The sequence below is a fragment of the Microtus oregoni genome, unplaced genomic scaffold (assembly GCF_018167655.1).
Source record: "Microtus oregoni isolate MIOR12 unplaced genomic scaffold, Mior012 000062F_ref0000492, whole genome shotgun sequence".
Taxonomy (NCBI): domain Eukaryota; kingdom Metazoa; phylum Chordata; class Mammalia; order Rodentia; family Cricetidae; genus Microtus; species Microtus oregoni.
Window position 1 is genome coordinate 9,489,651 of NW_024543872.1, and position 55,056 is coordinate 9,544,706.

Here is a 55,056-nt window from a genome sequence, read left to right on the forward strand (position 1 = left end):
AGGCGCATATAAAGCCTAGCAGGGAGTGCAGAGTGCAGGCCTGTAATCACAACACTCAGATAATAGAGAACCTGTCTCAAAGAACACACACACACACACACACACACACACACACACTAAGCAAGGATACTGAAAAGCAGCAGTTCATAGAAGCTGCCCTGAGCATCTATAGAGGAGTCACTGATGCCTTAATCCATCTTCCCATCAGCTGGACTGGCAAGGGCAGCACTAGCACTTTTGCCTAATTTCTCCCACTCTAAAGCCAGAGTGTCCCCTGCCCCCCCCCCCGGCCCAGCACCGAGCCCTGTGGATCACACACTATCTGAACTCTTTTGTGTCCCTTCAACATCCATTCCAGGTCCATCCTCGGTAGAAGTAGAAGCAGAAGGATTATTCTTGGCTACGTTGTAAATTCAAGGTCAGCCTGAGATACGTGAAAAACAGCCGGAAATGGGGGCGGGGGGGGGGGGAGCGCATAGAGGAGGTGGTGGGAGGGAATGGGAGGAAAGGAGGGAGAAGAAACTGCAGTCAGGATGTAAAATAAATTAATGAATTAAATTTTTTTCAACTTTATTTTATGTGCATTGGTGTGAAGGTGTGAGATTCCCTGGAACTGGAATTACAGACAGGTGTGAGCTGCCATGTGGGTGCTGGGAATTGAACCCAGGTCCTCTGGAAGTCAGTGCTCTTAACCACTGAGCCATCTCTCCAGCCCCTGAATTAATTTTTTTAAAAAAGAAAAAAGATAATTAAAATAAAATTTGTAATCGACAAATCCCAGTCTCCAGAAATTACCGAAGAGACCGTAGAGACAAAGCCGTAGGGGAAAGAGAAGCACGTAGAAACCCAGGCTTGAGTAGCTAGGTTTGATGGGAAATGGTTGTAATCCCAGTACACTTGACCTCCTCAAGATTCAGGAGTTCAAGGCTATCCTCAGCAATATAAGTTGAAGGCCAGCCTGGGCTACTCATATTCTAGCTCAAAATAAAACAACATCAAATGAAAAAAAAAACAAACAAAAAAAATGTTAATGTAGGCTTAAACCCAAGAATGGTAATACACATTTACAATCCCAGAACTCAAGAGGCTAAGGCAAGAGGACAATGTGTTTGATACGATCCTGAATTATACAGTGAGTTCCAGGACATTCTGGACTGCAACTAAGAGATCCTGGCTCAAACAAGCAGACAAACAAAACAACAACAAGAATAAACTGGGACTGGAAAGATGTCTCGATCTGCAGTTAAGAGCACTGGCTACGCTTCCAGACGATCTAGGTTCAGTTCTGGCACTGACATGGCAGCTCATAACCATCTACAACTCCAGTTCCAGAGAATCTGACACCCTCTTCTGGTGTCCGTGGGAACTGTACACACGTGGTGCCCAAACACCCACACACATAAAATAATCATAATCATCATAAAGCTTAGAAAAAGAAATCTAGACTTAAGGGTTGAGGATTCAGCTCCATGGTGGAGTATTTGTCTATTATGTGTGAGGGATTGATCTAAAGAACCTGAAAAAAATTAAGAATTTAAATCTAAGCTCGATTACATTGAAGGACTAAAATTAGATAACCCTGGAGTGATTGACTGCCAACACCCTTCAGGCCGACACAGTAATTTTGTCACGTAGCCATGTCTCCCTCTGCTGGTCAAACCTGATTTTGCACAGTAAATCCAAGTCCTGAGTGAGTCAGTTTGAATGTTCCTAAGGTACCTGCTGAATGATGAGTGTATTCTTCTTGTATAGTTTTATAGCGTAACCCGATTGTCACTGGGTCTTCACTGTAAGAAGCAGCTGACGTGGAAATCCCCTGTGTAAAAAGAACTTTCGGTATTGAGCTGAGTGTGGTGGTTCACACTCGTCATCTCAGCACTCCGGAAGCTAAAAGAGGAAGATCAAGACTTTGTGGCTAGCTTGGACTACATAATGAGCAAGCAATTTCATTCCCGAGGATGGCTCCACGAGCAGCTGACGTACCCCCTACCTTTATGGTAACTCAACCCACTGCAGAAGGGAAACACCATGGGGCTTCACAGTTGTGGTCTCAGTGGCCTTATTTTTATTTGATTTTATTATTTTAATATATTTTCTATTATTTTGCTTTCTTCCCCCTAGACATCTGTTGAGTCTGAAGCTTCTAGGCTGGCCCCTCTTTACAAGACAAGGATATTGCTGGACATAGTAGCCCACGCCTCCACTCAGGAGGCAGAGGTATCTCTGTAACTTCCAGGCTAGCCTGGTCTACATAGAGAGTTCCAGAACAGTCTAGGCTACATAGAGAATCCCTGTCTCAAAATTAATTAATTTGTTAATTAATTAAAACAAATTAAATCAGAAACCTTCTCTGACTGGTAGGAGATATTTTGTAATAGGAGCAGCAGGCTGCTTCCCGCCACCCAGCTAGCTTTATACCCGAAATAATTACACGGAAATGGTATTCTTTTAAACACTGCCTGGCCCATTATATCTAGCCTCTTCTAGGCATATTCTCACATATTAATTTAGCCCATTTCTAATTATCTGTGTAGCACCACTAGATGCACTTACCGGGAAAGATTCAGCATGTCTGACCTGGCGGCTTGCCTCATTGCATCTGCCCGGGAGAGGGGAGCATGGCCTCTGAGCTCACTTCCTCTTCCTCCCAGCATTCTGTTCTGTTTACTCCTCCCACCTATGTTCTAACCAATAAAATGGGCCAAGGCAGTTTCTTTATTTTTTTAACCAATGACCTTCTTCCATCAGAGACAGAAGGACGAAATTTACATAAAATAAAGCATGGGACTAGTGTTCCAGTTTCTGTGTGGGGATGTGAGTTTGAAGTCAAGCTTGGTGGCACATGTATAGAATCCTAGCCCTTCAGGGGGCCAAGGCAAAAGGATCACAAACTCAACACCTGCCTGAGCAACTTAGAAAAATTGTGTCTCAAAATAGAACAAGGGCACTGGCTAGATGGGAAGCCCGTGGGTAAGAGTGCTTGCCACACAAATGTGATGGCCTGAGTTACCTGTGCATGTTCCCCTCTCTCTCTCTCTCTCTCTCTCTCTGTAAGTAAGTAATTTAGAGGGACTTGCATCTCGGAAGCAATGTTTTTTTTTTCACCCTCTGCTCCCATACAGAAGGACCTGGGCCAGTGGTGACAACATGGAGGGAGCAGAGTACACTTGTATTTTACCCAGCACTGTAGTGGCAGATGAGTTAGCCAAAACAGAGATGGATGTGCAAAAGCCAAGCCAAGCACAAGGAAATAGTTCAAGAATCAAACAGTAGCTGGGCGGTGGTGGTGCACACCTTTAATCCCAGCACTCGGGAGGCAGAGGTAGGTGGATCTCTGTGAATTTGAGGCCAGCCTGGTCTACAAGAGCTAGTTCCAGGATAGGCTCAAAGCTACAGAGAAACCCTGTCTCAAAAAAAAAAAAAAAAAAGAATCAAACAGTATCCAGAAGCCAGGTTGTCGGAGCCAAGGAAAGTAAAGTTTGCACAGCCAAAGCTTCACCAGCAATTGGCCCAAAGGCCAGTTCATCAAGGGAGCTGGACAAGCAGAGTGAGGAGCAAGGCCAGAGAACTCCAGAAGCAGGCAAGCTACCAGCTGCTGGCCTGGCTGACAACCAAATTCTAGGAATTTGGGAATAGCAATGACACAAGGAGCCAGGTTCTGCTGTTTGTTTTGGGATGGGGGAGTCTCTTGATGCCCTGGTTGACCTTGAACTCGCTGTGTCTCTGAAGACAACTTTAAACTCTTGATCTTCTCCCTTCCATTTTCTGAGTGTAGATGACACTATGCCTAGCTTTATCTCCATTTTCATAAACTTTATTTTAAAAGCTTGTGAATAATATCAACATCACATGTCAAATCCATTTTCTAAATAATTATTCTTTTTTATTTATTTATATATATTTATTATGTATACAATATTCTGTCTGTGTGTATGTCTGCAGGCCAGAAGAGGGCACCAGACCTCATTACAGATGGTTGTGAGCCACCATGTGGTTGCTGGGAATTGAACTCAGAACCTTTGGAAGAGCAGGCAATGCTCTTAACCACTGAGCCATCTCTCCAGCCCTAAATAATTATTCTTATTTTATGTACTTGAGCGCTCACCTGCACTATTTCGTGGGGGGGGGGAGGTGTTAGCCTGCACACATACATGTGCACCACATGCATTCCTGGCACCGGTGGAAGTGAGGAGAGGACACCAGAGTCAGGCATGGTTGTGAGCCAAAATGCAGAACCGTCTGGAAACCAAACCCAGGCCTTCTGCAAGAGCAGCCGGTACCCTTGACTGCCAAGCCATCTCTCTAGGCCCTGAGTCCCCTTTTAAGCACACGGGGAAGCTCAAGCTGAAGCAGGGTGACTGTTGAGTGGAGGTCAGAACTGGGACTGTGTGGTCTAGGAAGATAACTAGTAGCGTGTGTTGTGCAGGCACGAGGTACGGAATTATGATCTCTGATAATCCCTGCCCTGAGGAAGTAAAGACAGGCCGGTCCTCAGTGCCCACTGACCGGACAGTCTACCCAGTTACCCTTCCACATGAGTGGAGGAACATTGCCCTCCCCATCTCCCACCCCAAATAATGAAGTTCAGGGACTTCCAAAGAGATGGCTCAGTGGCCAAGAACATTTGTTGCTTTTACAGAGGATACTGGTTCCGTTCCCAGGACACACACATCAGCTCACAACTACAACTCTAGTTCCAGGGGATCCAGCATCCATTTCTGACCTTTGTGGGCACCAGGAATACACAGGAGATGCAAACATACATATATATACAGGCAAAACACATAGAATAACATTTAAAAAAACAAATGAACAACAGGACTTCTCTGTGGACCAGGCTGGCCTTGAACTCAGACATCTACTTATTTCTGCCTCCTGAATGCTGGGATTAAAGGCATACGTCACCACAACTAGCTAATTTTTTTTAATGATGTCAATCCCTGGCCTGAAGAGGCACCCACATGGACATGTACCTGTATGTACATGTTCACACACCCACACAAACACACATACACATATACCCCACACAGGAACTGGAATGCTAGGCCCAAGCTTTTTTATTTTTTCTAAGTTTCATCTTTCTTTCTGCTGTGGAAACAGACCACAATAGGACCTCAAGGCAGGAGCTTGAAGGAGTCAACACGGCGGAACACTCTTTACTGGCTGGCTTCTAGGCTCACATTCAGCTGTCTTTCTCACACACACACCCCTGGACTACCTGCCCAGGGGTGAACCTCCCACGGTGGGGCTGGGCTCTCCTCCATCAGTTAGCAATTAAGAATATGCTCCCACAGGCCAACCTGAGGCAGTTCCTCATCTGAGCCTCCCTCTTCCCTGGTTTCTCTAGTTTGGATTGACAAAAATTAACCAGCACACAATATGGTGGCGTCAGTTCTGTTACAGGCTATGGCTCCCTTTAGGAAAGTGGTCCAAGCCGGGCGGTGGTGGTGCACACCTTTAATCCCAGCACTCGGGAGGCAGAGGCAGGCGGATCTCTGTGAGTTCGAGACCAGCCTGGTCTACAAGAGCTAGTTCCAGGACAGGCTCCAAAACCACAGAGAAACCCTGTCTCGAAAAACAAACAAAAAAAAAAAAAAAGGAAAGTGGTCCAGATTCTAGAATAGGGCTGGGGCTCGGAGGGAGCTAGGAAAGTGTGATGGCACTGCTATCAGAAGTACAGACTGGATCCGAGTGGTGGAGGACAGACTGGGAGGTCAGAAGACGGACAGGCCTTCATGGGATACGGAAGGTCATGGAGAAGAGGTTGGAGTCCGAGCCCAGTGCAGGCACGATGGGTGGCATCAGTTAACTGCTTCCGGTGCAATGTTAAAAAGAAGGCCAGGCAGGAGTAAACCAGGCTAGGGAGTAAGCTCCAGGAGGCCTGGTGACACCCTGAGGAGTGGGACACGGTGACAGGTCCCCATCTGCAAGCAAAATGGCAGGAGCAGTGAGAAACTAAGAAGGCGGTAGCAGAGAGAACACGCGTGGGTGGGTTGTACAGCCTCAGCAGACTCTCTCGGGGGAGGGGGTTGCATGAGGGAGGAGGGGCTCCCAGACCTGAGGACTGGAGAAAGCATTAGCAACCTGACAGAACCCTGTTAACAAAGGAAGGACTACATCTCCCAGCATGCTCGGGTTCGGTGGGGTGACGGCGGGCGGTGGCTGCTCCGCATCCGACTGGTGGGCGCGGGACCTGGGTGGGCACCCGAGCCTGTCATCCCTGCGGGGTCGGCGGGGTGCGGGCGGCGATGCACCGCTGTCCCTCTCTCAAGGGCCGCGCCGGGCTCTTGTTCCCCGCCCCGAGGCCCCTCCCCTTGCCCCACCCCAGCCGGGAGACCTAACCCGGGCCGCAGCGCAGCGGCCGCAGCAACATCACTCTCGCCGCCGCTGCTCCGCCCCATCCCCTTCTGTTTTTCTCTCATTCTCCGGTGGCGGCGGCGGGGAAGGTGGAGGAGAGGCAGAAGGAGCCAGCTGTGTCTGCAATGAATGATCCCCCAGCTGAAGGGGAGGACTCCAGGTGAGCCTCTGCCCTCGGGAGGACCGGGATTGCCCGGCCGCCCAAGCCCCGCATCCCCCGCCATGGATCCCTAGGGGAACGGAAAAAGGAGGAAAAGATAGCTCTGCCGCCCACCCCCATCTCATTTTCCTCTTCCTTTATCTCATTGTTGCCGAAGCTGTTTACCGTAGCGCTCCCTCTTGTCCCAGCATGGGGCGGGTTCCAGGCACTGCCCTTAGGCAGGAGCTGCTTGCGCGGTTGCCTGGGGATTCTGCCTAATTCTACCTCTCCAGTCTGTGCACAGAAAACCGTGGAGAGCTGTGGAGGCCTGAACTGCAGCAGCCTCGGGGCCAACTCCCTGCATCCCCACCCTGGGAGGCTGCATGCGGATTGAAGAGCGGTGTCTGGGGGCTGGGCCAGCCCGGCTGATCCCGACCTAGGAATAGGACAGGAGGACCTCCCAGGCTGCCGAGTGGCCTATCTGGAAGGACAGAGTCACAAGATGGCCAGTAAGACCAAGGCCAGCGAGGCCCTGAAGGTGGTGGCCCGGTGCCGCCCCCTCAGTAGAAAGGAGGAGGCTGCTGGTCATGAGCAGATTCTGACCATGGACGTGAAATTGGGCCAGGTGACTCTGCGAAACCCCCGCGCGGCACCCGGGGAACTGCCCAAGACCTTCACTTTTGATGCCGTGTATGATGCTAGCTCCAAGCAGGCGGATCTGTATGATGAAACGGTGAGGCCCCTGATAGACTCAGTGCTTCAGGGTTTCAATGGCACCGTGTTTGCCTATGGCCAGACCGGCACTGGCAAGACCTACACTATGCAGGGGACCTGGGTGGAGCCAGAGCTTCGCGGGGTTATCCCCAACGCCTTTGAGCACATCTTCACCCACATCTCCCGCTCCCAGAACCAGCAGTACCTGGTTCGTGCCTCCTACTTGGAGATCTACCAAGAGGAGATTCGAGACCTGCTATCCAAGGAGCCAGGCAAGAGGCTAGAGTTGAAGGAGAATCCTGAAACAGGGGTCTATATCAAGGATCTCTCCTCATTTGTCACCAAGAATGTCAAGGAGATTGAGCATGTGATGAACCTGGGGAACCAGACCCGGGCAGTGGGCAGCACCCACATGAATGAGGTCAGCTCCCGGTCCCATGCCATCTTTGTCATCACAGTGGAGTGCAGTGAGCGTGGCTCGGATGGCCAGGACCATATCCGAGTAGGCAAGCTCAACCTGGTAGACCTGGCTGGTAGTGAGAGGCAGAACAAGGCAGGTCCCAACACAACTGGAGGACCAGCCGCACAACCCACATCTGGTGGTGGCAGCGGAGGTGGCAGTGGTGGCAGCAGTGGGGAGAGGCCTAAGGAAGCCTCTAAAATCAATCTCTCCCTGTCTGCACTGGGCAATGTGATTGCTGCTCTAGCCGGCAACAAGAGCACCCACATCCCCTACCGGGACTCCAAACTGACCCGGCTGCTCCAGGACTCACTGGGGGGCAATGCCAAGACCATCATGGTGGCCACACTGGGTCCAGCTTCTCACAGCTACGACGAGAGCCTCTCCACCCTACGCTTTGCCAACCGAGCCAAGAACATCAAGAACAAACCCCGGGTGAATGAGGACCCCAAGGACACACTGCTGAGGGAATTCCAGGAAGAGATCGCCCGCTTGAAAGCCCAGCTGGAGAAGAAGGGCATGCTGGGCAAGCGGCCTCGGAGAAAGAGCAGCCGCAGAAAGAAGGCTGTCTCGGCCCCGGCTGGTTTCCCAGAGGGGCAGGTGATCGAGGCCTGGGTGGCCGAAGAAGAAGATGACAACAATAACAATCACTGCCCACCCCAGCCCCTTCTGGAGTCAGCTTTGGAAAAAAACATGGAGAATTACCTGCAGGAACAGAAGGAGCGGCTGGAGGAGGAGAAGGCCGCCATCCAGGATGACCGCAGCCTAGTGAGCGAGGAGAAACAGAAGCTTCTAGAAGAGAAGGAGAAGATGCTGGAGGATCTGCGGAAGGAGCAGCAGGCCACAGAGCTGCTCGCGGCTAAGTACAAGGTAAGGGCCCCAGAGGATGAGAGAGGTCCTCAACAGGGGATCAGTAGATTTCCCTTTGAGGGTCTGTGAGTTGGCCTGCGGCGGAGTATGCCACCTTAGGACTACATACTGACCACTGTCCAAGAATGGCTAAGCAGAGTACTGTGATACCAGGTAACCAGGTACGCTTACATGCATGTACACACACAAAGCAGAATGGTCAGGTTCTTGAACTGGTGAACTTGAGATGGGCTGACTTGCTGCTGTCCATGTCTGCAGTGACCCCAGGATTGGTCAGGTCTATAAGAAACCCATGTGGGATTCTCCTCTTGTGAGTGTGGCTTCTCATTCCTACATGGCCTCCTCTCCCAATACCTTTTCCCCCTCTGAGGTGTCTTCAGATCTCATATTATGTTAATAGTATCTGATGTTTGGACAGCACTTCAGGGTTTACAAAATACCCCACATTTGTCTCACCTTGTCTTATCCTCACAGGAGCCATTCAGCACAGTGGCTTTTAAATCCCTACCTTACTGATGAGGGATTAAGGCTCAGAAAGTGGCAGGACCAAGGTTCCAGAGCTGAGCTGGTACTTGTAAACACTAGGCCTTTAGTCTTCAGTAGCAAGGTCAGACCATGAGACAGAGAATTCTGATTCCTATGGAAATGACCCACTGGATGACACAGTGCCAGGCCTGCTCCTTGGTGTCCCTAAGAAGGAGATTCAGAGTGTCATGTAGGAAGGAGGATGGAGAGAGAACTGGGCTCTATCCCAGAGACCTAGAGTTCAATGAGTAACTGGCTGTTTTTTCCTTTTTCCCTTTGCCTCCATTTCCGTTTTTATAAAGTAGGATGTTAGCTTGGGGGATCACTGAGCCTCTACCAATCTGATAACTCTATGGCCCGCATTAATCTGAGAAAAAAGAACAAAACAATTGACCTACACAATGAGGCCTTATGTCAGTTATGCCCAGTTTCCCATTGTCCTGAGAGATGTCAGGACTTCAGCATCCTTCCTGAGTTGTCCACATCCCTGACAACCTCGGACCCTACACGGAGCTAAGTTACTGAGGCAATCATAGACGTGTTAAATTTCTTCCTGCTCTTTTTTCTTTCTTCTTTGTAAATAGAATGTCGTGTAGTCTAGTTTGGCCTAGAACTCTGTATGTAGCTGAGGATGACCTTGGACTAATTATCTTCCTGCCTCCATCTCCTGATTGCTAGAATTACAAGCAAGAACCGTCACCATGCCTGGCTTTATGCACAGCTGGCGATCAACCCCAGAGTTTTGTGCATGCTAGATAAATACCACCAACTAAGCTACATCCCCAGCTGCCTGTTAAATCTCAGTGCTGCGGATGTCACAACCCAGTGTTCCAGGCATTTCCGGATCCCTGGAGCCTTCGACACTGGGGTTGAAGGAAAAATATGGAGAGTCATGAGTTTGCTTAGAAGATCAAACACTGCCATTTCTTATTTCTTCTTAGGAATGTGGGCTAGGAATGGGGAGGCCCAGCCCACAGCCACTGGAAGTGTGACAACTGAGCCGTGTGTATTGTCTCTGTACTGGGATATGCTGCTGCAGCCGGGGCTGTGGCCTGGCATGTTTAATATTTAATTCCCTCATGGAGAAGCACAACCAGGGTTACTGAGATGTTTCCTCAAGGGAAGGATCAGGGTCTGGTACCTGGAAGATGCAGGATGTTAAAGGCAAAGCTGCCAGTCCAGTCCTATGTAGCAGCAGAGGCAGGGTGGTGTTATTGACTGGGAAATCCTATCTGACTCATCAGTCACTGATTTCTCTTCCAAGATATCACTTACGCTGTTAAGCCGGGAGGCAGTGTAGGTAACAGAGGCTAATAAAGGAATAAAGTGCAGATGGGTATTTCAAACGTTCTTGTTGGGAACTGGCTGGTATCTTTCCGTAAGATTTTTTACCCCTAAGGCAATGTAAGAACACAGGTAATAGGACAGTCAGGAAATCAGGGTGGAGTTGTGCATACATGCATCTGGAGTCCCAGTGGCTTGGAAGACAGAGGCAGAATAGTTCAAGCTCAGGAGTCGAGGCTTGGTAGTAATGCATAGCCCGTTTTCCAACCTGGGCAACATGTGGAGACCCCGTTTCAAAATAAGTAATCACACAAGCAGATCTGTCAATCGATTGGTCAATAAAAAGACTGAGGTCAGTGGTGGTGTCTGTCTTTAATCTCAGTCTTTAATCCCAGCATTCAGGAGGCGGTGACAGGTGGATCTCTGTGAGTTCAAGGACAGCCTGGTATATACGAGCTAGTTCCAGGACAGGCTGCAAAACTATAGAGAAATCCTGTCTCAAAAGACCAAAAAGAAAGAAAGAAAGAAAGAAAGAAAGAAAGAAAGAAAGAAAGACTGGGGTGACCAGAACTGGAATTCCTACACTAGGTGTATAGCCCATGCAACATTATAATCTTACTGTTGGCAGGGGCCCTGGAGTACTGGTATAGGATTGGTTCAGGGTCACACAGTGGCCTGAGCAGAGCCCAGCCTGTTCATGGGCATCCTAGCTTCTTCCCGTTGTTGTGTGCATTCCTGGCAAAGTAGTTTGGTTTTTCTCTTTCTTTTTTTTTTTTTTTTTTTTTTTTTTTTGAGACAGGGTTTCTCTGTGTAGCTTTGGAGCCTGTCCTGGAACTAGCTCTTGTAGACCAGGTTGGCCTCGAACTCACAGAGATCCACCTGCCTCTGCCTCCTGAATGCTGGGATTAAAGGCATGCGCCACCACCGCTCAGCTCTTTTATTTTCTTATTAGTATATGTTCATCATTATATACAATTTTTCATTATGACAGTTTTATACATGTATATAATGTATTTTGATTATATATACCCTCTCTTGTCCCCCTCCTACTTCCACTGGTCCCCTTACTCTTTCCTACCAACACCTCTTTCCCTGTGTGTGTGTGTCTGTCTGCACGTGTCTGTCCCAGTGAGCTTCATTTAAGTTGCTTATAAGAGCATGGGCACCTTACTGGTATCCTGTGTGTGTGTGGGTGGGGGGAGTGTCTTCCTCCTCCAGCAACCATTAACTACATGAAAGTAATTCTTCTTCTTCTTCTTCTTCTTCTTCTTCTTCTTCTTCTTCTTCTTCTTCTTCTTCTTTTTTGAGATAGGGTTTCTCTGTGCAGCTTTGGAGCCTGTCCTGGAACTAGACCAGGCTGGCCTTGAACTCAGAGATCCACCTGCCTCTACCTCCCAAGTGCTGGGATTAAAGGCATGTGCCACCACGGCCCGGCCAAAACTAATTTCTTTAAAGGTGTATTTATTTTACGGGTACATGTATGCCTGGGTGACTTGCCCCGTGTGTTCAGGAACCTGCAGAGATCAGTCTAAAGGGGGCATTGGATGACCTTGAACTTGTGTTCTAGGAAGTCGTGAGGCAGCAGGTGGTTACTGAGAATGAATGGTGAGCACTTTTTTTTTTTTTTTTTTTTTTTTTGGTTTTTCGAGACAGGGTTTCTCTGTGGTTTTCGAACTCACAGAGATCCGCCTGCCTCTGCCTCCCGAGTGCTGGGATTAAAGGCGTGCGCCACCACCGCCCGGCTAATGGTGAGCACTTTTAACTGCTAAACCATCACTCCCAGCTCAAGCCATTTGTTTTTATGTAACACTGTAACGTCTTAATCTTACTCCTTCAAAACTCCCTTGTCGGGGACACTGTTCCATTCGGCGGCTGTGAAAACCGAGGCTGGTCTATGGATCTGGTTAAATGGCAGAGCCAGTGCCAGACTTCAGGTCTTCTGATATCTCCCCTGCCCTGTGTTCTTTTCATGCCACTCAGGGCAAAGGCTTTTGCCTCTCTGAACTTTGGGTCCCAGTCAGCTAAAGAGAAACAGAAGCTTGACATAGATAGATCCCAGGAGAGTGGGTGAGGTGGCTGTTGGGTACTGGTTATCAGATATAAACTGAGCAGCCTGGGGAATTCTAGGAGAGGAATGACTCCTTATCCTGCGATTTCTGAAATTCCTAGCCCAGGTTGATCATCGGGACCAAGGCCAGGGTGGAACCCAGGCAGAGGGCCCAGCCCTCCTATCCTGCCTGTCCTCAGGGTACAGCAGGGTTGGGTTCTGAGGTGGCGGAAACATTTTGACAGCTCCTCAGGGAGCCACAGGGTGGCTGTAAGATCCTGTCCCACCTCTTTCCCAGGGTTGCGGCTGGAGATGAAATGAGATCATTATTAGGGGATTTGAAATAGGTTGAAAACATTGAAATGAATGGAGGGCATTAGCGACCACCGGGTGCCTTGTGTCTGCCAAGCAGGGGTCCAAGACTGACATCTTTGTTGTTAGTTTAACTCTTTCCTTACCCGGCTTTTCTCGGCTTTTCTCAGTGCGTTATCACAGCTCTGCGGAGCCAGGCAGGAAAGGTCGTGGAGACCTCAGGAGCCTGGGAGCGTTCCCTTCTCCATTTGCAGTGAACTCTTACCCACTTTCTGGTTAGCCATCAACTGCACTTCTCTCTCTGCCCCCTGCCATTCCTTCCTCCAGTTCCTACCACCACCACCACCACCCCAGGCTGGCTGAGTGCAGCTGAGTCGACCCAGTGCCCTCATTCAGGGTCTGACTCATCTTCCAGTCTGTCTTGCCTGCTTTCCCTGCCTGCCACCCTCAAGGCTCCTGATTCTCTTTGTTCTCTGGATGTGCACCAAGTGCCATGCCTGTCTCCTCTAAATCTCTCTCTTTAAAAAAAAAAAATTTCTCCTTTGACTCTTACCATATTTGCTTTGAGTCTCAGAACGTGAAGGGTTCAGATGTGTGAGTTTGTGATTGTGACTGGTGCTCTGTGTACATTAATCATTAGCAAGCCACACACTTAGGTCATATCTCCCAGGGTCTGAGGGACTTGATAGCAGTCTCAAGTAGGAGGAAGAAGGTAACATTAACATTGCAGACTCACAGTGCTCTCGGAAACTGCCCACACGCGCTGGTGACCGGGTGTAGAGGAGACCATCTCTAGTCAAATTTAACTGTGCAAGAAAAATTGCAAGTGATTGTTTTATTTTAAAGCTAATTTCTCCTGAGAGACTGATATCGATTTCACAAACTTTGAAAGGAAGCTGTTCTAGGTAAGTGGGACACAAACCCCAGGCTGGACCATTCCAGAGAAGCATCTGTAACATTGCGGTGATTCTGCAAGAAGCAAGCAGATCAACAGAGTGAGGGGCAGGGACTCTGGCTGGAGCCCAATTCCCTCTCTCCCTCTCTCTCTGCGGTGGTGGGTTTAGAAAAGAAACCCTCAGAAACAGCCACCCAAGCCAGAGGGATGAGATCACCGCAGGGAGGACAAATCGAACTGAATATTCATTGTCCCCTTTGTGGGTTCCTCTTCTGCCTCCTATGTTGGAGAATAAGCGTTATCCTCAGATCCGGTTAGCGGATAGGAAGCTTCAACCCAAGCATTAACAATCTCAGCCATAATAATGAGGTTTATTAAGAACTGCTTTATGCTAACTATATGCAAATATGCAAATTAGGTCATTTGTTCTACCCAAGCACCTTCCAGGAAATGTATTTGTTATTGCTCCCATTTTATTTTACTTCTTTATGGATGGAGTCCAGGGCTTTGTCCATACTAAATAAGCGTTAAACTGTTGAGCTACATCCTAACCCTATCTTATTTTTAGTTAGATTTTTTTTCCTGTGCTGTAAATTAAACACCTTCCTCATTTATGTAAGGCAAGTAATCTGCCACTGAGCAATATCCCCCACATAATACAAATAACTTTTTAAAATGATTCATATTATCTTGTTTGTTTTTGAGAGGTTTTGCTAAGTGTTGATGGCTGATCTGGAACTTGATAAGTAGAGCAGGTTGGCCTTGACCTCAAAGAGATCAACCTGCCTCTGCCTCTCAAGTACTGTGCACCTCCACACCCAACAAAACCATTATTTTTTTTTAATTTAATTTTATTATCTTGTGTGTATATGGCTGTTCACCACATGCCTTCAGTGCCCTGGAGGCCAGGAGAAGGTGTTGAATCCTTCAGAACTGGAGCTGTGGATGGTTGTGAGTCACCATATGGGTTCTGGGACTCAAATCTGGGTCCTCTGCAAGAACAAGTGCTTTTCACGGCTAAACCATCTCTCCAGCCCCCCAAACCATTATTATTAATGCAAGGTCTCATTATGTCGCTCAGGCTAGCCTCCAACTCCCAAATGTCTTGTTTCAATATCCTGAATTCTGGAACTGTAAGCATCAATCACACTATGACTGGTTTCAAGAACTGCTTGACAGAATCTACTTGATTCTACTTTAGTGTGTGGTCAGGTGACAGTGGCGCACACCTCTAGTCCTAGCACTTGGGAGGCAGAGGCCAAAAAAAACTCTGTGAGTTCAAGGCCAGCCTGGTCTACAGATTGAGTTCTAGGACAGCCAAGGCTACACAGAGGAACCCTGTCTCAAACAAAACAAAAGAATGCGTGTGGGTTTTAAATATAGCTTAATTGATAGAGTAGTTACTTAGCATGTCTGAAACCGTGAATTCAGCCCACTGGACTTACCAGGCTTGTTGGCACAAGCCTGTAATCCGAGCACTCAACGCACGGAAACAGGGGGATCAAGAGTTCAAGGTCACCCTTGGCTGCACAGCAAATAGGAAGCCTGTCTGTGCTATGTGAGCCCACCTTATTGGGTGGCCTTAGTGGTGGTGGTTTTGTGGGTACTTATCCCCAGAGGAAGAGACCTGCTCAGTCATCCTCATCAACTTAGATCATGAAACCCAGTATGGACAAGTTCAACAGAGCCACCATATACGGGCTGCCCATGCGTGTTTCAGCATTGCCAGGGCATAAGTCTCATTTTCAATTTATCCCCAGACTCATTGATTTGAATGTATTATTATGTGTTAATAGGCTCTATCTGGAAATGGAGCTCAATAGTAGAATACTTACTGAATTTATCAGCAACCAAATAGGGCTGGACACCACCCCAGAAACTTCTATAATAGCCTAGAGAGTGTCTTCTTTCCCAAAGCTGATCTGATTTCAAACACGTGTTCTCAAGGACATCGGGCCCGTGCAGCCACTAGGGAATGTACAGGCTTAGTCATCAGAGCCCTGCGTGCACCCTGACCCCATCCCGATTGAGCCTTCCACTCTCGACCTTGGGAAAAGCTTGACGGTAACACACGGACCATTTTCCAGGCTGGAGCTAACATGTAGGTTGATGTCTATGGCCTCTCCTTGTTGGTAGGAGGGTACCAGTATTCCTGGGTTTCTTCTGATCACTGGTGAGTGTGGTCAGTTCACAGAAGTGTTCTGTGCCCAGAGGAGTTTTGTTGTTGTTGTTTGAGACAGGTTGTCTCTGTAGACCAGACTGTCCTTGAACTCACAGAAATCCACCTGCCTCTGCCTCCCAGTGCTGAGGTTAAAGGTGTGTGCCACCACCCCCCGGCTTGCCCAGAATGTTTTGTAATGTAAAAGTCTGACCAGTGTAGAGCCAGTGAGAAGGTGTGGTGGCACCAGCACTTGGGAGGTAGAGGCAGGATACTGATCATGACCCTTTCTCAGAATCCGAGGCGTGTGGTTCAGTGGCAGAGCTTTGTCTGGCTAATCCGAGGCCCTGAGTCTGATCTAAAGATCTGGAAAAGAGAATTCTTTGGTTTTTTTTTGTTTGTTTGTTTGTTTGTTTTGGTTTTTCGAGACAGGGTTTCTCTGTAGCTTTGGTGCCTGTCCAGGAACTAGCTCTTGTAGACCAGGCTGGCCTCGAACTCACAGAGATCTGCCTGCCTCTGCCTCCCGAGTGCTGGGATTAAAGGCATGCGCCGCCACCACCCGGCTAATACTTTGTTTTTTGATACAGGGTCGTATATAGCACAGACTCTCAAGGAGCTTGCTACATAGCCAAGGATGACTGTGATTTTCTAATCCTCCTGCTTCTACTTCCTCAGTGCTGGGCTCTCAGGCTTGCACGTCAAACCCAGTTTACCTAGTGCCGGGGATTGAACCCAGGGCTTTATGTATGCCGTGTAAGCACATTCAACTACGTCCATAGTCCCCATTTAGTTTGGTTTTTTGAGACAGGGTCTCCTGTAGCCTAGGCTGGCCTTCCTCACTTGGTTTTCTTGACTTCACATCCCAGTGGTGGGTTTACAGGTATGTATCACCATGGCTGACAATACATTTTAAACATGATTATATATAATAATTCATTTCCATTTGCCATTTGGGCTTCAGGTTCTCATGCCGCTCAGGAGGCCATTTGGTTAGTGTGGGTTTCTCATCTCTGTACTGGCTGGAGGAGTGTGTGTTAGCATCGCTGCCTTTGGTCCTCCCGGCCCCCAGAGACATGGAACTAGATGGAGTGGCTGTGAAAATGTTCTCATTGTGTCCTGAGGACCCAGTGCAAAGGCCTAGAATTCAGATCAAGAAGAGACTTTGGCCTTCACTCTGCCCTGCCAGTCATTGTGCCTGGCCTGGGGGCCTGGCACTTCTGTAGCTGCAGAACCCCGTAGTACGTCTGAGTGGCTAGGAGAATGACCCGCCTCTCTCTCCCTAGGAACTGCTGTGTGGGTGTAGAAGGTCCATCTCCATGCTTAGAGCTTGCGCACCAGGATCCAGAAGTTTTGCTTATTTGTGGTTTTTTTTGTTTGGTTGGTTGTTTTGTTTATTTGTTTTTGAGACAGGGTTTCTCTGTGGGGCCCTGGCTGTCCTAAAACTCTCTGTACACCAGGCTGGCCTCGACCTCGACCTCAGAGGTTCTGCCCACTCCTGTCTGGGATTAGAGGCGTGTGCCACCACGTCCCACTATTATCATCCACCTTCTGATGCTGGAAAATGAAGCCAAGTCCTCAATCATGCTGAGCTGTGCTCTTTCTCAAAGCATCTGGGATTTTTATTTTATTTTATTTTATTATTTTCAATATTTATTTTTATTTCATGTGCATTGGTGTTTTGCCTGCATGTGTGTTAAGGGTATCAGATTCCTGGAACTGGAATTACATATAGTTGTGAGCTGCCATGTGGTTACTGGGAATTGAACCTGGGTCCTCTGGAAGAGCAGTCAGTGCTCTTAACCACTGAGCCATCTCTCCAGCCCCAGCTCCTGGAGTTTTTAATATCCTAATATTCTCAGAAAGTCATTAACTGCCAGACAGAATAAAGTTACTGTCCAGTTATCTTTTTCCTCCAGATTTCATTCATTTGCTTGTTTGTTTTGATCTTTTTTTTTTTTTTTTTTTTTTTTGGTTTTTCGAGACAGGGTTTCTCTGTGGCTTTGGAGCCTGTCCTGGAACTAGCTCTGTATCCCAGGCTGGTCTTGAATTCTGTCTGTAACTGAGGAAGACCTTGAACTTCCGGGCCTCCTGCCCTCGCGTCTAAAGTGCTAGGATTATATTAAGTGCACCACTATGCCTGGCTTGCTTCTGGCTTTGTTTGTTGTTGTTTGTTGTTTGAGATAGGGTCTCACCTTTCCTAACCAGATACCCTGGAACTCATTGTGCAGTTGAGGCTAGCCTTGAACTCCTGATCCTCCTGCCTCCATCTTCAGAATACTGGCTCCTACATATTCCAAAGAAAAAACTACCCTGGCTTGAGCTGTTTCTATTGTACTGGGTAATTGTCATGCAGGCTTTTTCCTTCCTTCCTTCTTTCTCCTTTTCTCTCTCTCTCTCTCTCTCTCTCCCCCCTTTCTTCTTCCTTCCTTTTTTTTAAAGAGTTACATATTTATTTTATGTGAATTGGTGTTTGCCTGAACGCATGTCTGTATGAGGGTGTCAGATCCCCTGGAATTGAAGCTACACATGGCGTGAACTGTCATATGAGTGCTGGGAATTGAACCCTTGGTCCTCTGGAAGAGCACCCAGGGCTCTTAATCGGTAAACCATCTCTCTAGCCCCCTTTTTATTTATTTATTTTTATTATTATTTTGTTATTGTTGTTTTTTTGAGACAGGATTTTTCTATGCAGCCTTAGTTGTCTTGGAACTCGCTCTGTAGACCATGCTGACTGACAGAGATCCACCTGCCTCTGCCTCCTGAGTGCTGGGATTAAAGGCGTTCGCCACCGCCCCCTGGCTCTTGTTCTTTCTTTGCTTTATTAGGCTCGTGGGAAGATGCCAATGGCAATAGTACCAATAATGCAGCTCCCTTTTTTTCTTGTGCGCTTAAGGCAAAGCCCTCTGATACAGTCTTATGTGCATGGTGTCGTTTCCGCTCACAGTAGCACCATGAAGCAGCGCCGTTCCAGTTTCATGTGACACGTAGGGACATGAGCAGTGTCATATGCCTTGGGCATGTAGTTCCAGAATCGTGAGGCTGTGACTAACTGGCACCATAGTACATGACCTTCCCCTCCACGCTGTGACGCACCTGATCAGATTTATGCCATGTCCCTCACTAACAGGTCCCAGAGGGAGCTCCCATCTCCTGGGATGCTTAACTAATCATCTTGGACCATATGATGCAAACCTGTGCTTGTACTCAACCGTCACCACCAATTCATACAATCAAATCATGTCCTAAAAAAACAATTTTTAGTCAATCTCATTGCCCAAGCTATCCTAAAACTTAACCTGTAGCCCAGGCTGGCCTTGACCTTGAGGTCCTCCCACCTCAACCTCCAATGCCTTGCTACTTTTTACCTTTTCTAAAAACAGCAACAACAATATTTTGTTTAGTACGTTGTTTAGGTTTTTTTTTTTTCTTTTTGGGCAGTAGTGAACCTAAGGTCTCATCCATACAAGGCAAGTGTACCACTAAGCTGCAACTGCGGCCCTTACGTTTTATTTGAATCAGGATCTTGCTATATAGTCTAGGTTAGCCTGCAACTCACTATATAGCCCAGGCTGGACCTTGTGGTCCTCTTGCCTCAGTCTTCCCCATTGAGACTTCAGGGGTGTGCCACTACACTCAGCCTGTTTGTTTATTTTTACAATAAGCACAGTATTGCTTTTGTTTGATTGGTTTTGCGCTGCTGGGCATTGAATGCAGGCCCTTGTACACTACAACGCTCTGCAGATAATCTACATCTCCGGGCCTACTGCCTTTTATTTTTATAAGGTAGAGTCTTATTGTATAGTCTAGGCTACCTTTGAACTCATGACTCTCCTGCCTCAGCCTCTCCAGGGGCTGGGACCTACTGACACATGGCTGGCTCTTTTTTTATTTATTTATTTATTTTTTTATTTTCCGGTTAAAATTTTTTTTTTTTTTACATTTATTTATTTCAATGGGGGCAGTTAATGGCACAGCAGTCATGAAAACCAGAGGATAACTTTTGGGGAGTTGGTTCTTTGTGTTTACGGGATCGAACTCGGGTTGTCAGGAATGGTGACCCGTGTCTCTGTCTATGTCTGCTGAGTCTTCTTGCCAGCCCTTGTTTATTTTTGTCTTTTTTTTTTAATTCAACAAAAACAAATCTAAACTTTTAAATAAAGACAATAAACTGTTGTCAGGGTTCTATGGTTTTCAAAAAATGGAGGAGAATTTAGACTCCACACCGAAAGAAAGGGAGCCAGAAGTGGTGCCTTTACCTGAACTGTAAACACAGTAGGATCAGGGTCAGGAGTTCAAGGACAACCTTGGGAGTTTGAGGCTAGCCTCAGCTGCGAGACCCTTTCTTAAAAAAAAAAAAATAGTGTTAACCCATCCTGATGACAAAGGCCTGAGGTCCCACTACTCCAGCTACGACTCAAGGATAATGGTGCTTACTGCTTTTGTTCAGTTCCCCCGACCCGAGTGTTGGCTTACAACCATCCGAAACTCCAGTTCTAGGGAACCCAATGTCCTCTTCTGGCCTCTTCAGGCTCTTGCATGTATGTGGTATGCATGGACTCTCACAGGCTTACATACATACACATAAATAATTAAAAAACAAAACGCTGAAACAAAGAACTATAAATTCAAAGCTGACATGGATACAGAATGAGTTCAAAGCCAACCTGGACAAACTTGTGCAACTGTCTCAGAATAAAAAATGAAAAAGGCGAGAGTGTGACAAATGAGTCACAATAATGTGATTGCCAAGGAGGAACGAAGCCCTAGGTTCAAACCCAATTCCCCCCAACACACAAAAATGTGTGTGTATCTGTGTGGGTGTGTCTGTGCCTGTGTTTGTATGTATGTGTGTGTCTGTGTGTATATGTGTCTGTGTATGTGTGTGTGTATGTGTGTATGTATGTGTCTACGTATATCTGTATCTGTGTGTATGTCTGTGTGTACCTGTGCATATATGTGTATGTGTGTATGTGTGTCTGTCTCTGTGTGTGTGTGTGTGTCTGTGTGTATGTGTGTGCTGTGTCATGGTAGGGTGATTCACTTAAAAGCAGTGATAATTTAGAGAAATCGGGGTTTGTGTAACATTCAGTGGATTTAGTTACCAATGATCCTGTGACTTGTACACATCTCTTGGTCTCCCAAGGGATGTAAAAACAATCCAATCAATAGGTGTTGGATGCCCCTTGCTGATGACCCATGGTGACAGACGGTCAGGAACTCAGGGTCAGAAGGCCTGGTGAGAAGAGGTAGGGAGGCGGGGCTGGGAGCAGTGGAGTCTCTGTCACCTGGAACGACCCACCCTCAGGGCCCTGTACTTCCTCTCTGAAAAGCATCCTTAGATTTTGTCAGTTCTGACGAACTGGCATTCTGTCACCTGGATTTGCATCCCAGGTGTTGGAGAAAACCTTCTAGGAAGCTATAAATACCGGAGGAAAATAGTGGGGCCGTTGAGATTGCTCAATGATTAAAGACAGTTGTCCTTGCCTCCAATCTGTGACCTGAGTTCTAGCTCCAGGTCCCATGGGGTAGAAGGAAAGAACCAGCTTGCACGAGTTGTCCTTTGAGTTCCACAGGCCCACCGTGGCACAAGCGCACACATGTACACACACAATAAGTAAGTATAGTCTTTTTTTTTTTTTTGAGACAGGTTCTTTCTATGTTATCCCTGGCTGCCTAGGAACTCCCTGTAAATCGGGCTGGCTTTGCCTCCTGAATGCTGGGATTAAGGATGTGCGCCTTCACTGCCGGGCCCCGCCTTTTCCTCATGCTCTTCTCTGGCATGGAAGGAGCACTGTGTGCCTCCGCACCTTACCCAGCACAGGGACCGGCCGGAGCTAGCCTCACTTCACTCCCTGGCCGATGCTTTTCCCAGTCTCCAATTTTTCCTTTTGCTAATGAGAGTGTTCCTGGAACTTGCAACATCAGGCATTTACGTTGCATTTTGAGCCATCCAAGGAGGACACTCAGATGGAGCGTCCTGGTTTATGTCCCCAGGGCAGAAAGCCACTGAAAATAGCACTGTTCATCTGAAAATAGATCTATTCATTCCCTCCCCTTCATCTCTCCTTTCTTCTTCCCTTATTGCTGACTCCTCAAGACCTACAATCAGGGAGCCTGAAAAGAAGAGAGAGGTCTGCGATGGTAGGAAGGGCTGTCTCTTTTAAGAGATGAAGCGGGGAGTTTTGGGCTGGGATTTCGTTGGCTTGGTTGGTTGGTTAGTTTGGTTTTTTGCCATGAATGGTGATCGCTTCCCAATGGCACAGTCAGTCAGTGAGCTACCATAGCATGTCATTGTGCTTGATTTTTTTTTTCATTGCTACCAAGGCTTTGTTAGGCAATTGCGCTACTTAATGAGCTACCTTCCCAACCCCCTCCACATATGTGGTCATTTGTGAAGCACTTCTATGTCCGTTGCCCAACTGCTGTTCTTTAACCAGAGCCTGCAAGAGAGTGAGTGCCCTGCTTCCCACTTTCCAGAGAGGAGCTCTGGAGTCCAAGGGCCGACATCTCAGACATTGTCACAGAGGGTAACAGGCACATGAGGAAACGCTCACTCGCGTGCCCTGCTCTCTTCACGTTAGGCCGTTCCCACGAGCATTCCAGGTTTCAGACTCTTTAGGACCAGCTGTTCTCAACTTATGAGTTGAGACGCATCTGGGGGTTGAGCAACCCTTTCACAGGGGTCACCTAAGACCATTGGCAAGCACAGATATTTGCATTAACAATTCTAACAGGGGCTGGGCGGTGGTGGCGCACGCCTTTAATCCCAGCACTCGGGAGGCAGAGGCAGGCGGATCTCTGTGAGTTTGAGGCCAGCCTGGTCTACAGAGCTAGTTCCAGGACAGGCTCCAAAACCACAGAGAAACCCTGTCTCGAAAACCTCCCCCCCCCAAAAAAAAAAAAACCAATTCTAACAGGAGCAAAATTAGAGTTAGGAAGTGACAACGGCAACCATTTCATGGTTGGGGTCACCACACTTAGGGAGTTTGATAGAACCTCCCCCAGCATGTGGGTAAGAGCTCTCTGACCTGCGCCCATTGCAGAGGCCCCAGAAGAGCCACACATAGCTGCTTCAGCTGGAAGAGGACGCAGTAGCGCTCTGAGCTTTCCTGATGGCTCCTGAGTCAGCAGAGAAACAAATATCAAATTCGGCTCCTTTCTACACACTGCTGACCTGAAGCCAGTGGATAGCCAAGGAGCAGAGATAAGAGCACTGCCCTTGGAGTCAGGTTAGTGTCCCGGTATTCTCCTGCTGGCTGGCTCTATAAGAGTGGGTACGTCTGAGCCTTCGTCTTCTTTGTGTCAAGCGGAGACCACAAGCGTGGTATCATGTCATAGGGTTCTTGTGGTAATAGTATAGGATGATTAAAGTGAAAAAGACCTGGTCTGGGGGAGACGGTGAGATAGATTAGTGAGTGAAATACCAGCCCTGCCCCCCCGGGGCCCACATGGCAGAAGAAGAAAACTGACTCCTACCAAGCTGTCTTCTGGCCTTTGCATGTGAGTCGTTGCTCCCAGCTTTTTAATAAACACGTGTCTAGCCACAGACATGGGGCAAGATACAGCTGAGACTTTTGTCCTTTTCAGACTTCCATAGAGTAGCTGGCAGTGGCACCAAAGCTGGTTTGCCTTTTCTGTGCTTGGAGGATCACACTTGATGGTAATCCTCCCCAAGGAGTGGTTGGTCAGATATGTCGCCCGCCTAGATTTCCTGACCAGCACTTAAGAGGGCTCCTATCTCCTCTGGTTGGTTGGTTGATCTCTCTCTCTCTCCCTCTCTCTCTCTCTCTCTCTCTCTCTCTGTAGTACTAATGTGCCACCATTCCTGTCTATGTCATATTGGGGTTCAAACTCAGGGTCCCTTACATGCTAGGCAAGCGCTCTACCAAGGCATCGAAAGCCCCCAGCTTCCCTCCCTCACTTTTTTCCTCCCCTCCTTGTAGTGAAATCTCACTACGTAGCACAGACTGGCCTTGAACTTGTGGTCCTCCTGCCTGAGCCAAAGGTGTGTGCCTCCACATCCAGTTCAAGCTCTTGTTTTGTACTCTGGTTGTTCCCGGAACTGGAAGAAGTGACCTCTGTGAATTCCTTGTGTCTACAAGCTGACACAGTCCCTGTGGGGATCCTGACTGTTATTGATTGTACAGCTGCTGACCTGCCTCTCATACCCCAAGCTGGAGCCCTAATCAACTTAGGAAATTACTTGAAAAGTTCAGAGTTGATGTAACAGGAGTTATGCACGTGGCTTCCTTAGTTAGAAGACGCCAAGTTTGCATGGCTTCATGCCTGGGCCACCATGTCCTATCTCTAAAGCATGGAGGTCTGTGGCAATGACTCCCAAGATACTTGGTCGCCATGTGATCAATTCCCTTTGCTCAAGAATTAGACCATGGCACACTGGAGCTCCCAACCAGATCTGCTCTATGCCCACAACCTCTGCTGACCTTTTACTCACACTGGCTGTGTTTAACATCTGCAGACGCCAACAGCCCTGTCCCCAGGCCCCACCCACCTATACTCCTTTGCCCCGAAAGATCACAAAGGAAGCATTGACCAGAGCGGCTGAGAGATCCAGGGAACTTTTCCATAGGGCCAGGACCCCATATAGCGGGCCTTCTGCCCTGCATACCCAGCTTGAACTGGACAAGGATTAGAGGGCTCCTTGCCCCTCTGCTTTCTACAGACAATGGCTAAGGACAAATTTCTAAGGCAAAGGAAGACATGAGTCCATCTTCAGAAGGAACAGAAAAAGAAAAAAGAACAAAGAAGCTGGTGTCTAACACATTTCAGAGTGTAGGGGTGGAATAGCACAGGCCACGACTGGGGAGGAGGAGGGCTGAGGCTCTTGCACCTGGACCCCATCTTGATTTCATACCAGAACCAGCCCCCTCTCCTAACACAAGGCTGGTCTTGTCTGCCCAGCTTGGCAGCCACTGAGGATTCAAGTAAGGGTGCAAGACTCACTTAGCGAAGAAGTGGTAATACAGATTCAATTGTTATCCAGCCCGGGCAGGACCAGCTGAGGAGAGGGGCACTGAATAAATGGAAATAGGCAGTTAGTCATCATCCAGGATATCTTCTCAGGAGGGCCAGCCAGCAGGAGGGGTCGGGAAGCAATTCTAGGTCCGAGACGTAGCCCTAACAGGAAGCAAGCTGGGACTCATGCCATGGTGACTTCGGGAGCATGACTGGAACTTGGGGGACTCAGGGGACTCATAGTCTTGGTCAGTGCTTCAGATGCCCTGCCTGATTGCTAGCTCAGATTCTGTCCGACAATGTCCAGGTGGGATAAAGACCTAGGTAATGTATAACCTTTGGGTAAGGAGAACACGGGCCTAGATATAGGTAGCTGGGGAGGGTGGAAGCTGGATAAATGGTTCTGTTATATATCAAAGGTCCATATGTTCACCTAAGAGTCACCCCCGGTGCCTGAATGATGCCTGAAGGATTGTATGAGCTGGATAAATGGTTCTGTTATATATCAAAGGTCCATGTGTTCACCTAAGAGTCACCTCCAGCTGGGTATCATAGAACGTGCCAGAATGATGCCTGAAGGATCGTATGAGATAAAGGCATCATTATATATATATATATATATATATATGTATATATGTATGCATATATATATATATATATATATTAGTTCCAAGTCTAGGCTATATAGCAAAACCTTGCCTCGAAAACAAAATACAACAAAAAAAAAGCATCTCCAAGCAGCACAAAAGAGTGGTTGGGAAAGGAGAGACCGGGCCTTGATGAGATCACCAAGATGGCATGGAAAATATAAAAGGGAAGCCAAACATGGGAGTGCATGCCTGTAATCCTAGCACTTGGAAGATAGGCAGAAAACTGGGCATTTAGAGCCATCCTCAGCTATATATATCAATTTGGGTGCCAGCCTGGGCTACATCATTCAATCCTAATCTTGTCTTGAGGGGAAAAAATGATTATTAAATTAATTAAATGCGGAGGCTCACCTCTTTTTTTTTTTTTCGAGACAGGGTTTCTCTATGTAACAGCTTTGGGTGTCCGGGAACTCACAGAGATCCACCTGCTGCTGCCTCCCGAGTGCTGGGATTAAAGGATTTGTCACCACATCCGACTAAGGCTCATTTTTATGTCTATTATTATAACAATTTTTAAATGATAATATTTCATGCTTATGTTACTGTAATAAAATTATTTTCAGCCAGGTGGTGGTGGTGCACGCCTTTAATCCCAGCACTCAGGAGGCAGAGGCAGGCAGATTTCTGTGAGTTCGAGGCCAGCCTGGTCTACACAGTGAGTTTTGGACCAGGCAGTGAGAATCTGTCTTTAAAATATATATAATTAGAAATATTCTTTTTTTTTTTTTTGAGGCAGGGTTTCTCTGTAGCTTTGGAGCCTGTCCTAGAACTAGCTCTTGTAGACCAGGCTGGCCTCAAACTCACAGAGATCCGCCTGCATCTGCCTCCGGAGTGCTGGGATTAAAGGCGTGCGCCATCACCGCCCGGCTTCTGCTTGTCATTATAAGTGTGTCTATAGAAGTGAAGAACATTGTGTACCTGTGGACTAACCTAGTGGGCAGGGAAGAGAGATGAAAGAAATTAGCTATGCTAGGAAATTTATGACGTTTCTTACTTGCCCCCCAAAGTCATTTTATGTTTAGTTTATTATTTTTATTAACTGTACATGTATGTGTACGCCACATGCATACACACGCCTCTGGAAGTGCGAAGAGGGCATCAGATCCCCCTGGTGCTGAAGTTGCAGACCTTTATGAGCCACCTGCCGTGGGTGCTGGGACCCAGACTCGAGTCTGCTGCAAGAGCAGCAACCGCTCTTCAGCACGGAGCCCATCTCTCCAGCCCCTCATTTCTTTGTTTTTGAGGTCGGGTCTCGTGTAGCCCAAGCGGGTGCCAAACTTGAACTCCCCCATCTTCCTCCTCCCACCTTCCACGTGTTGGGGTTCACAGGCATGCGGCACTATCCGGGCCATCTTCCCTCCGGCGTCCTAAAAGCTGCTTCTTTTGAAATCCCATGTGTGTTCTGGGATTGAACGGGAAAGCCAGGATGCTTCCTTCCTACAGCCGTCTTTGGTTCTATTGTGTCCGGGCCTCTCCTCTTAATCTTCCTTTGTTTTTGTGGCCTGAAGAATCCTATTTTTCCATCTCTCACAGTAGCCCTGAAACAGCCTTCACCACCCTTCTCTGGTCCTCCTGTTCCCTCTGAGTCTCTGGAGATTCAGAATGGCACGGTACACAGTACTCCAGGTTTGGCTGCATCGTGGTTCTCTGCAAGGGGATAATCTGTTTTGTTTTGTTTCCAAAAAGCCTTCACGAAGGTCCTTGGCCCACTGCTATTGGATTTTTTAGCCTTGGCAGCATACTAAGCCGATGTCTTCTGGGAGCCATAGAGGGTTTCTCCCTTCACTGTCCTGTCTTAGTCTGCCTCATAATGCCTTGCCCACAGCCGTCATTTAGTGAACAGCATTGGGATCACTTCCCCGCGAATGGGAAGCTGTAATAGACGCTCACCCACCTGCCTTTTAGTTATTTATTTCGGTCAGCTCACACCGTTCCTTATGACCGAGAATGGATTTGGGGGCATCTGTGAAATTGAACAGTTAATCAGTATGTGCTTCCTTATACAACTTTTGTTGTTGTTTATTTCTTTTTTGTTTTTTTGAGACAGAGTTTCTCTGGGTAACAGCCCTGGCTTTCCTGAAACTCACTCTGTAGACCAGGCTGTCCTCAAACTCAGAGATCCACCTGTCTCTGCCTCCCAAGTGCTGGGCTGAAAGACGTGCACCACCCCATGCAATGTTGAACACCTCTGATGTACAACCTTTGAGGAGGTGAGAGCATTTTAACATCTCAAATCCTGGCCTTTGGCTTCCCTAATGTTGCTGTAATTTTGTCCCAGTTTTGAAGAACTCTGAGTGGCTAGTCAAGCACAGTGATGGACTAGATTGTGAGGGAATCATCCAGGGGTGCAGAGGGCTATGGTGTGGCATCAAGGATACCCAGCCCCACCATAGCCCCTTGCTCTCTCCTTTGTCTTTGTGACTGCATAGGTCTGACGTGAGGTTCCCGCCTCTCCATCTGGCCTGGCTTTGCTCAGTGTCCACTATCATATTGCACAACTCAGCTTCTGACCTCCCCGCAGCATCCTTTAGCCGCTGGCCTTCCCTGAAACCAATGATGTGACGCTCACAGGTGGCTGCCCACTCCCCCAGCCTGGCAGCATCCCCAGCTCTGAGAGCCCTCAGACATGTCAGCTGGTTCCACTGGGAAAAATTCCAGTGGGGTGGCAGCCAATTTCTTCCAGTGGCTCAAGGTGATGTCAGCCTTCCAGGAGGCCAGCAATGAAATCAGAGGGCAGTCATCTGCCCTGGGAAAGTGCCCTCTTATTGTTAATAATGACAGTGCATCTTATGGGGTCAGACTTTGTGCCAGTCCAGGTGGGGTGGGGGCTTTCACACAGCATGGATCTCAATGAGGCTGGGGATGCGGTGCGTGGATCTCTCCTCTCTGTTATTTTCTGTCTCGTCATTTGGTACATGGGGAGGAAGGAGGGAGCTCCTGGCTGTTGAGGGTTCTGTCAGCCCCTGTGTTTGTGAGCCATGCAGAAAGGAGGTGAGGTTCTGATACTGTGGCTGAGGGGGAAGGCATGGCTTGCCGGGCCTTCAGCTTAGTGGGCAGACCAGGAGTTTTGCAGGTTGTGTCTAAAGCTCAGGGAGCCTCTGGGGCCTCATTTTGTCCCCTGTTGCTGGGGAGTCTTTCCCTTGGGTTGTTCTGATTTCCTCAGCAGCCCAAGATTAGACCAAGATTTCCTGCTGCCCCAGCGATGAGCTGTCTTCCTGAGTCAGGAACCACGCAGTCCAAGGGCTGGGCTGCCCAGTGGCTGCCTTTTCTCCTCCTGCCGCATGCCATCTGGGGCCTGGTTGCCAGGAATAGATTGCCACCCACCCTCCTCACAGGCATGGTGACCCAGCCATTCCTTCGTATCCATAGCAAAGAGATCGGGTGCCTTATATTCATTCCTTAAGGATCCTGTCCACAATGGAAGCTCTGTGCTACTGCTCTAGAGGCTGGAGGAGGAAGCTCAATCCCCACTGACAGCTACAAGGCTTCTTCTGGACAGGTCTTACGTCCACTCCTAGAAGGATCGCAGGAAAGGGGAGCAGAGTCTCTGCTTTGTGGTCCTTCTTGGAGTGGAAGCAAGAGGATCAGGAGTTTAAGTTTTCCTTGGCTCTGTTACATGAAGGAGGAGGAGAGAGAGAGAGAGAGAGAGAGAGAGAGAGAGAGAAGACTCTTAAGTGGTCAACAGGCATGATGTCACATACATGCAATCCCAGCACTCGGGTGGCAGAAGCAGGAGGATTGCCACAAGTTGCAGGCTAGCCTGATCTACATATAGGTTAACCTGATCTACATAATAAGTTCTGGCTAGCCAACACTACACAGTGAGATCCTTTCTCAACAAATCAAAACAAAAAAACAACAAAAGCAACTAAACCAATAAAGCTACGTGTGGTGGTTCACACTTGTAATCCTGGCCATCCTCTACTGCATAGAAGGGTTGAGATTAGTCTAAACCACATGTGACCCTGTAACCAAAAAACAAACAAAAATCCCAAATTGTTATGCCATGGACCATTGCCAGTCCATCTCTGAACCCCATTGTATCCTCAGGCCATGGAGAGCAAGCTGCTCATCGGCGGAAGGAACATCATGGATCACACCAATGAGCAGCAGAAGATGCTGGAACTGAAGCGGCAGGAGATTGCTGAGCAGGTGAGGCTGCTAGGCTTCAGGTTCCAGGAAGCGTGTGGCCTTGAGGTCATGTGTGGGGTAGGCTGTGCTGGGAATCCTGGAATTAGAATTTCGAGAACCTAAGCTAAGTCACTTGGATTTCATGGGTCTGCCAGCTCAGCGTTTTCTCTTCGGGTGAGAAGAAGGGGTGGCTCTCCTCACAGTTAACCTCCACGAGACCTCTGGGCCTTCACTGCCAACTGTGTGATTATTTCCCAAGTCATCAAGTTAGTTTCCAATCAGCTGCGATGCTACAGGTAATGTCCCCAGGGTATGCCCGCTCTTAGTGCTGGGGTCTCCATGCACACAGGCTCACACCTGGCATAGTTGTGTTCATTGAAGTTGAAAAGAGGGGTCTGTGTCCAGTGTTCCACTTAGAATTGTGAGGGAAAGTAAGCACGAGCCGTGGGGTACCCCGACACCCGGGATTATGGTAAAGACAGGTCCTGTGTCAGGCAGAGTGAGCCAGCCCCTGTGCTCTTTAGCCTCCTTCAGTGGGCCTTGCTTTCCTCATGTGACCTCCTTGCCGTGCCTTGCCCTAGAAACGCCGCGAGCGGGAAATGCAGCAGGAGATGTTGCTCCGAGATGAGGAGACCATGGAGCTGCGTGGTACCTACTCGTCCCTGCAGCAGGAGGTGGAGGTCAAAACCAAGAAACTCAAGAAGGTAAGACGAGCGGCAGGGTAAACAAGACTCTGCTTAAGAGTTAGCTGCTCAGAGAGGGTGCCTCAAAGGCCCCTTCCCACTGCCCAGTCCCCGAGCTATATATACTGCCTGGGCTGATGGGGCGGGGGACAAAACCAGGGGGCAGGAGTCTGGTGTCAGGGTGGTCGTCGTCATGGTCATGGTTAACTTCTCTACTTTGAATGTCACCATTGAATCATAGCATTCAAGGACCTGGTCACCAGGATCCTGAAAATTCATGGAAAGATGTGACCTGGGATGGAGGTTTAGGGTAGGAAATTCCAGTGTGGACTCAGGGAAGAGCCAGGAGCGCCCCCAGGATTATTGTTGTGACCGCCTCAGAGCTGACCAGCCCTGGCCCAGGCCCTGTAGCAGGCACTAGAACATCACTGAGCTAGGAGGGAAATAGGAAAGCCGTTGCTGGCTTCCGTGCCCTCACTCTTGGGAATTTCTCAAATAGGTGGGAGTGGGGTGGGTTACCTTCCCAACCCACTCAGCCCCTGACTCCATGGGTCCTGGCTACCCCACCCCCAAACAGGGTTTCTCTGTAGACCAGGCTGGCCTTGAATTTGGAGATCTGCCTGCCTCTGCCTCTCTAGTGCTGGGATTAAAGATGTGGACCAGCACTGCCTGGCTTGTCTCCACTCTTCTCTTGGCCAGTTATGACTGTTTATTCAGTCTGTCCTGTCATGAGAGGATGTTAGGCCAAAATTTCCCTCAGCTCTCTTTCAGTTTAAACACTTCGAGAGAGAGAGAGAGAGAGAGAGAGAGAGAGAGAGAGAGAGAGAGCAGGCGCACGCAGGTAACAGCTTAAGGTTTCAGTGGGTGGGAGGGACCAAGCCACCACAGGGAGGTGGGACAGAGGTAGCCCTTGAAATAGCCCATGCTGATTGATAGTGATGGGCAGACATTATGAGCTCATTCTGAGCCTAGGCCTGTGAAGCCCCAGGCTCGGGGGTTGGTGCCTGACTGAGCAGCCTCTGAGACCCACCTGTGTGTGTCCAGCTCTATGCCAAGCTGCAGGCGGTGAAGGCTGAGATCCAGGACCAACACGAGGAGTATATCCGTGTGCGGCAGGACCTGGAGGAGGCGCAGAATGAGCAGACCCGGGAACTCAAGCTCAAGTAGGGCTGGCTCTTCTGGTTCTGGGTACCCATGTCTCCCCAAATTCCTCAGGGCCTCTCTGAGAGATTCTTCTGAAAGCTATATTTTGATAATCTACTCACTTAAGTGTCCATTTTTGTTGAGAGCTTGTGGTTTTTTGTTTGTTTGTTTGTTTGGTTGGTTGGTTGGTTGGTTTTTCAAGACAGGGTTTCTCTGTGTAACAGTTCTGACTGTCCTGGAACTCTCTGTAGAACAGGCTGGCCTTGAACTCACAGAAATATGGGCGACTCTGCCTCCTGAGTGCTGGGATTAAAGGTGTGCACCACCACTGCCTGGCTTGAGTTTCTGTATTTTTTTTTTTTTTTTTTTTTTTGGACAGGGTCCTACTCTGTAGCTCAGGCTGTCTGGGAACTTTCAGCTATCCCCCTGCTTCAGCGCCCCAGCTGCTGGGTTGCCAGGTGTAGGCCACTTTGCCCAGCTTGTATGTCTCATGTGGTGGCCAGGGTATGGCATTGGGGAGTTTTTCTCTGTCACCCCCCCACCCCGTCCCCTTTTTTGAGACTGGGTCTCTCACTGAACCTGGAGCTCATGACACAGGCCAGCTCTTAAGCTTGCTCTACTTCCTCAGTCTGGTTTGATGGCTCTGCTTTCCTCTGCCAAAGTGTAGGCTGAGCACTGGTAAAAACTCAAAAGGCCCCAGGCCCACAGTTTTTGCATTAGAAATAGTGGTCTTCGAGGTTCATTCTTTTTCTTTTCTTTTAAATTTTTTTTGGGGGTGGGGTGTTTTGAGACAGGGATTCTCTGTGTAGCTTTGGAGGCTGTCCTGGCACTTGCTCTGTATACCAAGCTGGCCTCAAACTCACAGAGATCCGCCTGCCTCTGCCTCCACCACCGCCCGACCGACAAGTTCCATTATTTCTGTAGTGATGGCATCCCTTTTACCCCACCCCCTCCCTTCTCTGTTGCCTTTGTGACGGGATCTCTCCCTCCCCTTCCCATTTCTGTCTGATTCCTGCTCCAGGTACCTCATCATTGAGAACTTCATCCCCCCTGAGGAGAAGAACAAGATCATGAACCGGCTCTTCCTGGACTGTGAGGAGGAGCAGTGGAAGTTCCAGCCCCTGGTGCCAGCTGGAGTGTGAGTCCCTTCTGCCATTTGTCTGGACCTAGAGATTTATGTGCTTCTCCTGGGATTGTGGGTGGCAAGGATCTTGAGACCCTGTCTCCAGAAAGACAGATGTTTGGGGCTTGAGGCGTGAACATGGAGGATGGATTTCCCAGGCTCTAATCCTGTAAGGGGTCTCCATAAAGGAAGTATTCACCGGTCTGGGATGCCAAAGGAGTCTGTAAGAGGAGGTGCGTGTTGGAGGACGCACTTTGGTTTCCAATGTCGTAGCTCTGGTGTCATAGTTGGCTACTTCTGGTGGATACACAGTTGCAGAAATAGCAACAATTTTAATGTTTGCCCAGCTCTGCTCTCTCCGGTCTACATAAGAACACAGACAGAAGGTAAGTCGCACATTGTCTGAGCTTATGATCTGGAGGGAAAGACTGAGAGGTACAAGACCCAGGCACCAAAGAGGCCTGATCCTAGCTTCCCAGCTGGGTGATTCAGCAATTCCACCTGTTTCTACCGGGGAGCCCTTGGGTGCAGCCGCGTCAGTTAGCTGGGTGTGCAGCGCCCTCTGCTGGTATCCATATAGAACGAGGTTGACTATTCAAACCCACCAGAGTGCTTTACCCAGCTGAACCAAATCTGTATATAGCAATGGAAGGACAGTACTTCTCTGGATTCTTTACTCTCTGTATCCTAAGGGTGCTACTATCACGCAAGGCAGCAGCCTCCCCAAGGCTGGAGTGGAAGCTAATACGAGGTCTGTAGCGCCTCAACGCATTACGTGCCCGTTTAAACTGTCGGCTTTCTGAAAGTGCGGACCCCAAGTCCCCAGATGTGCTGCTAGTTGGATATAGCAAATTTACGAGTAATGACTTTTCAGTGGTGGCATTTTGCACTTTTAAACCACTTTTTTTTTTTTTTTTTTTTTTTGGTTTTTCGAGACAGGGTTTCTCTATGGCTTTGGAGCCTGTCCTGGAACTAGCTCTGTAGACCCACCTTTTGTACCATGGGTGGTAGCACACACCTTTAATCCCAGCACTGGGGAAGCAGAGGCAAGAACTCTGATTTTGTGAGTTTGAGTCCAGGCCAGCCCAGAACTATGCAGAGAGATCCTATCGCAAAAGGAAAAACCGGCCGGGCGATGGTGGCACACACCTTTAATCCCAGCACTCCGAAGGCAGAGGCAGGCAGATCTCTGTGAGTTCAAGACCAGCCTGGTCTACAGAGCTAGTTCCAGGACAGGCTCCAAAGCCACAGAGAAACCCTGTCTCGAAAAAACAAAAAAAAAATAAAGAAAAAAAGAAAAAGAAAGAAAAACCAAATCAAAACATTGTCTTTCATCACCACAGCCCAACGGTCACTCTTAGGCGGTTTCCTACTGAGAGAATTCTTTTATAGATTATATTCACATTTTTCCTCTAGCTCCTCAGTTATATAATTTATGGAAGTTTCCCTCCCTCCCTACCTGAGATCATTATTATGTTTTATTACGTTTAATTGCCTGTTTGGTGTCCTTCAATCTGAAATTGAGAGGAATACTCATTTTGTTTGTTTAGGTTTTTTTTTTTTTTTTTTTTTTTTTTTTTTGGTTTTTCGAGACAGGGTTTCTCTGTGGTTTTGGAGCCTGTCCTGGAACTAGCTCTTGTAGACCAGGCTGGTCTCGAACTCACAGAGATCCGCCTACCTCTGCCTCCCGAGTGCTGGGATTAAAGGCGTGCGCCACCACCGCCCGGCCTGTTTTTGTTTTGCTTTTGTTTTTGTTTTTTGAGGCGAGAGTCATGCAATGTAGCCAAGATTGACCTAAAACTCACTGTGTAGCTCAGGATAGCTTTGAACTCCTGAGTGTTGGGATTCCTTGTGTGTACGACACTGTCCCACTTAGGGAACACCTGAGAACAGTGTGTGGCACATAGGATGATAATGCCGTAACAAAACCCATTCCTTTGTATTCTAACTTAATTTTTATTTAAAAACAAACTTTATTTTATTTTTTTAATCCTGGATAAGCACTTTGTTTCTTTTTAAAATTTAATTAATTTTTTTTATTACATTTAACTGTGTGGGGGGAGGGGCAGGCACACATGCCAGAGCTTTCCTTTGGATGCCAGAGGACAGCTCATAGAGGGCAATCCTTTCTACCATGTGAGTCCAGGGACTGAACTCAGCTTGCAGGCCAAGGCACAAGTGCCTCTACCTGCTGAGCCATGTCACCAACCCCCTTTTTATGTATTATTTTTTAAAAATGTATTACTCTTTTGTGTGGGTGAGTGTGTACATGATTTGTGTGTGGCCACACATGTGTCAAAGCATACATCTGGAAGTGAAAGTGTAATTTTGTGAAATTGGTACTTTTCTGTTTTGCTTTTTTTTTTTTCCTGAGACAGGCTCTTTCTTTGTGTAGCCCTGACTGTCCTGGAACTAGATGTATAGGTTAGGTGGCCTCAAACTCAGAGATCCACCTGCCTCTTGTCTCCCAAGTGGAGTAAAGGCTTACACCACTGAGTTTGAGGCTAGCCTGGTCTACAAAGCAAGTTCCAAGAGAGCCTGGGCTGTTACACAGAGGAATCCTGTCTCAAAAAAACAAAACAAAGTTATTCCCCACCACTGCTTGGCCCGTGGGGTTGGTTTTTGCATGGGTTCTGGAGATCTAACATTGCCACAAGGCTGTCGTGACGAGTGCCTTTACCCCTGAGCCATCCCACTGGCCCCCAAAAGAGCCACTTGAAATAATATTTGGGGGTAGCAAAATGGCTCAGGGGATAAGGGTGCCTGCAGCTATGCCTGACAACCTAAATTCAATTCCCAGGTGGAGGGTGAAAACCAGCTCCCACAGATTGTCCTCATGTGTACTAGGCAAAGCTCTTTAGCAATTGAGCTATTTCCCCAGCTCTCCGTTGCCCTTCTTAAGCAAAGAAAGTCTCAGAAGGACAGGGTTCTTCTCTTTGGTATTGGACACCCTGAAGCTAGTCTTTCCTCCAGCACTCCAGGCTGTTAGTTCGCCTTTATGTACTGCTCTTTGTTGTGGCTGTGTTTTCTTTCTTTTTTGAGATGGGATTTCATGTAACCAGGCTGTACATCTCTAAGCAATCCCATGATCCCTTTTTCTTTTTATGTAGTTTAGGCTGACCTAGAACACCGGGTCCTCCTGCCTCTATCTCCCAAATCTGGGATTATAGGCTTCAGCCACCATTCTTCGATGATTCTGTTTTTGAGACAGGCTCTCACTAGGTAGCCTAGGCTAGCCTTGATCCTAGTCTCTACCTTCCCAGGGCTGGGTTTGCAAGAGTGTGCAACCACATCCAACTGTGACAATTTTTTTCAATTCTTTCTTTAACTTATTTTACATCTTTCTGTGTATGAGTGTTTTTCCTGCCTATCTATCTGTACATCATGTGCTTCCTTGGTGCCCACAGAGACCCTAAAAGCATAAGTATAGGCTGTGACTACTGTTTTGGTGCTAGGACTCAAATCTGGGTAGAGCCGTAGCCAGTGTTTTTGTTTTTTTTTTAATTTATTTATTATGCATCAGATCTCATTATAGATGGGTGTGAGTCCTCATGTGGTTTCTGGGAATTGAACTCAGGACCTCTGAAACAGCAGTCAGTTCTCTTAACCTCTGAGCCATCTCTCCAGCCCTAGCTAGTGTTTTTAACTACTGAGTGGTCTTTCCAGACCCTTTTCTTTGTTCTTTCTTTTTAATTTTGAAAGCAGTTGGTGGTTAGAATAAAAAGAAAAGAAAACAATTCATCATTAAAGTCCCAGTTGTGACTGTGAGCCCACAGAGAATCCCAAAGGGTGGGCCGAGGGCAGGGAGTGGTAGCTACCTCCTCTACCCCAAGCCTCAGATCTGCCCCATTAGCTCTGCTTTCACAACTGGAGGCGAGGCGGGGCGGGGCTGGGGGGGGGGGGGTCGTGGGGGGTAGGGAAGGCCTTGAACGTGGTTTTCCTGTCACTGGGATGCTCTGGAATCCGAGGCTGTGGAAGGAACCCCCTCCTTTCCTTCCCTGTCTGCTCCCGCAATTCCCAAACGTGCCTGGAGCCAGGCTGAGAACACAAAAGCCTGGTCTCCCAGGAGCGCCTGCGGATCATGGGGCATTGTTCTATGCTCCCCTCAAGTGTTGGCTTTGCTGGGGCCCGTGGGATTCTGGGCTGAGAACACTGAAGACTGCACAGAGAGGAAAGACATTGTTTGGAACGAATCACCTAAGGTCATGCTGTCTCTTTGGAAAGCTTTTGTTAGAAGGGGCCTCCCTCTAACATGTGAAGGACGACATCACCCCCACCCAGCCCCTCTCTCCAAAACAAGGAGCCATTGTTACCGTGGGACGATGTTTAGACATGCCTATGTCAGCTTATTTGGGAAGTCTGTCCCCTTATTCCTTTTCTCCTTTCTGCCTCTTTCACTATCATAGTTTTGGTTGAAGTTGCCTTGAAAGCAAATTTTTTGCATATTCTGGCTGTTTTATTTTAAATTTCAAATAAACTTTCTTTCTAGGGCTGGAGAGATAGCTCAGTGGTAGGGCATGTACCTAGTGTATCTGAAGGCCTGTGTTCAATTCTACTACAAAAAAAAAACCCCAAAACTTCAAGTGTTGACTGTACTTAAAGAAAAAGTATCTCCTAAGGGTTCTCTATCAGCAGTGGCCCTTTGCTCCTAGCTTATACTCCACACGTTGTATTGTGACGAGAACTTTGGCCTCTGCAAGTCCAGTCATGATAAATTCTTTGCAAAGTCATCACAATACTGCTGAGGACACTGAACTTGAATTGAAAACAGTCTGAGTTTGGGTTCTAGTGAGGTGGCTCAGCCGGCAAAGGCACTTGCTGCTAAATCCAAGGTCATGAATTCAGTTCCTGGAACTCACATGGTAGAAAGATAAAACCAATTCCCCCAAATTCTCTGACCTCAACGTGGATGCCGCAGCTCATATGCTTGCACACTCACATAAATAAAATGTGATATGTATTTTTTTTTTAAAAAAAATTCTGAATTTTGGTTCTTACTTTGCCACAGGAGAAAGCAGTTTGGTTTGGTTTATTTATTTATTTATTTATTTATTTATATTTTAAAGATTTACTTGTTTATCATGTTTACAGTGTTCTGCCTACATGTATCCCTGCAGGCATGAGGAGGGTACCAGATCTCATTACAGATGGTTGAGATCTCATTACAGATGGTTATGAGTCAGCATGTGGGTGCTGGGAATTGAACTCAGGACCTTTGGAAGAGCAGGTAGTGTTCTTAACCTCTGAGCCATCTCTCCAGCCCTTGATTTAGTTTTAAAGACCATTCTTTCTATATTTCTCAGGTAGGCCCTGAACTCCTGGCATTAAAGGATTGTTTTCCCTTAGCTCCTCAAGCTTCTGATACCACAGGCACATGCTGCCATATTCAAGCATCCGGTACCACAGGCACATGCTGCCATATTCAAGCATCCGGTGCCACAGGCACATGCTGCCATGTTCAAGCATCCGGTACCACAGGCACATGCTGCCATGTTCAAGCATCCGGTACCACAGGCACATGCTGCCATGTTCAAGCATCCGGTACCACAGTCACATGCTGCCATGTTCGACTTTGAGACATGCTCATTATTTATGTATTTATCTATTCATGTATTTCTGTTAGCCTTTTTGCTCTGTAGCCCTGGTTGGCCCTGAATATAGCCTGTAGTTCAAGGTTGACCTTGAACTGGTCCTCCTGCCTCTGCCTCCCAAGTGTCATCCTTAACCAGTGAAAACACTCTTTTGTTTTGACTTTTGTTTTTTCAAGACTGAGCTTCTCTGTGTAGCCCTGGCCACCTGGAGCTCACTCTGTAGACCAGGCTGGCCTCAGACTCACAGAGATCCACCTCCCCCTGCCTCCTGAGTGCTGGGATTAAAGGCGTGTGCTACCACTGCCCGGCTGAACCTGACTTTCAGTCAGTAAAATGGAAATACTACTGTCTGCCATGCAGAGCTGTGAGGTTGCCCTGAGACAAGTGTGGAAGGTTCCAGGCCTGACCCAGTCATAAAGGATCTGATTTGTGCTGTATTTAGGATTGAAGCCGGGGTAAACTCTGTCAACCGAGCTGGTAGTCCCAGCCAGCTCCCACCTCCCCTCAGTTTGCATTAATTTTTTGAGACAGGGTCTCCTGTAGACCAGGCTGGCCTTAGACTTACTCTGTAGCCAAGGATAACTTTGACCTTCTCAGCCTCCTGCTTCTACCCTCTGAGCACCAGGACACGGGCATGAGCTACCTACTACACCTGTCTCCAGATTCCAGTTTCACAAGAGCATTCTTCCCATCCCACAGGGGGAAATAAAAGTAAACTGGGTTTTTTGAATCTTGGTAAGACCGTTCCTCAAGTCATACATGGCGGCTCACAGCTGTAATATTAGTCCTCCGGAGGACCAGCCTGGGCTACATTAAGACCTTCTCTCACAAAAGTATGTGTGTGATAGGGGACCATGAGATGGCTCAGCATATAGAGGCACTGGCCACCAAGCCAGATAACTGGCGTTTGATCCTTGGGACCACACTATAGGGGGACAGATCTTCTCCCATAAACTGTCCTCTAACCTCCATACTGGTGCCCTGACACTGGTGCTCTTACCCCCAACTAAATAAATAATTTAAATTATTTTTAAAGTGTCGGGCAGTGGTTGTGCAGAGGCAAGCGGATCTCTGTGAGTTCGAGGCCAACCTGGTCTACATAGTAAGTTCTAGGACAGCCAGGGATACACTGAGAAATCTTGTCTCAAAGAACCAATAAACAAACAAACAAAGTGAGACTTCACAGGCTTGTGAGACTTGAGAAGAAGAGGAGACAAGGAAGAGTGCAGACTTGCAGGGCAATGCAGCGAGGTGGGCACGTGAGCTGTGGAGAAAATGTGACCAGATCACAAAAAAGGCCCATCTGTTGCCCTGGGTGTGTGAGGAGGACCACAGGGAGCACACCCAGTGATGCTGGATTGCCCTGGGTGTGTGTGTGGAGGACCACAGGGAGCATACCAGTGATGCTGGATTGCCCTGGGTGTGTGTGTGGAGGACCACAGGGAGCACACCCAGTGATGCTGGATTGCCCTGGGTGTGTGTGTGGAGGACCACAGGGAGCACACCAGTGATGCTGGATTGCCCTGGGTGTGTGTGTGTGGAGGACCACAGGGAGCACACCAGTGATGCTGGATTGCCCTGGGTGTGTCTGTGAGGAGGACCACAGGGAGCACACCAGTGATGCTGGATTGCCCTGGGTGTGTGTGTGAGGAGGATCACAGGGAGCACACCCAGTGATGCTGGATTGCCCTGGGTGTGTGTGTGTGTGGAGGACCACAGGGAGCACACCCAGTGATGCCGGATTGCCCTGGGTGTGTGTGGAGGACCACAGGGAGCACACCCAGTGATGCTGGATTGCCCTGGGTGTGTGAGGAGGATCACAAGGAGCACACCAGTGATGCTGGATTGCCCTGGGTGTGTGTGTGTAGAGGACCACAGGGAGCACACCCAGTGATGCTGGATTGCCCTGGGTGTGTCTGTGAGGAGGACCACAAGGAGCACACCAGTGATGCTGGATTGCCCTGGGTGTGTCTGTGAGGAGGACCACAGGGAGCACACCAGTGATGCTGGATTGCCCTGGGTGTGTGTGTGAGGAGGATCACAGGGAGCACACCCAGTGATGCTGGATTGCCCTGGGTGTGTGTGTGTGTGGAGGACCACAGGGAGCACACCCAGTGATGCCGGATTGCCCTGGGTGTGTGTGGAGGACCACAGGGAGCACACCCAGTGATGCTGGATTGCCCTGGGTGTGTGAGGAGGATCACAAGGAGCACACCAGTGATGCTGGATTGCCCTGGGTGTGTGTGTGTAGAGGACCACAGGGAGCACACCCAGTGATGCTGGATTGCCCTGGGTGTGTCTGTGAGGAGGACCACAAGGAGCACACCAGTGATGCTGGATTGCCCTGGGTGTGTCTGTGAGGAGGACCACAGGGAGCACACCAGTGATGCTGGATTGCCCTGGGTGTGTGTGTGTGGAGGACCACAGGGAGCACACCAGTGATGCTGGATTGCCCTGGGTGTGTCTGTGAGGAGGACCACAGGGAGCACACCAGTGATGCTGGATTGCCCTGGGTGTGTGTGTGAGGAGGATCACAGGGAGCACACCCAGTGATGCTGGATTGCCCTGGGTGTGTGTGTGTGTGGAGGACCACAGGGAGCACACCCAGTGATGCCGGATTGCCCTGGGTGTGTGTGGAGGACCACAGGGAGCACACCCAGTGATGCTGGATTGCCCTGGGTGTGTGAGGAGGATCACAAGGAGCACACCAGTGATGCTGGATTGCCCTGGGTGTGTGTGTGTAGAGGACCACAGGGAGCACACCCAGTGATGCTGGATTGCCCTGGGTGTGTCTGTGAGGAGGACCACAAGGAGCACACCAGTGATGCTGGATTGCCCTGGGTGTGTCTGTGAGGAGGACCACAGGGAGCACACCAGTGATGCTGGATTGCCCTGGGTGTGTGTGTGAGGAGGATCACAGGGAGCACACCCAGTGATGCTGGATTGCCCTGGGTGTGTGTGTGTGTGGAGGACCACAGGGAGCACACCCAGTGATGCCGGATTGCCCTGGGTGTGTGTGGAGGACCACAGGGAGCACACCCAGTGATGCTGGATTGCCCTGGGTGTGTGAGGAGGATCACAAGGAGCACACCAGTGATGCTGGATTGCCCTGGGTGTGTGTGTGTAGAGGACCACAGGGAGCACACCCAGTGATGCTGGATTGCCCTGGGTGTGTCTGTGAGGAGGACCACAAGGAGCACACCAGTGATGCTGGATTGCCCTGGGTGTGTCTGTGAGGAGGACCACAGGGAGCACACCAGTGATGCTGGATTGCCCTGGGTGTGTCTGTGAGGAGGACCACAGGGAGCACACCAGTGATGCTGGATTGCCCTGGGTGTGTGTGTGAGGAGGACCACAGGGAGCACACCCAGTGATGCTGGATTGCCCTGGGTGTGTGTGTGAGGAGGACCACAGGGAGCACACCCAGTGATGCTGGATTGCCCTGGGTGTGTGTGTGTAGAGGACCACAGGGAGCACACCCAGTGATGCTGGATTGCCCTGGGTGTGTGTGTGAGGAGGACCACAGGGAGCACACCCAGTGATGCTGGATTGCCCTGGGTGTGTGTGGAGCACCACAGGGAGCACACCAGTGATGCTGGATTGCCCTGGGTGTGTGTGTGGAGGACCACAGGGAGCACACCCAGTGATGCTGGATTGCCCTGGGTGTGTGTGTGTAGAGGACCACAGGGAGCACACCCAGTGATGCTGGATTGCCCTGGGTGTGTGTGTGAGGAGGACCACAGGGAGCACACCCAGTGATGCTGGATTGCCCTGGGTGTGTGTGGAGCACCACAGGGAGCACACCCAGTGATGCTGGATTGCCCTGGGTGTGTGTGTGGAGGACCACAGGGAGCACACCAGTGATGCTGGATTGCCCTGGGTGTGTCTGTGAGGAGGACCACAGGGAGCACACCTTTGATGCTGGATTGCCCTGGGTGTGTGTGGAGGACCACAGAGAGCACACCCAGTGATGCTGGATTGCCCTGGGTGTGTGTGTGGAGGACCACAGAGAGCACACCCAGTGATGCTGGATTGCCCTGGGTGTGTGTGTGGAGGACCACAAGGAGCACACCCAGTGATGCTGGATTGCCCTGGGTGTGTGTGGAGGACCACAGAGAGCAAACCAGTGATGCTGGATTGCCCTGGGTGTGTGTGTGGAGGACCACAGGGAGCACACCAGTGATGCTGGATTGCCCTGGGTGTGTGTGTGTAGAGGACCACAGGGAGCACACCCAGTGATGCTGGATTGCCCTGGGTGTGTGAGGAGGACCACAGGGAGCACACCCAGTGATGCTGGATTGCCCTGGGTGTGTGTGTGTAGAGGACCACAGGGAGCACACCCAGTGATGCTGGATTGCCCTGGGTGTGTGTGTGGAGGACCACAGGGAGCACGCCCAGTGATGCTGGAGGCCTGCTTTCAGAGTAAGAGAAGAAAAGGTCGGGGAGAGGAGAGCTAGAGAAATGGCTCAGTGACCGAAAGCAGATAATCTGAGTTCAAGTCCAGAACCCACACCAGGCAGCTTACTACTGCCTGTAACTCCAGTTGCCGGGGGATGCCTCTGACCTCTTTGGTCACACGCATACATACATACACATATTCACACACTCATACACACTCACACAGAGACACACATAAACACACACATAATTAAAAATCCTTGAGAAAGAAGAGAATGATTAGAAACAACTAATAATGAGAACAGTGTCAACCTTTGAAATGGAGCCCACAGTTAAAGTTTCATTTTATTAACATTACTTATTTACTTTGTTTGTTTGCTTGTTTGTTTGTTTGTTTGTTTTTCGAGACAGGGTTTCTCTCTGTTGCTTTGAAGACTGTCCTCGAACTCACTCTGTAGACCAGGCTGGCCTCGAACTCACAGAGATCTGCCTGCCTCTGACTCCCAAATGCTGGGATTAAAGGCGTGCGCCTCCCGCACCTGGCAATTTATTTACTTTTATTTTGTTTGATGCGTATGGGTGTTTTGCCTGCATGAATGTCTGTACCACTTCTGTGCCTGCTGCCCACAGGGGCTAGAAAGAGGGCAATGGATTCTCTGGAATTGGAGTTCCAGACAGTTGTGAGCCACCATGTGGGTCCTGGGAATCAAACCTGGGTCCTCTGCAAGAGCAGTAAATGCTCTCAACGAGACCCATCTTTCCAGCCCCTCTACTATTAACTTTTCAATTAGAGTTTCATGGAGCCCAGACTGGCTAGTGGCTCACGAACTTGTTATGCCACCAAAGATGACCTTAACCTTCTTCCCTTCCTGCCGCTGCCTCCTGAGTGTCTGCATTCCAGGAGTATACCACTATGCCTGGTATATGTGGTCCAGAAAATGGAGCCTAGGATTTTGTCCATTCTAAGCAAAAATTCTATCAACCGAGCTACATCTCCAGCCCCAGGTTTTTAATATTTAATATTTTAATATTAAATGTCTTTACTGTTGAAGAGAAAAGTTACGATGTTAGGTCATTGATAAAAGATCCTAACTAGATGTTTGGAATCTGCTGAACATATTAACTGTCATTCTGGTCCCTTGGAGGAGTGGATTACTAGAGTTAGGTCCCAGCCCTGGGCTATCAGACACAACCTGTTTATAGCATAGGGATTGATCTTGGAAGTAGGCCTGGGGCAGGAGAGAGAGTGGATGAGAGTCCTAGTTATAGACTCCCATTCCCAGCCCCTCCCACCAGCAGGCTGCCCAGAATAACCAGGCAGCTTCATTGGGTCAGACTGCCAGTTCCTGCAGACTGGCCACTCTACCTGCTTGGCCCTACTCTTCTGTCCTATTCCCCGAGCCTGAGTTTCCAAAGACTCTCTGTGGCCCCGGCATGTCCCCAACATGAATCCCAAAACAATAGACAACAGACAGGATAGAAAGAGTGCTTGGGAAGATTCAGATTTCTGGGGTTGCTAATCGAATGACCTTAGGTACCAAGGGTTCTTGATCTTTCTAAGCCTGTCTCCCTGTTTCATCCACACCATAGGAGCATTTTAGAAAATTCAAGAGACGGGCTGGAGAGATGGCTCAGAGGTTAAAAGAACTGGCTGCTGTTCCGGAGGTCCTGAGTTCAATTCCCAGCAACCACATGAAGGCTCACACCCATCTATAATGAGAACATTATATACGTAACAAATAAATTATTAAAAAAAAGAAAGTTCAAGAGATGTGCAGTACCTTGTCACCGATAGTTGGTTTTCTAGCTCTCTCTCTTTCTTCTCTGTGGTGTGACGATGCATTGCCAGCAGCCTGCTGTGCAAGGCTGGCATTAAAGCTGCCTCTCGGCTTCCTTAGCCTCTGGGAACAAAATGAAATGGGGCTTTTAAAGCCTTCTTGTTCCTTGTTTCCATTTGTAAAGAGGCCCAATTGGGACCACTAAGTGGGGTCCAGCACTTTTTAGTATGTATAATAAACTAAATTTCAGGACTGTAAGTTCTCGGAGTTGGAGAGATGGTTGCCTCAGTAGCAGCTGTGAGGACCCGAGTTCAGATCCTCAGCACCCATGTAAAAAGCCAGGCATGGTGGCACATGCTTGCAATCCCAGCACCGGAGAGACAGAGATAGGAGGCTCCTGAAGGCTTGCAGCTCAGCAAGTCTGGCCTAGTCCAGAGCTCGACAAACTCTAGGTTCAGAGCCTGCCTTAAAAAAAAAAAAAGATGGAAGGTGTCGTTTCATTGCTGCAGTGAAACACTCTGACCCATGGCAAGAAGGGAGGAAAAGGTTTATTTCAGCCCTTCCTTCCAGGTAACAATCCATCACTGATGGAAGTTAGAGAAGAAACGCAAATAGGAGGAGCCTGGAGACAGGACCTGATGCAGAGGCCATGGAGGAGTGCAGCTTACTGGCTTCTCCCCGTGGCCTGTTCAACCTGCTTTTTCATAGAACCCAGGAGTGGCCACACTCACAATCCTTTTGGCCCACTCCTGTCAATCACTGATGAAGAAAATGCCCTACAGACTTCCCTACAGCCCCATCTTATTGAAGCGTTTGTCTCAATTGCGGTTCTCTCCTCTTTAGTGACTCCAGCTTGTGTCAAGTTGACAAAACTAACCAGGACAGAGAGTAACCGAAAAAGACACTCAGTGTCCACCTCTGGTTTCCACACCTCTACAGTGTACAAATATGCACTTGCACCCCACACACATGCTCGCACACACACACACACACACACACACACAAGCTCCACTAAAAATGTAACTTCTCATTCCTTGCCTAGAGAATGCAAATTCGCTTGGGGGGTTTCTGTACAGCTAGTTTTACGCAGGGACAGAATGTGCTGTCTGGGAGTTACCATGGCTCCTTCCTGTCTTCTTCCTTCCAATGTGACCTATTGAATTTTTCATTGCTCATTTGATTTGTGTCTTTACTTGAATTAGCAGATGGAGTGAATTCACAGCCCTGTGTTAGCCCTTGCAATGCTTTGTGCTGAGTGCTTGTCTGGTTGAATCCCAGCAGTTCTGAGGGGATGACATTGTTAGAGGCCAGGGACAGTGAGCTCCTTCCCAGGGTGACCCAGATGTAAGGGGATGAGACAGTGTTCAAACCCAGGTCTTACGTCACTCCCAAACCTGTGCCCTCTGTTCTTTAAATCTGACACTACTTTCTTGTCTTCTCTGTCTGCTCTCGTTTGTTTTGAGTGTTTACAGTATTAGGTTATATTCGTCAAGCTGCTGAGGAAGATCTCTGTTGTTATGCACACGGCAGTCATGGCTGTAATCTAGGCACTGTGGAAACTGAGGCAGGATGAGCAAGATTACAGGAAGATGAAGAGTTTGCAGCTAGCTCAAGCTACATAGCAAGACCCTGTATCACAAAAACAAAACAGGCTGAGTGTGGTTGCCCATGCCTGTGATGCCTGTGATCCTAGAATTTGGGAGGTAGAGGCAGAAAGATGAAGAGCTGAAGGCCAGCCATAGTGATATAGGACTGTCTCAAAAAATATGATAATAATAAAATGAAAAGTTAAGGATATATCAGCTGGTAGACCACTGCCTATCAGGCATGAAGCCCTGGGTTTGATACCTAGTCACATAGTGACAGGAATTACCACACACCTATAACCTCTGCACTGGGAAGGCAGAAGCACACGGATCCAAAGTTCAAGGTCATTCTCTGTTATGTAATGAGTTTCAGGTCACCCTGCCCTAGGTGAGGTTCAGTCTCAATAAAGCAAAACAAAACAGAGATGGGTCAAGTGGCACATTACAAAAAATATTCTTTTTTTCTTTTATTTTTTTCCAGTCAGGGTTTCTCTTTGTAGCCCTGGTTGTCCTGGAACTCACTCTGTCGACCAGGCTGGCCTCAAACTCAGACATCCACCTGCTTCTGCCTCCGTAGTGCTGGTATGAAAGGCATGTGCACCACTGCCTGACTTTTATTTATTTACTTAATATGTATGAATGTCTTTCTTGCATGTATTTATGTGCACTGTGTTCCTGCCTGGTGTCCTTGGAAGCCAGAAGAGGGTAATCTGATCCTGTGCAGCTGGAATTAGACAGCTGTCATATGAGTGTGCTAAAAAACCAGTCTGGGTCCTCTGCAAGAGTGTAAGTGCCCCAGTGGAGCCATCTCACCAGCCCTACTTTTTTTGGCTGATTTATTTATTTATTTGTTTGTTTATTATTATTTTTTGAAACAGAGCCTTACTGTGTAGCCCTGGTTAGCCTGGGAAAGTTAAGCCAGGCTGACCTCATACTCACAGAGCTCTGCCTGCTTCTGTCTCTTCCAGTGCTGGGATTACGCCACGCGCACCATCACACCCAGCTAGCTTATTTTTCAATCTTTGTTTCTGTGTATATCAGTTTTTTCCCTACATGTATGCCTGTGCACTGAATGCGTGCAGTGGCCAGAAGAAAGTGTCAGCTCCCTTAGAACTGGAATTACGGGTGATTGTGAGCTGCCATGTGGGCGCTGGGAACTGAGCCTGAGTCCTCTGACAGAGTAGTCGGTGCTCTTAACCAGAGCCAGCCCTTACCTTACCTTTTTGAGACAGGTTCTATTTCCAAACCTGGGGCTCCCCAGCTAAACTATACTAACTGGTGAGCATTCTCCAGAAACCTTTCCGGCTCCTGCCTCCCCAACCCTGGAACCACAGACTTTTATCACCCTGTGTAGCTTTTTGTTTTTGTTTTTGGAGACAGGGTTTCCCTGTGTAACAATCCAGACTGTCCTGGAACTTACTCTATAGACCAAGCTGGCCTTGAACTCACAGAGATCCACCCCCTCTGCCTCCCGAGTCCAGGGATTAAAGGCGTGCGGCACCACCACCGCCCAGCCCCTGTGTAGCTTTTTACATGGGTGCTATCTCAAGACAGAAGATAAATGCTGCTAGTCTCCATTTCTCCACTCCTGCGTGTCTGTGTGTTCTGTTTTCATTGTACAGGGAATTAAACTTAAGGCCTTGGACATGGCAAGCAAGTATTCTACCATTGGCTACATCCATGGCTCCTGTCCTACCTTTCTTTTTTTTTTTATTGTTTTAGACAAGATCTCATGCAGCCCCGACTGATCTTGAACTCACTCTGTAGCTGAAATAATCTTGAACTCTTGATCTTCCTGCTGGAACCACAAGCATGCACCTCCATATCTGTCCTCATTTAACCATTTTATGGGTGTGTTTGCGTATGCCGAGGTACACATCACATGTGTGCACACACCTGTGGATGTACGAGGACAACCTCAGGTGTCATTATTACGCACCATCCATCTTTTGCTTGAGACAGAGTCCCGGAAAATCTAAAAGCCCACTAAACCAACAGTAAATTCATTCTAATATTCCATTTTCCCTATAGGAATAACAGTCAAATGAAGAAGCGGCCAACTTCTGCAGTGGGCTACAAGAGACCTATCAGCCAGTATGCTCGGGTTGCCATGGCAATGGGGTCCCATCCCAGATACAGGGTAAGAAGCTGGGAAGTGGAAGCCAGGGAAGGGATACTCACAGCAAATGCTTCATCTAAATATCCATCACCCTCACGACACCCAAGGTCCAGTGCCTGGAATATGCCACTGCTCACGGCTGATGTACCATTTTACCACAGGCTGAAAATATTATGTTTTTGGAATTGGATGTTTCCCCACCGGCTATCTTTGAGATGGAATTTTCTCATGACCAAGAACAAGATCCACGGGTACTACACATGGAGAGGCTCATGAGGTTGGACAGCTTTCTGGAAAGACCTTCCACGTCTAAAGTGCGAAAGTCAAGATCATGGTTAGTACCACTATGTTTAGCGTGAGCCCTGGACTTCAGGAAGTAGAGGGACTGTACGGGTTGGTCAAGGCTGTAGACGGTTTGAGTGGCAGCCAGAGAGTGTGGGGAGGGAAAGGGAAAAACCCTTGCCCTTCAATCTACAGTGGTACCTGTGGGCAGGATATGATGGCACTACCGTGTGGCACAGCAGCCTGCCAATGGTGGCGCACACCTTTAGTCCCAGCATTGGGAGGCAGAGGCAAGTGGATCTCTGTGAGTTTGAGACAAGCCTGGTCTACAGGGTGAGTTCCGGGATAGTCAGAGCTGCTACATAAAGAGAAACCCTGTCTCAAAATACTGGGGGGAAAAGGTTGGGGGTGGGGTGGGGAGGAAAGGAAAACCCTTGAATTTCTGTCCTCTGTTTTTTCTGATCCCTCCTTTGGTCTGTCTCATTGCTTCTGCACAGGTGCCAGAGTCCTCAGCGGCCTCCACCCTCCACCGCTCATGCCTCCATGGCCTCTGCTCCTCTGCACCCCGCAACGGCGGTAGACCATGATTGAAGGCCTTCAGTCAGGCTGCCCGTCATACAGACTCCTAGGACAGGGCAGCCAACCTTGGTTCATTGCATCTGATGCTTGGTGTGCGTGTATGTGTGTGTGTGGTATGTACGCACGCATGTATGTGTGTATATGTGTGTGTGTGTGTGTACTAGTGCGTGTGAAGGGGTGAGAAACTGGCAGGTGGTGCCTCTGCCTGTTTTCTGTGTCTCCTTTATTTAATTCGTGTTATTTATTCATGGAGCTTGGTTAGTGAGGAGAGATCCCCTCGCCTGAGCTGCCTGGGCCTGCCGGGGTCACTGCATTGCCTCCTTTTCTTCTGGCTGGATAGATACCTCAGTCAGGCCCCAAAGCTCCTCATGTCACCTGCCTCCAGAAGGGAAGACGGCTAGTGCCTGAGAAGACAATGCTTCCTTTTCCCGTCCATCCCATAGTCCCCATCTTCTTGTCCGATGGTGAGCAGCCCTGATGCTCTCTGGGGCTGGAAAACTGCTGATGTCCATTAAGGGCAAGAGGTATCCTAATAGCACTGGGCCTGTACTCCTGGCGGACTGAGCTTTGCCCTCCTCTTTCTGGGCCCCAGACTCTTCCCGCCTCCAGGGCTCTTTCCCAAGGACTTTCAGTAGCCTCCCTGAGACTCATCCCAGGCTCTCCCGCCTTGGCAAGAACTCATGGCTTCTCCAACTCCACTTCATTGCCAGCCCTCTCCACCCTTGTACTGGGAATTGTGAGCCAAGCAGTTGTTGCCACGATGAGACCTGCAGGAAACGGAACAGTGTGGAAAGAATGCGGATTGTCATCAAGGGAAGTCCTCTCTCAGGTCCCTTTGTTTCTGTCTACTCCAAGAAGTTTCTTTGGTGAACAAACCACCTGTCCTCATGTGAGGTGTGGCTTCTCCCTGCTTTGATCACTGTTCCCCCGAAGCTGTCCGATCTCAGTCCCTAGTGGAAAGAATCGGTGTCATTCTGCCCCTTACTAAACGCAGATAGCAATACCCCTCGCATTTCTCCTTCGACTAGTACAAGAAACTCACCCAGGCACAATCTTTGCCAGATTTACCTATTACCCCTCTTTCCTAGTCACATCTTGGGGGAACACTGTTTTGTTGAAAACTGATCCATTCTTTACTCCTTGTGTGAACTGGCCTTCCTCACCTTCCTTTGTGACAGCCCCAAATGTCTCCAGGTATTGCAAGTAATAAGTAAATTTCTATTTTAAAAAGTTAATTTTCATTGACCTTTATTTTTTACATGCAAGATAAAACTTATTTTTTTAAGATTTATTTTTCATTATTTTTCAACTACGTATGTCTGTACATGAATGCAGAGGCCAGAGGTATGGACCCCCTTGGAGCTGGAATTACAGGTGGTTGTGAGCCACCTAATATGAGTGCTGGGAATTGAACTCAGGTCTTCTGGAAGAGCAATATGTGCTCTTAACGGCTGAGCCATCTCTAGCTCCTCTCTCTTTCTCTCTCTTTTTAAGGTAGGATCTTTCTGTATAGCCCTGGCCCGCTTCTAGGATCCACTTGTTATGTGGCCACCCTTGCCTCAAATTTGAGGCATGCCTGCCTCGACTTCCCAGGCGCTGGGATTATAGATGTGAGCCCTAATACCCAGTTTTTATTTTTAAAACGTTTTATATATATATGCAACCCCACAGAGTTGCTTAGAGTCACTCAGGCTGAGGTAGAATTGCCAATGAGAATAGCCCATTCTATGTAAGAAAACCCTATTTCAAAAAAAAAAAAATCAAAGCTGGAGAGATGGTTCCATGATTGACAGTACTTGCTGTTCTTCCAGAGGGACCCAAGTTGAGTTGCCAACATCCACGTTAGGCAGCTCCAGGGGATCTGACAACCTCTTCTGGGCTCTGCCGGTGACCTGCACATGCATGCACATACCCACCTACAGACACAGACTTACACTTAACTAAAGATGAAATGAATTTCTCACATTCGGGTTTGACCTGAGCATGGTGGTACATGCTCTCCTGTAAGTCCAGCACCTAGGAGATGGAGGTAGGTGGATCAGAAGTTCAAAGTCTTCCTTGGATCCATGGCAAAAGAAAAAAGAAAAGAAATACTAAATTAAAAATTTTTAACTTAATTTAAAATCATCCAGTTCTATTTATCCTACAACAAACTTGGACTCGCTCCCTAATTGCTTTCCTGATATGTCTCTAGGGAATATCCATGACCCCTCTATTTCTGTTGTTTTTCGTTTCGCTTTGGTTCGTTTTGAGACAGAGTCTCTCTGTGTAGCCCTGGCTGGCCTGGAACTCAGTGTGTAGACCAGGCCGGCATGAAGCTTGCAGCCATTATCCTGCCTCTGCCTCCAGAGTGCTGGGATTACAGACATGGATCACCAAGCCTAGCCCTATATTAATCTTTTTCAAGCTTTGGAGCTACTCAGATATTGATGAGAACACAATTTCTTGACGTAGGAATTGTAATTTCTGCTGTCGGCATTTAACATGTTACTCCTTAGTTATTATTTCTTGAAAAATTAAGAAATTCTCTTAATACTGCCAAATATGTTGACTTATTTTCAAGATGTATATTTTGGTGGGTAGTAAAGGGTAATTTGTAAAAGCAAGCAGGAAGTTAGGATTTCAGGTGCCCTGACGCCGGGAGTCCCTTTCCCTGGCTGATGAGCAGGTCTGTGGTTTCTGTAAGGCGTGAAGCTGGTAGATCTGCCAGGAGTCCTGTGTGACGCAAGGGCAGCAGACCGTGCTCGACTCTGGGAAATAAGCTCTTCCCGTTCACGTTCTCCTCTGCGGGTCTCGTGCCTATCTCCCCTGCTGTTTACTGTTCTGCCGGACTAGACGGGTGAGCCCCTCGATTGTCTGTCCTTCACTCAGGATTCCGATCAGAGGTGTGGCTGTGTCTGGGACGGAAGCTGTGTGTAGGATTCACCCCGTGTGACCTGGGCATCGAGGGACCTCCCCCTAACCGCTTTGTCATGTGTAGATGAAGCTGCATGTGCCATCATACTCATCGGTCGTACACACGGACGCCGCATAGTCTGGGTCACTGGTCCCTCAGAGTCTTATAGCACAATATACCCCACTTCAGCACCCCAGCCTGAGGGCTAGGCCCAAGGTGTGGTCAGAGGAGGAGCCCCTGCCTATGGTATTGTATATGTGTGTTTATGTGTGTGTGTTTGTGTGTGTTTACCTGTGCAGGGGGCACTACTCTCAATGTAAGATACTTTAGGGACAGAGCCACCAGGGGTGGCTGGATCTCAGTCTGTCTCTCCCTTTTCTTTTGATGTATCAGACATTTGACTGACAAAGTAAGGGCCTTAATCAGGACCAAATTTCCATGTCTGTTGTTATGGTCTTTAATTAAAGTTAAACAGTGGCCCATTCTTGTCATGCTATACATATGACTATCTGGGACATATGTAATATATAAATATATAAATATATATATATATAAAATTGACCTTTATCCCCTTGGTTTAGGATGGAGGCCTTTCTGTTAAGTTGAAATGCATCCTAGCTTGGTGCTGCCAGCAGCCTGCAGGCCCCAGCCCTGTTGAGATTAACACAGTCGACAATAAAGGGATGAGTATCATCGCTGAGTTGATTGCTTGCTTCTCTTCCCTATGTCTCTTCCTTCTCGGGTTTGCTTTTTCATTTTTGCCTTTCTCTCTAGCTTTTTCAGTAAGGGCTTAAAAAAATCTGGAGGCCACCTGCATCGATCAGAACACTGGAGAAGAAATAATTCCTCAATGAAGAGATATCTATTGTGGTTAGTGGATTTGTGTGGCATGTTCAAGGCACTCGGTTCTGTCCCTGACATGGACGGAAAGAAAAAGATAACTAGTAGACTAGGTGGTAAGATAGCTCGTTGGGTAAAGGTGCCTACTCCCACAGCTGACAGCCTGCTTGCATCCCCGAGGCTGCACACACAGTGTGGATGGCTGCAAGTTGTCCTCTGACGTCCACATGTACGCTGTGGCAAGGACATGCACACCCACACATGTGCACTATAAAATGAGAACCAAATAGAGACTGTTTGACTTGAGAGAGGATACTGGGAGATGGCCCAGTCAACAAAGTCCTGAGAACTTGAGTTTGGATCCCCAGCACCCACTTAGAAGACTAGGTGCAGGGCTGAAGAGATGGCTCAGCGGTTAAGAGCATTGCCTGCTCTTCCAAAGGTCCTGAGTTCAATTCCCAGCAACCACATGGTGGCTCACAACCATCTGTAATGAAGTCTGGTGCCCTCTTCTGGACTTCAGGCATACACACAGAAAGAATATTGTAATACATAATAAATAAATAAAAAAAAAAAGAAGACTAGGTGCGTCAGAGCTTGCCTATGATTCCTACACCAGGGAAGTGGAGACAAGGGGCTCCCTGAGGCTTACTAGTTAATCTAATCGAATACGTGAGCTCCAGGCTTAGTGAGAATCTCTGTCTCTCTTTTAAATAACACATTTTATGTGTCATCTACTTTTTTATTCATTTTATTTTGCTAGCTTTCAAGACATGCATTTGGAGATCAGAGGACCGCTTGCATGAGTTAGTTCTCTCTCCCTATCATGTGAGTCTCGGGGATTGAACTCAGGTCGTCAGTCTTGTCGGCAAGCACCTTTCCTCAGTGAACCATTTCACCAGTCTGAGAGTCATGCTCAAAAAGAAAAAGAAAAGAATGAAAGAAAGAAGAAAAACGGTGATTTAGGAAGACACTTTTGGCCTCTGCATGCATGCACATATCACCCTCACCATTCACACAAGATGAAGGAGAGAGGAGAGAAGAGAGGGAGAGGAGACAGAAAGAGAATCGGAATGTGTGAATTTATCTGCACATTAGGTGGAAAGCTCCCCTGGGGGGGTGTACCGGGGCTGTGGGAGCAGCTATTCACGTTCCAGGATAGCAGTCTCCCACCAGGTACTTCTGACTTACTGGAAGGAGATACTCAGATTAGCTGTCAGGGTTTGGACAGAAATAAACATATAGAAAGCACATGCATGTGTCTGGCATATGGGGAGGGCTGAATTCCAGGATGACACTAGTTTCTGAACTGGGTGGAGCTCACTGAGAGAACACACAAGTACCATGCCTGAGGCCCTGTTTTCCACTTACAGCTCATAAACAGACATAAAAGATATAAGTCCCTCTGGACTCTCTCTTGGAGGGAATGAAAAGTAGTGACCCAAAACATGGCTTGGCTCAAAAGGCAGAAACATTAGTGACCTTTTTGGGTGCTGAGGTTTTCTCAAAGGGATTTCTTACCTCTGAGTTTCCAGCCCTCAAGCTCTCAGACTTCAAGTTGAGACATCTTCCAGGGATTGCATTGGGCACTTTGAATGAAGAAAGAAAGAAAGAAAGAAAGAAAGAAAGAAAGAAAGCGGGGGTGGGGGGGCATGACTGCTTCTAGGTACAGTGGTGGAAAAGGTTTATTGTACGTATGAGAGAAAACATAGGCAGAGACAGAGACATCTGGGAGAGTCCAGAGTGACTTGATTCTGAGCCAGGATGCGTGAGGAGAGAGGGGGAGGGGGAGAGGAGCCGCCAACCAAGAGAGATGCCTGGGCCAAAAGACTGGCAGAGCCAACATGGCTGAGTTATGTAGGAACCAGAGAAGTGTGCAGAGGAAACCGGTGAGTTTGGGGCGGGGCATGCCAGCCAGGAAGGCCCTCTAACGGGTAGAGATTGAGGGTTGCTGGGAGATATTAGCAGCCAGAGTCTTCTTGGATATGTCAATGGGCATGAATCAGCCATTTGTCCTGGGTTTGAGACCCAACACACTTAACTCACAAGTTTGAGTTCTCCTCCCGGGTAGAGTGACATCACTTCCCTTCAGAGAATTGGGGAAATTGACAGTCTTATCTGTCCACCCAGTGATGAAGCTGAACCTCCTCCCCCAAAGCTTGTAGTTTTCATTCCTTGACTTGCTATTTCTCCAGCCCACAGGTACCAAGGACCACAATAGCTGCCTACATGAATATGGTAGAAAATGTATCTACCAGCAGGTCCTGCCACAGGTGCCAGAGAGAGAGAATCTCAGTCTTGGTGGGGATAGGACTGACTGAGATGTTTGGTTTGTGACATATGGAGAAAGACCTGCCTCCAAGAGTTACCCTGCTGTAAGCATGTGAATGGGTGGGAGAGATTCAAGCATTCTCACAAGACCATGATGGCTGAAGTTAGCGCTGAGTAAGGCTCACTGGTAGCATGTGCTTAGCATGTCCAAGACTCTGGGTTTGAGCCTCAGCACTGGAAACAAACAAA

General features: G+C 48.4%; 1 protein-coding gene across 2 annotated transcripts; it reads left to right on the forward strand.

The window, feature by feature from the left end:
* Positions 1-6,153: 6,153 nt before the first annotated feature.
* Positions 6,154-50,030, forward strand: LOC121439646 (kinesin-like protein KIF3C). Of its 2 annotated transcripts, XM_041640200.1 has the most exons (9): positions 6,154-6,517; positions 6,790-8,540; positions 29,438-29,539; positions 30,100-30,222; positions 31,246-31,364; positions 32,366-32,482; positions 47,852-47,960; positions 48,101-48,273; positions 48,719-50,030. In XM_041640200.1, exons 2-9 carry the CDS (start codon positions 6,999-7,001, stop codon positions 48,810-48,812), a joined length of 2,379 nt encoding a protein of 792 aa, XP_041496134.1. In that variant the 5' UTR covers positions 6,154-6,517; positions 6,790-6,998; the 3' UTR covers positions 48,813-50,030. The 2 variants fall into 2 exon arrangements, with proteins under 2 accessions (XP_041496134.1, XP_041496133.1); XM_041640199.1 differs by having other exon boundaries at positions 6,154-8,540.
* Positions 50,031-55,056: the final 5,026 nt, after the last annotated feature.

Bases quoted from the DNA above. Each gene is read 5' to 3' on its own strand.
- LOC121439646 (XM_041640199.1), top strand. From the start codon at position 6,999: ATGGCCAGTAAGACCAAGGCCAGCGAGGCCCTGAAGGTGGTGGCCCGG. The intron at 31,365-32,365 runs GTAGGGCTGGCT...TTCCTGCTCCAG, and splicing joins ACCCGGGAACTCAAGCTCAA to GTACCTCATCATTGAGAACT. The intron at 32,483-47,851 runs GTGAGTCCCTTC...TTTTCCCTATAG, and splicing joins CCCCTGGTGCCAGCTGGAGT to GAATAACAGTCAAATGAAGA.